Below are 72089 nucleotides of genomic sequence, written 5' to 3' on the forward strand. Positions count from 1 at the left end.
TAAATGGGAGGAGAGCGAGGAGCAGGGTTATACTGCAGCAGGGAAAAATTAAATGAAACATTAGCAGAAACTGTATCGCTCCAAGAACAGTTTGGACAGTAGAGCTGGTTGCCAACAGGAGGAGTGTGATTCCCTCAGACAGAGGTGCTCAAGGCTAGAGGCCCATCTGTCGAGGATGTTTCGCTGATAACGAAGACACCCCTCTGCCATCTTGCAAGTCCCACTGAGTGATTTCAGGCAGGCTGCTCAGGTGTTATAGACACCTCTGCCACCACTCCCCATAGATCTGTGATAGGTACTTTTCTAATGAGGGAGGAACTGTTCACACAAATGGCTGCCAAAGGATGCTCGCATCTTTGCTCGTTGGGTGGGGAAGAGAGATGCTAACCTTATAAATAAATACCTTGCTTTGTACAAAGGGAAAGAAGAGACATATAGCCAAAGACTGCCCCTGGGATCTTTGTTAGTCTTTCAATTTTTTTAACATTTTATTAGTTTTTCACTCTATCTACATTGGTTTGTACTTGTCAAAATCATGTTACATGGTTTGCTTACAATTATTTGTTTTTTACAATTGTTTGTTTTTTACATCTCAGTGTCTTCCCAATTGTCCCCCCCCAAATTCCAGACATCTTTCAAACATTCAAACCATTCATGTACATATTTTAGTATATAATATGACTACTATCATATTACTTTCATAGTATACAATATTCTCAAGATTTTCTAATAACATTCTTAATAAAAATGGTTCCAGATCCATGCCCCAACTTTATATCTAGTTTAATTTACCTAAAATGAAAACCCACCATATTACATCTTTACCCTGGTTAGGGCTCCCTTATTTCAATTTAATTCTCCTTTTAAATATAAAGGATATGCCCCTTTACAATTCCCAAAGTTAAATACATGTTTTTCAACATTAAGGGCCCCCTTCTTATTTTTCCCTTTTTCATCTTTCTAAGTAATTTCCTCTCTTATTTCTCTTTTTTCACTTTGTGTTTCTGTCTCTCTAAGCATTCTGCCATCTTTTATGCCCTCTGAAAACATTTTGTGCATCTGATTTATCTCCCCTAGATCTTTATATACTTGGTCTATCTTCAATAGATCTTCCAGGCTTTTTAAATTAACTTTGCTGATTTTCTCCCCTTGTCTTCCCTTAATACTTTCCTCTGATCCAATATTGACGTTGTTTTCCCCATTAATTTCCTCCAGCTTCTCTTTTGATTGGCATACATCATCCGGCACATTCTTGTTTCCTTCTTCATTATTCCCTGTCACTTGTTGACTATAATTCTTCAGATGTTCATTGAATAATTTTGTCTCTTCGTAGTGGGATCTCACTATTTCTAGTATTGTTTGAAGGGTAGGTTTTGTTTCATCCCAAAATTGTCCTTGTTGTGCCATTCTGTTCCAGCTGCCCAAGAGCTTAGGCCAACTCGCAGTCCAGTTCGATGATTGGATCTGTGTCCTCATTGATCCCTGGCAAATTGATGCCAGCTAAACAGACATTCCAAGTCTCCAGAGTCAGTTCAAAGAGTCCTCTTTTGCTAAATAGGCCTGAACCAAAATTTTAACCCCCAAGGTGCCAAGGTACAATGCAATGGTTGTATCCGCGGCCTGATGGCCTAATTCCCATAGATTTACACCAGCTAGTCAAACATAAGCACTTCCAGCTCCCAGGGCAGTTTCAAAAGATCTACTTTGGCCAAATAGGCCTGGAATGAGGTTCAAAAGCCCCAAATATCACAGTCCAGTTCAGTGTTTGTATCCATATCCTGGTGGCCTAGTTCCCACAATTCTGCATGACCAAAACTGTGATTCCAAGTCCCTGGAGGTGGTTCCAAAAAGTTCACTTTGGCCCAGTATACTAATTCCCAAGGTACAGTTTAAAAAGATCCACTTTAGGGTTAATTTATGTTCCAGTCAGGCACGAAGAAATCAAAAATAAATAGAAAACGGATTTCCAAGCTTTAAACAACAGTAGAGTACTCAAGGTCACTGTTCTGGGCATTATGCCAAAAAACTTCAAATAGTCAAAACATGAGTCCAGACCTATCTAGTAATAACTTATGAGAAAATTTCTTAAGATTTATAACACCAAATTATAATATTCTTAAAGTATATTTTGAATGTATTTAAATGAGTAGTTAATGTCCCATTAATCTTTAAGTTATTTTCTTTGCATCAACTATCCCTCTCTCCAGATTTCCTGCCGCTCTATGATTGAAGAGATTGATAGAAGGTTCTTTTTTCTGTATATAGGAATTGTCTTCTCCAGGGGTAATCATAAGCAATTAGTTGTAAAAATATATCTCACCTGATAGTAACACTGATGCTGAATAGCTGATTATTGCTTCTCTTATTTGCCGGCTGCCGACGGCTTACAAGCGAGCTTTAAACTGCTTGTTTCTGCCCGTTGGCTGATTAGGGAGTTTTCTGGATCAAATGGGGATGACCGCTGTCCCCCCCCCCCGTGATCAACAGCCCCCCCCCCCGAGTTCACCACCTCTCAGGGGTGGTTTCGACACCATAGGGTGTCCCAAACAGGTCAGAATTTAGCCCAGGGGACAGAGCTCTGTCCTCCTGCTGCTGTCTCGTCGCGGCGTCAAGCCGGAAGTCTTTCAATTTTTATTTATTCATTTGCTTCCCGTACATTTCACCTTTCCTCCAAGGGCATATAAATGGCTTTCCTCCTACCTAATTTATCCCTACAAGAGCCCTATGTAGTAGACAAAGCTAAATGGAACTGTAATTAGTAGAACAAAAAAAATGATAATAATGATAATTCCAGGAAAAATTTGGGAGATAATTGTTTTTTTAGGGGGCTTGTTTATTTTTGGCAGTTTGCATCCCTGTGATAGTGTCTGGAGATAGGAAAGCTATACTTAGCTCTTCCATTGCTGTTGTTTATTTTAAATAGAAAGCTATGGAGAATGGACTACTAAGAATGGAATAAAGCATACATTACAATCAAAGTAGTTGCCCAAACCAATTTCACAATAAATGTTTTAGATTTTAAAACTCCACCTGCCCCCTTGCTGTTTTCCAGATTAACATATATACGTCTCCAGCAGAAATACTCTGGGGAATTTCACACACACCCTGCATAGTAATAACCATTTCATGGGGCCCCTCTGGGGATTTATCAATGCCCCCACCACACTCTTTCTCTTTAAAAAATATCTGGGACTGATCATCCTTAGAGTATGATTGTGATGGTGAGCAGGATTGTCCATAACAGTCTGGCCAGGTCAGCAGCAGCCCATTCCCTGAGATTTCAGGGCCAAAACTTGAGACCAGGGGAAAGAACTTTGTGAAGTCATTGGGTGGGTCTTTATGATGCCACAGAGGGTAGGGAGTGTCATACACTGCAAACATCTTTCTGATGAGCCAACAGGGCTCTGGTGGCAGCTGGGAAATAATGTAGATGAGCATCCACATATCTGTGAAGATTATCTGTAATCCAGGTGAGGTTAGTTGGAAGTTGAGTGATGACAACTGGACTTCTTTCTTATTAGGCCCAGCACAGGAGAGGCAATGGCTCAGGACCATGATCAGCAGTGTTCCTTCATTTGAAGGACAAATAATACTCATTTGATGACCAAGATGTACTCATTTGGGGCTGAGAAGATAGGTGGTTTGAGAGAGGGCTTGGGGGGGGGATGATACATGTGCCTATAGAAAATCCCTCACTCAACAAGGGTGGAGGCCTTAGGTACCCTTTCATCTGTCCCCAGCAAGATCAGGGCCAAGCACACCAGAAAGATCACTTGTTAATGACCCATGACAGTAGGTGGAGAAGGACTGCAGAAGTGGGATTTTCACTCACCCCCTCCCGTTTGTCCATCTAACGAGTCTATTCAGCCCAGCAGGGGGAGTGATACCAAAATGGAGGATACATCAGGGGTTTCATAACCAACTCTCTTCAGACTGAAGAAGCTACTTGGTTGAGTAGCGAAATGTTTTTCAACCTAATAAGAAACACGTTCAGTTGCCATGACTCAACTTACAGATGAGTGTCCATACTTTGAAGCCAGGTTTCGATCACTGTTTGACTGCTGAGCTGAGGAATGGGTTTTTAATAGAATGGTACTTCTAAACTTATTTTAATTCAGTTATCCTTCAGAGATGATATTTTATTTAACTGTGTTTTAAAATTCTGTTTTAATATTATTATTTCCTCCATGTTTTATTTGTTTAGTTTCTAATCATATTATTAGTCGCTTTTAATACCATGATTAGTCCAGGTGTTGGCAGAATAAATGAACTACAGGAATAAAATGATCGCCCTAATACTATTTCTGATATACATTTCCGTAAGATAAATTGCATTAAGTCTTGAAGGCAAACTGGTGCTCACTAATTAGGTACTGTTTGTGTTCCTGGGCGTACACCTGATGGGGCAATCAGGCACTTGTCCAGGAGCGCTATCAGCACTGGGGTGCATGCCCAGAAACACAACTGGCACTTCATTAATGAGTAGCAATTTGCCATCAGGTCTGATGGAATAAGATTCCAACCCATGAACAAATAGCCACCCTAAAATTCATTCTCATGCTCTAGCACTCACAGAGCATAAACACCAGTGATGTGGCTCTATGCAATAGCTTGCCCACCAGCCTCCTGCTCTTTATCTTGCAGTAAACTCAGATGGACCCTCTTGCAAAGGGTTTTCCACCCGTTCATCAACTGTACATTGTCAGTACCCTGTTTCCCTGAAAATAAGACAGGGTCTTATATTAATTTTTGCTCCAAAAAACACATTAGGTCATTTTCAGGGAGTGTCTTTTTTTTTCATGTATAACAATCTACATTTATTCAGGTACAGTCCTGTCATATTCTTCTGGTTGCTGCACAATGGTGGAGGGCGAGGTTTCACTTAACTAGGGCTTATTTGGGGGGGTAGGGCTTATATTACAAGCATCCTGAAAAATCAGACTAGGGCTTATTTTCAGGGAAACAGGGTAGCATAAAGAGAACAATCCTGAATACACACACACACACACACATACATGGGGGGGGAGAGAGAGTGAGAGTGAGAGAGAGTCTAGTGGAAGAGAAAGGGGAGGATACACTTTGCTTTCTACAAGCCACTTCCACCAGTGATTTGCTTTATTTGCTATGTCTCCAATCTGCTAACACACTCCAGTGACCATAAGACAGACAACTGGCCGGCCAGAGGCTCATAACACAGGAAGCAAAACAGTTAGAGGCTGGGGAAAGAGTGTTTATTGTGGGGAGACTAGAGTCAATGTGGACCATTAAAATGGTAACTCTATCTAATGCTTGCTTGGCTGTTAATGAGGACAGGAAGGGGTAAGAACATGTTTGCAGGAGCAGAGGAAGGATAAAAATAAAGCACTCAGAACGCTGATGTCTCTCGCTCTAATCGCCCCATAAAATGGATTTAAGCAGCTTGTCGGAGAGTTTCCAGTGTCTCTTTTTTATTGTTCCCGGCCATATAATTCTTTCCTTAAAGGGCCCATCACCAGATTAATTAAGCATTATGCAAAAAAGGAGGAATGGAGGGGGCAGAAGGGCTTGCTGAATGGATTCCTCCCTTGGGAAGGGTGTTGAGAAGATACACATTTCACAGCAAGCAAGAATCACAATGCTCAACAGGCAAAGGCTGGAATTGCCAAACTAAATCTTAAGGCAGGAGTGTTGTAGAGCCGTTGCCAGCCCCAGTTCTTGATTTTGGCACTGCAGGAATGGGTGGGAGGGCAAGCAAATATGAAATAGTATGGAAAGATAAAGGAGTTCCATGGAGGAAGGGCCATGGTGTCAGCCCATATTACTAGGGAATCCTTGGTTGGAAGAGGTTGTCTTGTGCCACTGGACAGCTCAAGAATGGCTGGGGCTCCATGGTCAAGCTCCCATGCTTTGCAGCCAAGATGCCCCACGTTCAACCCTCAATATGGCTTGATAAGAATCTGCTCTGAAATGTTGGAAAGTTATGGCTAGTTGGCATACACAGTACTCAGGTGAGCCGGTGGCCTTGCTTGATATAAGGTAGCTTCTTATATATTGCTTTGGGGAACTTCAGTTCCCAGAATCCCCAACCACTTCTCTGCCTGTGAAGACACAAGAATATAAAACAGCCATGGCAAGAAATCCAGCAGAAGCAAGAAAAAAATGGTGGTCCCTCATCCCACAAAAGGGTTGCCCACTGATGATCTGGGTCAAAACCATCAGACATAATATGATACAGAGTTACAAAAATGGGAGTGCCAAAAAAGGGTCAGAATCCTATTGGTGTTCATGTAAAGTTTGTGTAACTTGCCATAACTAATTGCAGCCAACTGATGAGATTTCAGACAATTGCACACATCATCACAAGTCTAATTGCAGAAGAACTGCCACACCATCTCAACAATTATGTGTAATTAGCTATGACAAGTTACAAAAACTTTACATGGACAACAGTAAGACTCCAGCCAGCATGTTACAGATAGCTTGCCATGAGAAGGTGGAAATGTATAAGCATTCCAGACACCTGATTCAGGGAGGTTTCCAGACTGAAAAATCATACTTCAAATGAAGTCCATGTTTACTACCAAGTGTCAATCACAAAACAAAGCAAAATAATTTGCAGACTAGCAGAGGTGTGAAAAGCTCCTACTCTGACAACCAGACTTTTCTCAGCACTTTACAAAACCTCCTCTGTTAGTTAAAACAGAATATGTCTAACATATAGTTGGGCCATTAGTCCTGGTTTCTGGCAGCTGTGCATGATCCAGTTGCTGTCCAGAGGTTGTGGTAGCTCCCATCCTGCTGGATACAACTGGCTGCTAAACTCAAGGCAGAACCTGAAGTCTGTGCTGTGTGCATCATGGGATGGGGGAGCTCCACCATGGCAGCCAGGTTGCCTTCCAAGCGCCAGCAAACCTCACCAGTCTGAAGCAGGAACTCCTGTACCCCAACACCAATGCCAGCCTCACTAACCTGGGCCAGAGAGGCATCTCAAAAGAGGTCACAAGAGACTCTATGGTTTCAGTTCTGGTTTGTGCCATTTTGGTGTCTTGGGCCAACTTTGCTGTTGAGCATCTGGCCCAATCCACTTCTTATGCACCTGCCGGGTGTGAGGCTATCGGCATTTGGGCTCACTCCAAATTCAGCACACCATCATCTGCTCCATGGTAGGGGCTGTTTTACTATTGAACTACACTATTGCAGCCATTCATATCACCCTGATGTTCCAGAATATTCCCTGCCAGCAAGATGAGGAACCACTGCCCTATGAAGATAGCCTTTTTGGCCTGCAAGCTTCTTCTACAGGTCCTGCCTCATCTTTCTGCCAGAACCGCGCAGATAGTCCTTGCTCTTATCTCCAATCACTAATTGCACATAACGATAGGGATTTCCCAGCTCACTGTCAAAGAAGACTTTGACGGACAGGCGTGACTTGGGCATTCCGCCACAGAAGGGCAATTTGTTTCCCCCAATCAACAGCAGTAGTCATCTGGCTGAAGACATTTCTTCAACACACCACTCCACAACAAAGTGGATTTGTCCTCAATTTTTTAAAAATTCAAAATGACATGAAATGAATTCAAGATATGTACAAGGCTACTGGAGAACACCAAAGAATTTCAGAAGATCAGTCTATGCTTTTAAGACCGCAGCGATGCCTTTGACTGTTTAGATCATGAGACACTATGTGTTGTTCTGAAAGAAATGGGTGAGCCTCAGGACTTGAGTGTCCTGATTGTCACCTGTATTGTACACAAGAAGCTACTGTTAGGACAGGATATGGATTGACAGAACGGTTTCCTCCAGGCAAAGGTGTCAGACAAGGGTGCATTTGATTCCCTTATCTGTTCAATCTGTATGCAGGTCACATGGAAAGCCAGGCTGGATTCAGATGAAGGACGGTTGAAAATTGGTGGAAGAAACATTAATAACTTAAGATATATGGATGACATCATCTTACTGGCAGAAAGCAGCAACACTTGAAACGATGTTTAAATAAAGTGAAAGAACAGCGTGTCAAAGACAAAATCTTGACTCCAGAAGAACTACACAGCTTCAGCATTGACAATGAAGAAACTGAAATAGTTAGCAATTTTTTATACTTGGGTTCAGTCATCAATCCAAATGGAGACTGCAGTCAAGAAACCGGAAGAAGACCGAGACTCATAAGGTTGCAAGGAAGAAATTAGAAAAGATCATCAAATGTAAGGATGTGCCACTGGAGACTAAGGCCAAGATCACCGACACTCTTGTATTTCTGCTAATCATGTATGGGTGTGAAAGCTGGAAAGTTCAGAAAGCTGGCAGGAAAATAATTAATTCATCTGAAATGAGGTGCCAGAGGAAAGCTTTGTGGATACCCTGGACTGCTGGAAAAACAAACAAGAAGCTCCTAGATCCAATCTAGCTTGAACTATCTCTAGTGGCAAAAATGTTGAAACTGAGGCTGTCCTACTCTGGGCACATCACAAGAATGCAGAATTCTCTTAAAAAGAGAATAATTCTGGGAGAGGAGGAAGGCAGTAGGAAAGTAGGAAGACCAAATATAAGATAGACTAACTCCTCAAAGGAAGCCACAGGCTTCAGTTTACAAGAGCTAGGTAGGGCTATTGAGGGCAGGAATTGTTGGAGATAGCTCACTCATTGGATTGCCATGAGTTGCAGGCAACTTGACAGCAGATGACAATAACAACTATGCAGAAGTGTACACAGTAGTGTTTCATAGAGCCCATAATAACAGCAGTAACCTTGGTAGACTATGTTGTTTTTATATTACCTGCTCTTCTCATTTTTAAAAAAGTCAAATGATTTTTTTTTTCTAGTAGTGAAAGTGAGAAAGGTTTTATCCTATCCCTGTCTGTTTCACTCAGCAGAGACAGGCACAGTAGAGGATACTGAAGAAAATGCTTCAAGGCCCTAGCATGGACAATTGCCAGATTATGGCCTTATATGTACAGCTCCCTGCTTGTTTTTGAAACTTCTGTATCTCTCAACTTGATCACCTCTTCTCTGGTTTCTCTCTCTGTGGCTGCAATCACACATCATCATAAAGCATAGTGAAGTTTGTTGAAATCCCGGTTGTTCCAAACTACAAGCCAGCTCCTGCTCACAAGCCATGATTTGTGTGCCAGTCAAGAAATACAACCTATAGCTTTGTTATTGGTTTATGTAATCTGGCTTGTTTAAAATCTGGCTTGTCCTGACATTTGAATGTGCAACTTTGGTTTCTTCTCGGCTCTTTTCTCAGCTGTTGCGTCTGAAACAGAAGCTGACAAAAGATGGAGAAGTAGGAAGATTTAATTGCTGGCCATGCAAGTTGCGTCATAAGGAACAAACTATGATTGAAACAATCTATGGCTTATTGTGATGCACAAACATGCCCCCCACTCTGCTAGCTTCTGCAGCACTGCACTGCTTATCTAACCCATACACACTACCTCCTTCTGATCCACTGGTATGCAAAGGGAGGAAGGAGACACTTTCACTCTTAAATTTATTAACGTGTTTCCCCAAAAATAAGACAGGGTTTTATATTAATTTTTGCTCCAAAAATGCATTAGGGCTTATTTTCAGGGGATGTTTTATATTTTTCATGTACAACAATCTACATTTATTCAAATGCAGTCACGTCATCTTCTTCTGGTTGCTGCACAATGGTGGAGGGGGGCGTTTCACTTAACTGGGGCTTATTTTTGGGGTCAGGCTTATATTACAAGTACTGTGTCCTGAAAAATCATACTAGGGCTTATTTTCAGGTTAGGTCTTATTTTTGGGGAAACAGGGTATTTTTATTATTTTAAGATATACAGACAGAAACTGTTTTGCAGCAATATACACCCTGTGTGTGAATTATATTACTGTGCCACCATGCAGCTATCCCCACCTCATTCATATCTCAATCTATTTGTCTATTTATTTACCCAGGCTTTCAACCTCTAGGTTTTTTTTAAAGTGCCTCCATTATTTTGAGCAATTAATGTTATTGTTGTCAACTGCTTGCTTGATTATTGGTGTTGTATTGTGTTTTATAGCTTATTGCTAACTGGCCTGGAAATGTCTAATTGAAGGATTTTGTAGAAACATTTTCACAGCGCAGTTTTTGCAGTGTCTGTTTTAGGTTTCCGAAGGATCTTGGAAACATCTTTCATTCTTGGTGAATTCCCAATTCTTGCTTTAACAGCACTTCACACCAAGACGTCTCCCTACGCCAGTAAGATTTCTGAATGTTTGCTTGAAACAGCCAGATTTTGTGTAGCTTAGGGAGATACTTCCTGGGGCATCTTGTCCAAGAAAGGTGACATTTTTGCACAGGAATTGTAATAATTCTGCATAGATTGCAATTTCCACTAAAAGAAAAGGACCATCAAATGCCCACAAACTCCCGTGAGATGTCTTGCAAAAACAAGTGAAAACTCACACATGGGGAAGCCTCACTGGGAGGAGAAAAGAGGGCTTTTTCCACTCTTGGTTGCTTACCAAGAGCAAGAGGCTGCAATACTAACATGCTAGCCTGCTTAAAAGCATGCCCCGCTGAGTTCAGTGGCATTTGCTCCTCAGAACTGGGCACCGAATTGCAGCCTATACAGACACGTGTATCCACATGTGAGGACCTTGGAGCGACGGATCAGAGAAAACACATTTATTCTAAAGAGATTACTGGCTCACATGGAAGAGCCTCCTTTGAAATGAACGTTTAAAAAATTCTTTGGCACTGGATCAGACTGTACCTAGGAAGTGGTGTATTCGGTTGGTTTCCTCACTACAGCATGCTAATAAAACTTTTATTTACAGACTAGAGGACACAACCTGTAGCTTTCTCTTACCTAATGCAAATATGAAAGGCATGGGCAGGTGTGTGGGCTGCAGATTATCCCGTCTTCACGATTCAGAGAAGCATAAACCTGCTTTCTTTGAGCTCACCGTTTGAGGAGGGCCAGCTGTTTTCACACGCTTTTAGCTCTGAGTGGAGAGGGAAAGGCCCTTCGGGCAGAAACTTTCTGCATGTCAGCTCAAGCCGATGATGGATTGCCCCATGAGCTGGAGGGAAGTTGTTCAGCTGTGGGAAGAATATTCCTTATGTATGAGAATATGTAACAAAATCCTCCTTCACTGTACAGTGACTGATTTCAATATTAGTACAGGACAGTAGGAATTAGTGGCTGATTGGACAAAGATGTTTATTATTTATTTGATATGTTGATAGCCTTCCTTTGTTCCAATGAACTCAAGGAGCAACTTGTTCTTTCACCTTTATTATCACTGCAGCCCTGTGAGGTAGGCAGAAGCACATATCCCTGGCACGAGCTCACCCAGCACGCACCATGGCCATGTGGGGATTTGAACCCAGTTTCCCCAAGTTCTCATCCAAACTTCTAAGCATTAGGCCACACTGGCTGCAGTTCACTAAAAAGGGAGAAAACTGGGTGGTGTGGCTGCGTTGCAAGTAGATACCAGAAGAATAGGCAGAGGTGAGAGTTAATGTTCTTGCAAAACTAGGCTGATGTTAGAAATGTCCATATCATCATCATCATCATCATCATCATCATCATCATCATCATCGTCATCGTCATCATCATCATCATCATCATCATCATCTTAGAACTGTTGAGCTAGAAGGGACCCTACCAATCATCATCCAACCCCTGCGAGGGAGGCACAATAGGGAATTGGACTCCCAACCTCTAGTTGTCCATCCAGATACCTAGACCACTGAGCTATCCAGAGACTGGGAAAAGGTAGGGTAGATTCTAGCCTCGTCTGTCCCAATATAGCACATTTCAGATATTCTGCACTACAGCTTTCTGAATTCCTGACCACTGACCCTTCTGGCTGGGAATAATGTGAGCTGTCAGGGCTAGAGTCCAACCCAGCCTTGCCCAATTTGGTGCCCATGGCAAGAAATCTTACCTACCTGACTGGTTGTTGGCCAGTCTAGTGATCAGATCCACCCCACTGATCTCTGTCCTCCTAGTCACGTACAGAGCTAAAAACACTTTCCGTAACAAGAAACAGAAAGAGAAGGAGGAAAATAACAACTATAACATGCCACATCAGAATATGGATGCAACCTAGTGGGGAAAAAAATCCACAGGCTTTGATGATGGAAGCAGAGGCACGACCTGCCAGTACCAGGTTTGGGAAGGTCTTCTGGGCTGGGTTTAGAGCTGAAAGCCAAGGTGAAAGATCTTTCTTTGGCTAAAAATAAAAACTCGCTCCATGCAACAGCTGCAGCCACAACCAAAGCTTTTCACTTGGAGAGCAGTTGATCCAAAGAAAATCCAAACACATTCAAAAAAAGGGGGGGGGGATACAGGCTGTTGTTAGACACAACCAAGGTGTTTATATCTCACCCCAACATTTCATGGGAAACTGCTTTGGTCCAAACTGCCTGCAGCTGTTTTTTGGTTCCTGTGCAGTTTTGATCTGTCTTGAGGGCTCCTCAGAACCTTCTGAGCCCAAAATCCCATATTTCTTTTGAATGGCCACAAGGGGGGAAAAAAACCAATTTTTTAAAAAATTGAAGATTCTCAGTCATTGAGATGCAGTTATCTGGAAGTTGAGTCGTGGCAACTGGACTTCTTTCTTGTTAGGTTGAAAAGTTTCGCTACTCATCCAAGGAGCTTCTTCAGTCTGACAGAAGAAGCTACTTAGATGAGTAGTGAAACATTTCAACCTAACAAGAAAGAAGTCCAGTTGCCATGACTCAACTTCCAGATAATTTTTTTAAGTTAATCCATTTTTTTCAGTGTGACCACCTCCATTCCCTCCTCATTCATAGCTGCCATAGACAGTATCCTCTCATTGCTGCTGGAACTGGTCTTTATTAAGATAGGGGAAGAGGCTACAAAGTTCAATTGGGAGCTATGCACCCAACAGTCCATGGAGGGCTCAGTTGCCTTCATTAGTTCCCCCGCCCCATCTGTCTCGGTCCTCAGAACGGCTCCAGTTCCATTCATGGGGCCTCCAGTGTCTCTAGTTCAAGGTTGGAGTCCACATCACCACACGGACCCTTTACCAGCTGACCTCTTTTAGGCAGGGCTGGTAATGCCAGGCCAAGCAAAGACCCTGAGCCCCAGCAGTTCATCCCATTCCTGAAGGATTTGCCTCAGCTGTGGGAAGTCTGTGGTGGGGGTGTAGGTGTGAAGCAAATGACCCTCCCAGGACTGTCGGAAGAGTGTCCCCATCACATTCAGTTAACAAAAAACTGTTACAGAAAACTGAACACTAAACATTGCATTAAAAAAAGAAAAAATATTAAATATGTACATCAGCCTCTTTGGTTATATCCCTTCCCTTTAGTCTCAGAGCCTGGAAATATGGCTCTCAGGCTGTTGGGAAATCTGACAAATGGTCCTCAGACTGACTAGGATCGCCCAACTCTGCCCTACAAATGATCTTGCCAAAACATTGCATTCTGGCTTGCAATTTTTTTATTTTTAATTGCTTTCTGGTCCCCACTCCCATCCCACCACATTCCACAACATTAAGATTTCTGTAACTTTGAAACCAGTTGCACTGCAGTCTTTTGACATTTGGGTGGACCTGGTGGGATGAGGTAGTTGGAGACACGACCGCCCCATTCCCCTCCTACCTGCTCTTCTCCCCCAGGTAATCAAGCCCAAGATTGGACTGACCCCCCCGGGGTCCACTTCTCTCACATTTGGAAGATGCCTAGAAAAATACCATCAAGTTTGCACAGACTGAAGAGGCAGTCAGGAGCGGCTGCCAAAGTCTCCTCAATGCTGTGCAGACAGCTTTTCAAAACTCAGCCACAGGTGCACACCACAACTCTTATTCCATTGGCCAAGGTTTTCCCACTTTTTACATTTGGGAGAAGTTGGGCCTGGGCCATTTCCGTTAAGCCCCAGTGCTCTGCCTCACAGCCAGAGAACAGAACTGGAAGCAGTCAAACAAAGTGTTTGTGTTGTCCTGAGTGAGCTAATGCTAAATGGCATTTTCATCTCCATTGCTTCTTGCTTTAAAGAAGAGAGTTGAAAGGAAATGGCAGAATCTCTGGGCAGTACTTATGCTAATTGTGTCTCCAGTTAGGTCAATTTCCTCCACACGGCATCATTTACAGCACAGGGGATCCGGGCAGGGGTGGGTGGAGAGAAGACACTACCTTTATGGCCCTTGATTGCATTTGCGAGCAACTCCATATTCTGAACAGGCAATAGGAGGAAAGAAGCCAGATGATGCAGCCTCTGTTTTTGTCTAAAGCGTTTGGGGATTGCACCATCCTCCACATGCTTCCTTCTCTATTTGGACAAATGTCAAATCATATTGTTCACAGAAGAAGTTGACTAAGAAGGGGAAATAGTGAAGGTCTAAAATCAGCTGTTGTGGTTTATCCATTACACTAGAAACTATTTCTCATCTCTTTGAGGTGAGAAACGGGGGGGGGGGGGGGAGTGGCTGCCTTGAAGCACCTGTTTCTTGTCACCAAGATTGTTCTCTGTGACAGCTCCAGAGCAGGGTTGGAAAGGGCAGTCCCTAAATTTTTAAGGAATTCCCCCCCATTCCCCCATTGTAGTCCACAGACCACCCCCAGCTGTTCTCATCCAGCTCTACAGCAAGAATCCACCTCCCATCCTGTCCTACCTATTTTTTTCCTTGGAGATTTCTGAGGTTATTATTCCACCAGATTTTCTCTGAATATTCAAATCTTGAATGCTCAGCACCAAACGTTTATATGACAATCACTATTTACAATCTCTTTCTAGGTGTTACGGTTTGGGCAGAAGATGACTGAGGAAGGAAGGGACTGAGGAAGGGATGGGAAAGTAGTAGGAAAGGCTTAACAATTTAAATCATTATTAGGCCCAGTTTCTCAACAAGAACTCACTAAGAGTCAAGCTTTTTAAAAACAAATTTCAAGTCTACTAGTAGATTTCAAGGTGGGTGACTTAAAGCAGATCAACAAAAGCAAGATGTGCTGCTTATATACCACCCCAAATATACTGCACATATACCATCTTGGAAGGATGGAAGACTGAGTCAGCCTTGAGCTGTGGCTACCTGAATCTGTTGGGATCAAACACAGGTTTGGAAGCAGAGTTTGGATTGCAGTACTGCAATTTAACCACTGTGCCATGAGGCTCCATGACTCCCAAGGGAACTAGTAACAGTCACCATTCATCATTTAGTCGTTTAGTCGTGTCCGACTCTTCGTGACCCCATGGACCAGGGCACGCCAGGCCCTCCTATCTTCCACTGCCTCCCGGAGTTGTGTCAAATTCATGTTGGTTGCTTCGATGACATTGTCCAACCATCTCATCCTCTGTCGTCCCCTTCTCCTCTTGCCTTCACACTTTCCTAACATCAAGGTCTTTTCCAAGGAGTCTTCTCTTCTCATGAGATGGCCAAAGTATTGGAGCCTCAGCTTCAGGATCTGTCCTTCCAGTGAGCACTCAGATTTGATTAGAATTGATGGGTTTGTTCTCCTTACAGTCCAGGGGACTCTCAAGAGCCTCCTCCAGCACCACAATTCAAAGGCATCAATTCTTCGGCGGTCAGCTTTCTCTTCCATACATCACTACAGGAAAACCATAGCTTTGACTATGTGGACTTTTGTTGGCAAGGTGATGTCTCTGCTTTTTAAGATGCTGTCAAGGTTTGTCATCGCTTTCCTCCCAAGAAGCAGGAATCTTTTGGGGCTGCTGTCTCCATCTTCAGTGATCATGGAGCCCAAGAAAGTAAAATCTGTCACTGCCTCCATATCTTCCCCTTCTATTTCCCAGGAGGTGAAGCCCCCACTTAAATTTGGTTACTCAAATGTCAAGAATGGCCTTCTGCATGAAAAAAAATGTGAACTCAGTCCTGATATTAAAAATTAAGGAGCAGCTGTGATGCTGTGTGGCTTCTCTGTGTCCATTTCTCTATATGGGACGCAGAGAGAGGACACATCCTTTGGGCCAGATGTGGTCTCCCCAAAAGCATTTTCATGACTGCTGCCCCCATTTGCTGCCATCAGCAGAATCACTGCCCCAAAGCAGCACAGCATGTCAGAATAGGAGGAAAACCCTTCCTGCCTTCTTTTCCCTTCTGGAAGCCCTGCACAGCTGTAGCATTCCAAGGTGGGGCACCACGGAAAGCTGCTGCAGTTCCTTCTCAGTTTTGGTAGCACCTGCGGCCACATCAAGAGCCCCATTAGTTGCTGCTCACAGAAGATGAAATACATGCCTGCCCTCACCCACAGTACTTGGGGGGGGGGAATCCAGTGTGCCATTGGTCACCCTTACCAGAAGCTACAAACTTCCTTGAACAGAGAGCTGGCATTCCTAACCCTCCACAAATGCCGTAATCTTGCCCAGGATTCCAAATCCACAAAACCAGATGCCTTCTGGTTAACCAAGTCTGCTTCGGCTCACTGAAGCCATCTCTTTTTAGTGAACATCTTCTGAACACCATCTTCCATCTCAAAAAGTGAACAGAGAAAACTATCTGTGCTCTGCTCTTTGGTCACTGAGTGCCTCCCCTGGTCATTGTCAAACAAGGAAAATAGATCACTTTGAGGCCAGAGACAATACCGATCTCTGCGTATTATCTGCCATCAAGTCTCATCTGACTAATAAGGTTTCTGATGTGAGATCTTTAAGAAGCGTTTTCTCCATTGACAGGATCACCTTGCACTGAGTTTCCATGACTGAGCTGCACTTCGAACCCAAGTCTCCTGAATCCTATCCGACATGCTATCCATTCAACCACACTAGCTACATGGATCAATTGTATGAATTGCTATAAAGCAGGTTTCCGCATTAGAATACTGTAGTCACAGACCACTTTGCCTTTATGCATCATGACCTATGAAATTTATAGGGCAGGTTTCTATAGGGCAGGATTCAGTTGCAAGAGAATGCTTCAAAAAGGGCAGGCAGCAAATGTATTAGAGAGAAGACTGATATCATTTCAATCCTTGAGATATAACTGAAAGATGTGCAAAGCACAGGAAGATGAATCCACACATTTATTAAAAAACAGACACTCTTTTGTCATGAGCTGGGCTGCAATTGATCCCTCCATGTAGGGTTTCCATCATGGTCGTATCTTCTTCTGGAACTTCCTCTCTTAAGATGCTGTGTGTGCCTTGACTCTACAGAGCTCACTGTAGGGTTTTCAAACTGGTTCTGAAGTCCTTTCTAGACTTTCTCTCATTCTGTATGGCAATGCTGGGAAACGTGGAGCCCTTCTGATATTGTTGAACTCCAGGTCCCATCAGCTCTAGCCAGCCTACTCAATGGTAAGGCATGATGGGAGCAGCAGTTCATTGCCCGGCAGAACAAAGTTTCTTTCACACTTCCACTTCATGGTGTATGCCAAACATTTAGCCAAACCCCAGTTTCACACTGTTCAGCTGGAATTGTTTACCTGTAACTCTCTCTTTTCTATCATTTCACCGCTTGATGGGTGATTTTAGCGGTACATTCTAATGGTGTTTTTATTATCATTTTATTTTACTTTAATCTGATTATTTACTTTATGACCCCTTGGGAGCCTGCAGGCAGAAAACCAGGATAGAAATAGAATGAATAAATAAATAAATTTGCATAAAATCTATTATTTCTTAGAGTAGAAGCCAAATATTTTCTTGATGCAGGTTTTGGGAATGGAAATATTATTGTGTCTCTGGGGCTGGAAAAGCTTTGTGCATACTAAAGGTACAGCACATATTATTAGTAGTCATACTATAACAATGATAATCACCTTCTTAAATATATAGTCCATATTTTCAAGCCAATAGGCTTTCAAACAACTTACAGTACACATTATCACAGAAAATAAAACACAGTGAAATCACTGATTATGAAGCAAGAAGAAGGGAACAGGAGGGAAGACAGGAGTCCCATTCCACAAACTCTTCCATAAGAGTTATTTGAAATAACTATTTTCTACATCAATATTCATGTGAAAAATAATAGATGTGGTATTGTCTCTAGTACACATGTCTCCTCAGGAGCAAACATTAGCTGACTTGTGGCAAGCCACCCTTAGTTGATTAGAAGGTTCCATTTTAATTATCAGGATAATAACATTGCTCTGCCTTAAAGGTTCTTGTAATGATCACTGAGACAACACCCCAAACTCTTACTGGTGTTCATGTAAGATTCACACAACTTGGCACAGCTAATTGATAGGGTGCCAAGCATGTCACCAAGATATGTCCCAGCACCATGTCAATTTGTCACAATTGGCCACAACCAATTATACAACTCTGATATGAGCACCAGTAGAATTCTGGCCAATATCTGTAAGATTTTGAACATTTGACTATATACATGGAAAGAATGTTTATTTTACTGCCTTTGAATTAAAAGTTTTGCTTTAATAATAAGAGTATTTATGTGCTGTCAACTCAACTTCTTAGGGCAACCATTTCCAGGGTTTTCTATATATAGATTATTCAAGAGTCTTTTCTTCATGGGCGCACCTGGGATGGTGTAGTTTTAGAATGATCCTTCTCAAATGCACTGTCTTCAAGATGTGTCTGTATGGAACTCCCATCACTGCATCCAACATGGACTTGGCCATGCATATTGATGATGACAGGAAACATCTGGAGAGCACCTGTTTGGGAACAGTTGTCTAACAGGTAGAAACTGAAAATAAGCTTTATGATAGCACAATGCTTTAATTATTCTTTGCATAGTAGTACAGTGTGTATATCTTCAGAAGAATTACCGGGGGGGGGGGAGAATAAACAGCCACTGTCACACAAAGGTCTGTGACCAAGAATATTCAGTGAAACTGAAATGTAAGATAATGAATAAAGATATATGGGCTTTTGCAGAGGCAGTGCATGGACCACATTGAGGTAGGCAGTGCGCCTCAGCCCAGATTTCACTAGAGTGCTCCCCTCTTGACAAAGGGCTGCTGGTGGGTATTCTTTTTTAAAAAAAAAAGATTTCTATTCAGGTGAAAGGGAAAGTGGCCATATATTTCTTCTTTCCAAGTGGCTCTTGGGACTGCTTGCTACGAGGAGCAGAGTGCCTCATTCAGCCATTCAGGGCCCATCCACACTGAGTATTTGCTCAACTTTCCTTGCACCCATGATGCAGGTACTGCATCCTGGTATCAGCATGAGACTAGGCTGAAACTAGTGCTAACAGAGACAAAACACAACAACAACAACAACAACAACAACAGCAGCAGCAGCAGCAGCAGCAGCAACAACAACAACCCCACTTGCTTTTCATGTGTTTTCACATCACAGCCAAGGGGCAGGGGAACGTGTATTGTTAATCTGCTTTGCTCCACTTTGCTCTGGTGCAGGATCTGTTAGTGTGGACTCCAGTACTATGCTGATCCGTGCACTTTCTGGGTGTATCTCATTTAATGATATTCCCTTATGGGTGTGTTTTTACTAGTCAGTCTCCACCCTTCCATGGCTACCCGATGCTCCTGTTTTATTTACTATGGGGTATCAGTCGTTTCTGCATTCTGCTTTTTTATTATTTTTAAGGCAGGGCAGATGGGCAAAAAGGGACAGCAATCCATGTTACAATTGACACCATGGAGACCAATTCCAGATGTGCATGACCCAGTGCATCCTAGTACCTCCCACAACAAATACCCCCACCAGGTGTGAATGCAAATGCCATTTAACCTAATACAATAGGAATAGCAAAAAGACCAAGAGCAAACCCACAGGGGAATCACCACCTTGTGGGCAAGCCCTTTATCATTTTGTGGATTTGGAATATATGCCTTCAGGAGATTAAACTCAAAAGATTCCCATCCAAAAGGAAAAGTCCTTCATTAAAGAATGTTTAGACACAACCTATTGTCTTCTTTAGTAAGGGTGTCCTTCTGTGTTGAGTGATAATAAGCACCTAGATCTTACAGGACATCACACAATGAATTATTGGAGCCAAGACTGGGGGAAAAATTACTCTTGGCTTTTATTTTCGTCAATTTTTATTACAAATAGTGGCATCCTATATATCAGAAATCACTCCTATGGCTACCTGACAAGCATCTGGCTGGTATAACATCTTGTTAATATGCACCATTATTGAAAAACATCAATTTTCTAGAGCTTGCTCCCTGCCTGTCCACCTCCTCCTTTTCATAGACAAGGGTAGAATATTGAAATATATACAAGTACACACTTTGGTCTGACCCATTGACCAAAAATAGCTATCATTTCTAAAATTAGGAAGCTTCATTAGACTTTTACACACACTTCCTTTTCAGCGAAAGCAGCTTACAATTAAAATCCTCATGGAGGTACAATATATCATTAAGGATATGGATCATTACATTGAGAAGGAGCACGCTTGAAAAGTTATTACCCAGGGCCAAGTCTTTGAGAATCCCACACCTAGATGTACAATTTGGGGAGCTGTAGTCCCCCCCCAAAAAAAAGAAAGAAAGAAAGAAAAGGTAACATTTCCCTAAATCTGGGAGGAAGTCTCTTCAAATCCTCACCTGTTTACACTGTGATCTAGGACTCAGGTTCTTTAACCAATTCCTCATTGATTTAATGGGCCTACTTTAATGTGATTTACTACACTAAGAAACAGGATCTTGACCCAAAGCACAACAAATGTGCTTTGGGCCAAGTTCTACTGAACTGCAGTCTTATCGGGTCCCTTGAAGCCAGAGGTATGACACAAAAAATAAGACTTTATCTATTCCCATTTTTGCTATCTTTATTTTATAACTACTTTTGTTATTCAGAGACGATGTTTTTAATAAAAAAACAACATGATAATGTACACATGTGAACACACACACCTCTCGCTTCCGTTCCTCCATAATTACCTATTCACATATTCAGTCAACAGAGCCAGTCTTACCATTAGTCAGAGTGAGGTGACCACTCTCCAGGTGGAATGCTTCAGGTGATTGGAGGGAACCACAAATTATTATTATTATTATTATTATTATTATTATTATTATTATTATTATTATTATTATTATTATTATTATTATTATTATTATTATTATTATTATTATTATTATTATTATTATTTATTTCATTTCTATCCCGCCTATCTGGTCAGATTCGACCACTCTAGGCGGCTTACAATCAACAGTAGTAAATATTAAAAACATTACAAATACACGAAGATAAAGATCATAGGAGTATAGAAGAAAAAATCATCAGGAATTAACTGTTGGAATTAGCTGTTGGGAAGACCTGCTTATACATAAATGTTTTTAGTTGTTTTTTAAAAGTGCCCAGCGAGGGGGCCGCACGAATCTCAGGAGGTAAGTTGTTCCATAGGCGAGGAGCCACCGCCGAGAAGGCCCGGTTTCTGGTCTTTTCCTTCCGGGCCTCTCTCGGCGTCAGGCTCCTCAGCCTTACCTCCTGGCTTGCGCGAGTGACACGGGTAGATCTTGGTGGGAGGAGGCGTTCCGCCAGGTATCGAGGTCCTAAACCATTTAGGGCTTTATAAGTAAGCATCAGTACTTTGAAGTCGATGCGGAATCGGATGGGCAGCCAATGCAATGCGGCCAGAGTGGGCGAGATATGTTGGTATCTTCTCACTCCACTGAGTAGTCTGGCCGCAGCATTCTGCACCACCTGAAGTTTCCGCAGCAGCCTCAAAGGTAGCCCCACGTAGAGCGCATTACAGTGGTCTAATCTTGAGATTACAAGTGCACATCTTAGAAGTGCAAACCTGGAAGGGACCCTATGGATCACTGAATCCAGTCCCTGGCAAGGAAGCCCAGTGGGGAATCAAACTCCCAGCCTCTGGCTCCACAACCAGAGGCCTAAACCACTGAGCTATCCAGCGGTTCGTACAATGAACCTTGCCTTTAGGTAGGGGTGAGGGACCTTTGTTGTCCAGCAGACTGTTTTGGACAGCCCCAAATGTTACAGAGTAGTTTCGAATCCATTACTGCAACGATGGTAGAACCCCAGGCAGATCTGCTGACATTGGCCACTCCAGGAATCAGCAATAGTCATTATCCCAATCTTGTTGTACGGGCAAACTGTGTCCCTCCAGATTTTTGTTAGGGCCTACCATTCTCATCTCAGGTCATACCAGAGGTGATCCAATCATGCCTCCAAGAGTGGTAGGATCACTGTTGTTGTCCAAGAGGTGTCCAAGTGTGTTCAACGTCCACACATAGCAGACACAGCTGATAGCTAGGGATCACAAGGGTTGCAGTCCAGAAACATGATTTGGAGGACCGCCGTCACCCGTGCCCGTTGTAAAGAAAGAGTGGTGAACCTAAGATGCCGAGACCTGCTTTTGGTTCTGATATCACCCAGTTTACAGTAAGCGGGGGGGGGGGGGAATGGTTCCATGTTCCTGATCTAAAATAAACTATTAGTTCACAGTACACTCTCACTTAATTAGTTATTTTAGATAATTAATATAGCAGGAAACAAACTTTCTAGTGTAACTCCACTCTTCTCACTTCTGCTGTGTTTAACAGGGCTTACTCTATGCTAAATGCTTCTCAGAATTGCCATCTTCAGTTCAATGGAAAGCAGGGCAGAGCTTGGAAAGGTGACCTCTGGGGACTCCCATTCAAGAAACCCAACCACCAACATCCTTGGAACTGTAGACCAAACAGGCATCCCCCCCCCCAAGTCACTGGCAAAGCTCTGGGCAGTGGAAGGCGGTCATAAGCAGCAATTGTTGCACTGCAACTAAATCCGTTACACACAATTGATTTAATTATTTTACATATTTAAGTCACCTTTCAGCCTGTATAACAACTCCCCAGTGTCATAACAACACAGTTTAGAATACTTAACCATTGTATATTTCCTATTAGAATTCATATACACAAGATCGGGCACGTATAACAATCAATATTAATCAATGGGTGTAACATAGGCCAATCTTGGTTTGTACCAAGCATAGTAATCACCACTAAGCCTTGAGGTTAAGCTCAAATCTAAAAGGTCACCTTCTCCAACTGCTCTTTTATCAAAGGCAGCAGCACTTTTTCCATCTTGTTAAAATTTGGCCGCAACCAAGAACAGAATCTGACCCATTTCTGCTCAGAAACATATCCCACTGAGTTCAGTGAGACCTACTGTCACATATGTGAGTGGAGAACGAATGCCATGGCAATGATATTCCATGCTGCTCATTCTTCTCTTTTAAGGGAAACACGTTACTTTAAAAATAAACATACAGCTTTAGACCTGCAACAGGCCACATGCAAACATACCCTACTTGCATCTCTCTGTGTGTTATAGTTCTGCAGCCACCTTTGCAAGCATTCCACCAAATGTTGATAGTGTGAGACTTCTTTTGTTTTTAAACAAGACAGGTTGGGAGCATGAACCTTATTTTAAACCAAAGGTGTGTGTGGTGGGGGTATAAACAAAATTTGGCAGTGGTAAGTGTAGCCAACCTGGAAGTTTCAGGATGTGCTGCTGCAACCATTCGCTGGACCAAGCAGTACGGGTGGCTGCTTCAATATAAGTGGGAGAGTTGAAGAACCAACCCACTGCCAATATCTCCAGTCACTGATCAGAGATATTTGTTATTTATTGATTTGAAATATTTTTACTCCTCTTTTGGATTTCCAGGCTCAAGTGCTACAGAGGCTCCCATAGTGCTGGGAGAGATGGTTGAAAGAGATGGTACCACCCAGAAGAGATCCCCTCCATCCCCACCTTCCAGCCAACCTGGAACGGAGAGAGCAGCACAGGAAGTAGCCGTGAAAAAAAAGGATGGCACTTCCCTCTACCATTTTGGCAGACGTGCTTCCCAACTTAATCAAATCCATCTCTCACATTTATTCAAAAAGGTGATCCTGGTAAACAAAACTTGCCCTTGTCACTGCCCTCAGCCCACTGCATCCCACTGGTTTCAGCATTGTGAAAGAATCACATGGAGGTGATCCTAGCCTTGCCCACCTACGTGACAATCATTGCAATTGACACTAACCTTTTTTCTTAGAAAATGTTTATTTAGATGATGATCATGATGATTCCATATGGCCCCAGACAGCGGTTGATCCAGCTGAAACATCATGGCCCAAACAGCTGCCTGTGAATGCTGCATGCTGCCTAGAAACTGTGGTTTAGAGAACTGTTGAACCTTCTGTGTTAGATCAGCACCATCACTATATTTTCGTTGCTTTTAAATCTGTTTTTCTAACATATTTTAAATATGTTTATTTAACTTTTTAAAAAATATTCAAAAAACTTGTTTCTAGTTTTCATTGTTGTCTTTCTTTAATGATGCAAGCTCTTTTTTAAGGAAAAAGAGGTGGTAACAATATTTTAAATAAAGAAACTACAGTTCCCAGCATTCTCTGATAAAGGGCAATAAATCTTTTAATCAATTTAAATATGATGTGGTTAGGGTGGCCACATCTCCCATATTGTAGATAAGTCTCCTCTCATTTATTTATTTATTTATTTATTTATTTATTTGATTTTTACCCCGCCCCTCTAGACCATGTCTACTCGGGGCGGCTTACAAATGAGGAATGTGCCATTTTGTCCTTTGCTCCAGTCAACCCACTGCCTTAAAACAGCCCAGGGCACAAGACAACAGAGGGTGACAGAGGCAGCGGCTTCACTTATGTTGTGTAAAGTTGACATAACTTGTCACACCAAACTGACAAGGTGCTGCACAACGGTGCTCTTGACCAGGTACATGGATGAGGCATGCCCTTGTACTTCATCAGTGGGCTGCAATTAGTCATGGCCAGTTAGGCAAACTTGATGTGAACTCCCACAGAATCCTGGCCAAAGCATCAAAAAGCAAAAGCCAGCTAGCACATCAACTAATTTATCTCCATTTGAAAAAGAGAGGAGACATCAGTCTAGGGATGTAGGCATTTCAGTCTCCATATTGTTTCCTGTTCATAGGAAGGAGAACGGATGCCACACATTCCTCCCAGTGGCTTCCACACCTATGCTAGCTAAGGACTGGCCTATTCATCTCTGCTTTTATTTACAGAAGGTAGAAGACTTGGACCACAGGTCTGGCTGCTTTTTTATTGATACATTTGCCAACACGTTTCTTCTCCTCACCCTCCTACAGCAATTCAAGGTCCAGGCTGCATTCACATTTCGTCTGTCAGCCCAGGCAGAAAAGAGCTGCTAAAAGAGAGAGACAAAAATCTGTTAAGTATTAATCACGATCTTCCCTTTGCCTCCTAAAATGCACACACACACTTCAGCTTTGCAGGATACAAACATATGGGAAATAGAATACTTCACCACTGCTGGTGAAGGGTACTCGAACCTTAGATCGTTTTGCAAGTTCAGCATCAGTATCCAATAGGTTTTTCAGGGACATTAAAAGGGTCCCCCCAGAAGTTCAGAAACCATCTGTTCCAGTAAGGTATGAATGCTTTCCAATCTAGGTGGTCAGATTTATGAGGACAGTCCCAGGCATTCTCCACATACAGAGAGGGAGAAGCTGAGTAATGTTAATAGCTAAGGAATTAGTAGATGTGGTAGCAATCATTATCATGACTTGCAGAGTTGGAAGGGTCCCTATGGGTCATCAAGTCCATCCCCTGATGAGGAGGCACAGTGTGGGAATTGAATTCCCAACTGCAGCTAGAAATCTAAACCTCTGAGCTATCCAGCACTTCAGCTCCAGAAGAACTGGACCCATACTGCCCAGGTTAAATTGTAACACCCTACTCACTCAACCACACAGTCATCTTTTTTCAGAATCACTGGAAGATGCTGTTATATTATACTAGTAGGGGAGCCTCACGTTGTGTTTACAGCACAAAAGGAGCCCTTTGTGACTTTGGAGACTTTGTGTGTATTCACACCTGCATGTTCAGTTGCGCATTGAAAGCAACATCAAGGAATGATTTACATGTGTGGAACAGCCACTCTGAAATAAAAAAAAAAACAGCACCAAAAGTATCTTATCAAGGTCTTATCAAACCTTTCTGACAGTTTGCTGAGAACCACTGTGATTTGGAACATGCACATGAAAATGAGCCTTGAACAGGGGAATGGGAGCTTGTTGTTGTTGAGTAACAGACCTCATTATTCCTGACTCGTTCAGGTGGGTGGGGCTGATGGAAACTGGAGTTGAGCAACACCCAGCTGGCCATTGGCTCCCCACTCCTGTTTTAATAGGAGGCAGGGAGCATTGTGGGCAAACTGTCTTCAGGCATGGTTTGGTGTTGACTACGCATGTGCTATTTTGATCCAAAGAGCTACGATAATACTCAGATTGCCCCCAATGTTCAATTCTTTTCTCACAAATACGGCTACCCAAAAAGGCTGTCTGCCCATTTGAACTGCACCTGCTCCACAAGGTGAGATATTGATACTCATCCAATGCTGGAGGCCTTCAAGAGAAAATTGGACAACCCTCTTGTCAGATCTGCTTTGATTGGGATTCCTGCCTTGAACTCGATTGCCTTATAGGCCCCTTCCAACTCCACAGTTTTATAACTCTTAGATGTCTCTATGGCAAGACAGAGAGAGGCAGGTCTGGTGGATCATAAAGTCCTAGGACAACGGCACTGATACACTCCCGGAAGAGAGAGCATCTGAACGTAAGAATCTGGGTGAATATTTAAATTCACTGAGATTCAACAAGTGTGGCGGCTTGTTCACACAAGCAAGTACACAGCTTGATTATCTGCTTGGTAATCATGCAAAGAGCCGTCTGCCTGTCTGTGTCTTTTCAAACGTGAAGATTTTTGAAGTTTTATACATAAAGCTGTCACTTGCACCTACTTGTGTGAACATACACTGCTGTTCCCATTTCTCCAGGTGTGCAGACACTTTTTCTTCTCCCTCCACCCCCTATAAGCCTGCCAATCAAAAACCAAAAGCGGTATTTGAATTTGTTTTAAGCATGTGTGCTATATGTTCATCTAATATTAACAAATTGAAATGGATTATTTTAATGTCAATTAACTTGTAACTATCCCTTATTAATAGTAATTTAGATTAATATTCCTTGGAAACGAGAATGGTAGCCTCTGAGAAATGAGCCTGGAATACAGAAGGTAAGAGCACTTTTGACTTTTAAATAATGTTTCTTGGTATATGTTATTATTGTTTTATATGGTTTTATTAAACATTCAGGTGTTGTTGCTGGACAAACGGATAAAGTTAAAAGGGATAGTATTTCTATAAATTTTTGGCTGCTGCTCTCCCTTATTGCTATCCATATACTATTCCCGCATTCCTTCATTCAAGAGACTTCTCAGCTACTCTTCACATCACTCATCATCCTACCACCATCTTTTAGAAGCAGGCATCTAACTTTCTTGCTCTTTCTTTCTCTTACACCCTCACCATTTCTAACCCTTCAGCTCCGGGTTCCACTTCAAAATGCAATCCATCACTCGAACAATCACTTAGAAATATCCCATCAGGTCAACTTTTATGAACTTCTGTCAGTCCAGAATCAAGAACATTACCGCTAGGAGGCAGTTTTTATGGGGCGGGGGGGGGGAGAGAGAGAAGCAATGCTGGCAGTGGAAGAAATGATGCTAATAAACTTCCCTTCACCATTATAATGTGTTTTTTGAAATTTGCTATTCTAAAGCAATCAATTGATTAAAAAATTTCCTTCCTCATTCTCTTTTTTTTCTTTCTTCCTTTTTGCAGAAGGGACTGAGAGTGTATCCCTATTCTCACCCATCCACCATTTTGAGGGCTATCAAAATGTAGATTTTTAGTGAAGATAGTTTTTAACGTTTTACATGTTTTCAATTAATCGATGTATTTTAATCCAGTCCATCGTTTAATTGTTTTTAATGTATCACTGTACTACTGTGTTTTTAATTCTATTCTTTTTAACACTGTGAGTTGCCTTGGTTCTCCCTTATTGGGAGAAAGGCGACCTATAAAACAAACAAACAAACAAACAAACAATATCATAAAGTTTGTGGGCTTCTTGCACTTTCCCTCCTTACCGCCAATTTCTCCTCGTGCTCTTTCCCCCACCCCCAAACAGAGAGAGAGAGAAACAAGCCCGTACATCTATTTTCATTGCAAAAGTAATGGCAAACTTCATCAGCTAAATTAAGATGAAACGGCGTATTATGCCCGGCGACTTCACGGCCCCGAAATGTACTTGGGAGAAGGGAGGGGAGAAGGCGCTGAGATGAAGCGGGAGGGCGACGAGCCGGAGGAAGGAGGGAGAAGAGCCGGCGCTTCAGGAGAAGGGAGTCCGCGCCGAAGCGGCAGCAGAAGTCAAAACGGGACGGGCTCACCTTTGCTTTTCCCCCCGATGGCTCCAGCTGGCTCAAGGGGGGGGGGGTTGGGAGCGGGGCCGGGAGGGGAAAAGGGGGCGGCCGGGTCCCCTACTCGGGGCCCGGGGGTGGCGGGGGGGGGCTCGGTGGCAGGAGGTGCCCGTCTCCCTCGCCCCTCCAGTGGGTCTGCCCAGAGAGAGAGAGAGAGAGACGCCAAGTTACAAATTGCTGCCATTAGCGCGTCAAACAGAGCCCTTGCTCCCTTCGGGGAAGGCCGGCCATTGGCCAAGCGCCGGTCACGGGGCAGCCCCCCCCCTCCGCTCGGGGAGCCGAGGTATCGAATTTCAAGCCGGTCTTCTTCGTCGTCTTCTTCCTCGACGTCTCCCCCTCCCCTCTTTCTCACCCCGCCAGCTGCCCCCCCTTCCCGCTTCCTTGAGATGAAGGAAAGTTTGGGGAGGGGGGAGGAAGTAATGTCCGATTTGACATCTTGGGGAAAGAAAAAAAAGAAACAAAAGCAAACAGGGCCCGGGCCGGGTGTGTGTGTGTGTGTGTGTGATGGGGACGGTGGTGGCGGCGGCGGCGGCGACAGGAGGACCGGCCATCCCTGAAGAGCGGCATGAGCGATCCTCCCGGCCCCGCTTTCCAGAGGGCGTGTGGGGCGGGGGCCCGTGGCCACTGGGCGGGCATCCTCTCCGGGGGGCCGCAAGGGCCGGAGGAGAGGCAGGCCCGCCCGGGCTGGGCGGACGGGGTCCCCGCCTGTCAGGTGGGACGGGATCTCCTGCGGGCCGCCCCCGCCCACCCCGCGCCCCCTCCCCCGGGCCCCTCTCTCCCGCCGCCGCCGCCGCCCCCCCTTCCCCGTTACCCCTTCGCGGGGACCAGTCCGCCTCGGGGTCGGGCCGGCGTTCCTTTCCCTCCCTCCGACCGCCCCGTTCGCAACTCCTTCGGCCCCTTCCCGTCGAGTCCTGGGGAGCCAGCCTTCCACGCCGCCGTCTCTTCTTCCTCCTCCTCCTCCTCGTCCTCCTCCTGCTGCTGCCCAGCCTCGGCCACGCACCCCACGGGTTTCCCCGGGCAGCCCTTCGGGGCTCGGCGGGGGGACCAGCAGCCAAGCTCGGCGGGCCAGGCGGAGCTCCTCCTCGCTCCCCTCGACGGCGCGGGAGGGGAGCCGAGGCCCCTGCCGCCGGAGCTCTGGGCTCCCCGGGAAACTTTTGAGTGGATGAAAGTTCGGAGGCCTCCGCCCCGACGAGCAGGTGAGTTGCGGGGGCGCCCGGCGCCGGCGGCTCCCATTGGACGAGGCGGGCGGCGCGCGCGCCCACCTCGCCGGTGCGCCCAGGTACCCCCCGGAGGAGGTCGTCGGAGGCCATCCATCACGCAGTTACGCCTTGCATCTGTCTCGTTTCTAAGCGGCTCACGCTCGGCAGCCTCGTCCCTTCGTCCTGCTTAGCGCTGCCGGGTCCCCAAAACGGGAAAGCTGCGAACTGGGAGCAACCCCTAAATTAACAAAGAGAGCGCGGGGGGGGCGCTTCGAAACTGCTCTTGTTCTGCTTGAAAACGAGGGGTTTGGGCCCGTGGTTGGACATTAAAACGGGGGGGGGGGAGCTATTTTTTTTTCCAAATAACCAATTCGAAAAAGTGAAGTTGTATTGATTCTGCGTCCTATGCATGGCTTTTCCTCAAATAATCGTTTGGTTGGGCAGTGAAGTTCTGGAAGCATCGCGAACGTTTTATTAAAGTCATTGCTCACGATTACAGTATATAATTCAATACTTCGTCAACACCCCCGCCCCGCGAATGTCTCGGGTTTTTTTCTCTCACACACATACACACCCCTGAGCATGTCCCCGTGTTACAGGTATTAAACGTGTGGGCGGGTGGGGGGGGAAGATAATGTTGTTTCGCTTTATACGGGATGTATCAGAAACTTTGTATAAGTCCTCCAAAGTGGTTTTGGATTCAAATGTGAGTAGTTTTATTGGATCGAATGGGCCCACGAACGACGTGGACATCGAACCGTTCAGACATTAACAGAAATGACTTTTTAAAAAAACTTTTTAGAACCCGTCTTGCAACAAAATTGCCCCAGTAAAAAGGGAGATACCTCTGCTCTATAAAATAACTGGGAAACATTTTAAAGACAATGTTTAGCGAAGGTGACCTTTTGTCGAGGGGATGGCGAGGATTTCCTGCTCGTTTTAAAGGTTTGCCCTGAAATCTCACTGTGATCTCTTCGAAATATGTTTGTGTGTGTGTGTATGTGTGTTTACAAATCGTTGGCAATCTGCCGTTCCTGGATTTTGTTTTGTTTGTTTGTTTGTTGCATTGTGTTTTTGTTGCTTTGTTTTTTGAAACGGGTCGATGAAACTTTCAGGAAAGCAGTTCTGAAACTTTACTGAACTTTTAGGGGAGGGGGGAATTCGGGGCCTCACTCCGAATGTTCCACCCTCTTTATAGCTAACTAGACTCACCTCGGGCTGAAACTTTCTAAAAGTAGGATAGATTAGAGCTTTCGAACAGGGGTATACCTCTTATACAGCCGTTGATCAGAAGAAGGGAGAGGAGACTTTTCTCCTATATTTTTTCCAGGTTAAACGATTCGATGCTCTTTCTGCAGCGATTTTGGCAGGGAGGGAATACAGCGTGTCCCCCCTCCCTCTGAGAAAGGGAAAGTAGAGCCTCGGACTCTTCCAGTTAGGCAGCGTCGCCTTTTTGGGACGCCCAGCCAGAAATCGTGGTTAATCTCTTGAAAGGCTGCCAGATTAAAGGATCATTAACCCAAGTGGACAATGCCCAGACTCATCAAAGCTCTCTCTCTCTCTCTCTCTCACGCACACAAACTCACAATCCGGGAGCGAGTGGGTACTTTGATAAATGATCGTGGTCATCTCTCGATCCCTTGCTCAGTCAATAATACGGGAAGCAATCAAGATCCATTGAAATCTGAGAGAGTCGAATTATCATTTTCAGTGGGATTCTAGTCAGCTGCTTGGGGGTGTATTTGTGTGCAACCTTCTTAATATATTTTAATACATTAATATATATTATACAGTATACACCAGGAGGAAAAATGAGGAATCGCCGTCTTCTTTCCCGAAGTATATTTTTTGTTCCCTTTCCTCTCATATAATTTATTTTCTACTACTTAAAAAATAATAATTAGTACTTCGCTAGTTTAAATTCCCCAACGGAAAAAAAATCGGCTTGTCGCTCCCCTCTTTTTTCTTTTCTTTTCAACAGGAAAAACTGATCTGTTTGCGACGGGTTTCGTTCATTCGGGTCTTAAATGTATTTCTTAATTTGAAATATATTTCCTTCTCTGCTCAAAAGCACAGCGAGAAAAATAAATCGATGGACAATAAAAACAAAAATATTTTTGGAAGCTTTTGGGGGGGGTTAAGCAAGAAAAAGAACTGTTGTGGTTGTGTCCCCCCCCCCTTCCAGGCTTCAGATACAGAAACTGACTTCCTTAATAGAAGACGAATAATTGATGTATTTAAGGAATATCTCTACTCCCGTCTCATCCCTTAATGTGTCGTGGTTATTTGTTTTTAAAGAAGCATCGGTTGCTTTTACGCATTTGTCGGAGACATTTGTGGAAACAGAATTATATTCACTAATAGATCCAAGTCCCACCCAAGAATCCGACAAGTTTGTGGCTGCCATTCGAGTGGCACACTTATTTGGGAATTCATTGGGTTTTTTTTAAATATGAGTAGAGATGAACACGGAAGCTCTCCCGAAGTTTAGGAAGACGGGAGATACGGCTTTTTGCCTGCTTCAGACCTCTGAGATGCCTTTTCTAAACCGGAACTAATGACGGTTCCTCGATCTCTCGACTCCCACGTTCGCAGAACCATCGAGGCTGAAATTACATGTCTTGTCTTGGGATGCAAACCGTTAGCAGAGGCTTGGTGTTCCTTTAAGCAGGAAGACGCCCCGGTTCCAAGGAACCCGGGTTGGTGACATGTCTGTTGAGAAACTCCATACGTGCCTAACCTCTTATTTTAAAAATCAACCTGCTTGACTGTGGAGCGACTTCTCCCATTGCCCTGCGCTGAAAATAAGGAACGAAATGCTACCGGAAAGGAGGGAATAATAATTTAGTAACACATATAGACAGCTTATAGAGCTGAGACTCGATCCGTGGCAACATGGATCCTTGCCTTTGTTTTAATATCATTATTACTAATATACTTAGTTGTTTCCGCACCTGCAAAAAGTGGAACAAGCTACAAAGATAATTTAAAGGGTGGATGGAAACAATCCTGGGGAAAAAAAACCCAATGCAAAAAAAAAAACAAGGGGAAAGACAGAGGCTGTCTTCTGATAGGTTACGTTTTGCAACCATATCCGTTCTTATTTTGGGATAGTATTGTGATTCGAGAAATGTATGCAAAGGGAAGTGGGGAATGGAATTAAAAGATCGGAATTTTGTTTCATTTCTCTGCTCATAAATAAATTCCACAGAGTTCCCAAGCAAACGTGAAACTAGAATGGCAAATGCTGAAGATTGTCCAGTGGACGATTCATTTCAAATGATACATTTCATTTTTAAAATATACTGATTCTTAAATGTCACCCTCTCTCCTGACTCACCACATCTGTCAAAAATTTTACCCCTCTTTCAAGTGGGTTTGTGCTTTCAAATCATAGTTAATTGTCACATTTACTTCTTTGGTCTGCCAAATGTGGGCAGCTCCCGGTTTCCACTGAAATGTGGCTTCCAGCACCCCGTCCCCTGGAGGAGAAGGCAGATGCAATTCAAACAGGACAAAAAGGACCAGATGAAAGATTCAGAAGTGCTGGGGTTGTTGTGGTCAGAGTGGGAGGTCAGTTTTGATTGTGGGGGTGTTGACAGCTCCTGTTTGGGTGGCAAGGTTGATGTGTAGGGAGCAAACCGGGACTAAAACCACCTGATTCGGACAGACAAGCAAACTGTGATTTCCAGAGGAGCTGTGTTGTCCCTCCGCTTTAGCAGAACCAGCAGAGCACCTTGTGGCACCTTGAAGACATCATTATCTTCGTCATTTATGGATTAGAGCCCACTTCGTCAAGTGCAACTACAACAGTGCCTTTGGGACACATTTCTGGTGCCCCTTTGGCTGAAGAGAAGAAGAGCCTCCTTCGCTTACTCCAGACATCACCGCATTATATCCACCGAGTCCCCTTGCTCAGAATTATGTCCAAAGTAACCTGAGCTGAAGGGAAAGGAAATTTGTGGCTCTGTCTCCTACATTTCTAACAGGAGCCTGGCTAATTGTTCATTACAAGATTCCTTTTGGTGTTCATTTTAAAAATTCTGCTATGTTCTTCCAATGGTGCATTTATGTGTCCAAACAACATGCACCCCAAGCTGCCTCTAGTCTGAGCAGAAAGAACAGCTCATCCTGAAATGTTGGGGTCAGATGCCTCATCTGATCAGACCACAGCAGACATGCAAAATGTGACCTAGCCACCTCCCTCTAGGGTGTATCACTTTGTAGTACTTTAACATCCCTTTCCAAGATATTTGAAGGCATGCCGAAGTCATCCTATGAGACATTTCTTTTGAAAAGAGACCCCAAGAAAAAGTTGCACACAGGACAAGAATTCCTCAATGGTTGTAATGGCAATAATTGATGTTGACGACAGAGAGACTGACTTTATTTATTTATTTATTTATTTATTTATTTATTTATTTACTTACTTACTTACTTACTTACTTACTTACTTACTTACTTACTTACTTACTTACTTACTTATGGTTGTATACCACCACCACCCACATTAGTGTTATCACTCTCCAGGTGGTTCACAACACAGAATAAAATCATACAATTAAAAAACACACAAAATGTAATAAATACAATAAAAATGTGATAAAGTACAATGAACCTTGTCACTAGCTAAAACAATGAACCTACCTTTAAATAGAAATGCACAAATTAAAGCCCATTCGAGCATCTCATGTCATTGTTCACCACTAATAGAAGGCAGCTTTATATAATTTGTTCTTAATTGGCTTCCTAAAAACTTAGAGGGATGGTGCCTGGTGAACCTCTGTAGGACGCTTACTCCAAGGGGAAGGGGCCACCAGTTTATGGCCTTTATCTTTTAGGACGTTGTAAACATACAATGTGTTTAAAATACATTTCAAAATAATGTCACAAAAATATGTTGGCAAACATGTTGGCTACAAATCCTAGTGAAAATTAGGCTAAACACAGGGGAATCTGGACTTGCCTCAATCCGTAAAAAGGGCCACAGAAAGAGGAAGAAAGAGAAAGATTGAAACCAGCAGCATTAGTGGAAAAGGCAGCTCTATATCCTAGTCAGTTTCACTTTTAAAAACGTTGATTTTTGGCTTAGGTTTGGCTCACTCCAGCACAGACACCAGTTGACTTCCTAGCTGCAAAGTAATATCATCAACTCTCAGCACAGAACAGATTCTACTGATTCTTCGGAAAACATGGTGCTTCAGATGGTATAGCTTGGTCCCTTATTGTGATGGCTGATTCTCCTATACGAACAAGCAGCTAATTATGGACGCTCTTGTGTGAAGCAGTAGGTTATCCATCTATTCTGTTCTGTTTTATTTTTTAAGGAAAAACAATCGTTTTAGGGCAACCTGTCTAAAAGGTCAACTGTAGCTTCTAGATGCTTCCAGAAGTGGCAATTTACACTCTGCTAGGAAAAAAAGAAAGAGAGAATTCTAGTAAATATCTGGGATGAGGGCAAGAAACAAAGCCTTGGAGGTGGGGGGGGCATATGACCTGCATATTTTCCACATCCGTTTCAGGCTTTGAGAAGGTACAGAAGCCTGACCAAATGTTGAATTTGCAAGGAAAGGGAACAGACGTTGGTTCTGGTAATCTTGTGTGTGTGTGTGTGTGTGTGTGTGTGTGTGTGTGTGTGTGCGTGCGTGCGTGCGTGCGTGCGTGCGTGCGTGCGTGCGTGCATGTGCGTGTGTGTGTGTATGTACTTGCATGGCTGGCCCTATCATAAGGCAGAATGTGGCAGGCACCCAAAGCAGGAGATGCTGGAGGGGTGAGAGGTAGCTGTGAATTTCCAGAGCATACGGCTCTGTGGCCCACATAATCTGTTTTGTACCCCCTAAGCTGTTGTTGTTACATATTATCAAATCACATCCAATTTATGACAGCCCTAACAAGGTTTTCAAGGTAAGCGCAATATTTAAGGAGTGGTTTTATTTATTTATTCATTTATTTATTTATTACCAGTGGTTTTACTAGTGCCAAACCACCGCTGTGTTGTGAATTTTCATGGCTCAGTGAGGATTTGAATGCAAGTCTCCTGAGTCCTTGTCCCTGACTTTATCCACTGAACTGGCTCCTAAACATTTCACAAAGACATTATGTTATCACCAGTGTCGAAATAAGAGTCATCTACCCCTCTGATCCCTTCTGTACTGGGAAGGGAGGAGTAGGTGCCATGCTCCCTTTAGCCAGCCCTGTAGATATTACACACTCAAATACACAGATGTATGGAGACACACAGACACAGACAGAGAATGGGAGATGAATAATGTGAACCAAACCAGATTGTCTGGCTTAGGCTGCCACCTTGCCTGAGGAGAGGAAAATGGCCAAGTATTGTTTGCATAATTTGCATGGGTTTTCCTGATGAGCTCTGGAGGTGACCAGGATGTTTGCCTCTTTCTTCCTGCTTTGAACACCTCCAGTCATGTCCTTAAGACTCAGCCAGTGCAGACCTGCCTGAGTATAAACTGTTTCAGTGATTAGCTACTGTAAAACTTGCAAGCCATCTGCACTGCAGGTTCCTCAGGAGGCATCTGTGAGAGAAGCAAAAGCTATCTACCATCTTAGATTTTTTTTTCTCAATATGAGCCTGGATGTGTTAATACGTGGGGGAGTTGAAAACAGGCTGGATTTTTGATGATTATGATGATGATGATAAAAAAAAGGGGGAACATAAGAATTTGCCTAACACTGATTCAGTCATTTGGTCTCCTTTACTATTTGTTCCGTTTAGCAGCCACTCGCTGAGGTATCTGATGGATTTTTTTAAAAAAATAAATAAATTGGTAGTGCTGCCCAAAGATCTTGTTATTCCTTGAGGGACTCCCATCCAAGAATTCACCAGGCCTGACCCTGCTTAGCACACACAATCAGTGTGTTTATGGTGGTAATATGTGGCCTCGAACTGTATTCTGAGTGATGGTTCCCTCTCTTTTTCATCCTCAGTGAAATCTCATGGTGCTGTATCTACCTCTCCCAGAACCAACTTCACCACCAGGCAGCTGACAGAGTTGGAGAAGGAATTCCACTTCAACAAGTACTTGAGCCGAGCCCGCCGTGTAGAGGTTGCCTCAGCCTTACACCTCAATGAAGTGCAGGTGAAGATCTGGTTCCAGAACCGCAGGATGAAGCAGAAGAAACGAGAGCGGGAGGGCTCTCTCTGGTCACCTGGCGCCGGTTGCAATCAGCTAGGTTCCTCTCCTTCAGAGAAGTCAGACCTTGCATCTACATCACTGTCCCCAGGCAGGAACGTTGGGGCCACCCTTACACTCTGACTGAGAAAGACAGACTCATCAAGACTCACTGTGGTTGTTGTTGTTTTTATAAAAGTCCAGAAGTTCTCAGAAGCAACATCTGAAGGCACATTTCCAGAGAGGGCAGGGGAATCGCTTCCCCTTTCCTCATACCTCAGCTGAGCTCAAGAAAATGGCAAACACCATATTTAGCTATCCCTTGAAAACTGGTATGGGTGAGTCCATGTGTGTGCATCTGTTTTGCTATATTGTTGCAGATTAATGGGAGACCTAAAATATTGGTGTCACTTCCTGTTTGGACAAAATGAAAGGCTTCCTTGTGTTGGGCTGCATCTATGGAAACCCAAGAGTGGCATTAACAAGGGCTTTCCAATACAAAATGTACTGGACATGTGCAAGTCATGCTTGTCAGTTTCCATTGCTCTCTTTCATTTTCTCTTCTCCAATTGTTACTTACCTAATTTAGTTACTAAACACCACAATCAACCTTCTGTATGTCTACTGTGCACAAAGTTCCATGGGAAGGAAGTGGCAGTCCAAGTGGCAGTCCTGCACCTGCAGTTAGAAGCAAGACATATACACTTGGACTGCACATATCTTACTTCTAAGTGTAATCCCTGTTCACTTAACTTTCAGTTTGATTGACCCCCCAATAGACTTCTAGGTAAAAAAAAATGTAAAGAATCACACTGCCAGAAGAGTCCAGGGGGAAACACAATGCAATACTAATCACCATCTAGGTTTGAAGTACCTGGATATCCAGTGTCATCATGTTTCATCTGAACAATGTAATAGTGATGAGGTTCAATGTTGCTAACGAAAAGGGCCTGCTGTGCTCATGCTGTGGCTGTGGGTTTCCAAAGAGGCATCTGGTTGGCCAGTATAGGGACAGGATGTTGGGCAGACCTTGGTCTGAATCCCCCGGGGCTTTCATTATGTCCTGACAGGTGCTGGTGCTTTCACATTTCTAAGAAGAGTTTTTATTAGTTAAATGATGTTTGCTGATAAATCATAGCATCACAATCATAAAATACTTAGGAACCTCTCCAACACACATTCAGGTGACGAACAAAGGTAGATGATAAATGGTGTGATGTGCAATCAAACCATATATCTGCCCTCTCTTAGAGACTAAGCCCTTTGAGATCTAAAGTTAAGGGAAGGATCAGTAGAATTTTGCTGTAATACAACCCATGCATCACAACCCAGGACTGTCCAAAAGCAAAAGACGGTGTCCTAGTTTCCTCAACAGTTACTGATGGCAAGGAAGACATGTCCCCAGGCTCCTGTAACCCATCAGTGTGTTTTTACCCCTCTGTTTGGGAATCAACAGTTCTCAGAGGGGCAACTGTTCCTGTGCTGAAAACCCATTATAGGTGATAGATAGAGACTCCCACACCTAATAAGGGTGACACAGATGCAGGGCCCACAAGGTCATGGGATGATAATATCCCTTGCCACCACTTCCCACACTTCTTGTCTCCCTCTGAACTTAGTGATTGCAATCTTGGGAGTCTGTGGATTTCTCCCACAACAAGAGGTTAGTGCGAGCTATCTCAGTTGCAATGCAAAGTGTTTGGGGGATGTCTTGAGTAGGAAATCAAGGTCCATTAACTTTTTTAAAAAAAAATGTTTCCTGTAGGAATGAACACTGTTAGAACTAGCTGGTTGACATGTATGCTGCTGTTTGCAATTTTGGACTTGGGTTTTGGTGGGGTGGGGTGGGGTGGTTAGGGTTGCCTGGTCAGGTCTGTGCAAGATTTTTCTGCATCTTCCACTTGTGAATTCCTACCCTTAAACAGCGACATGAGAAAAGAAAGCAAAAGAGCCATTCACAACCTGTTTTTAAGCACAACACCCCTAATGATAATTGACCTCTAAATAGCACTGTAGCTCTAACAGCAATTGTTGGCTTAGGGTGGATAAGTATTGCAGCAAAGATGATGAAAAGGTAGTTTTGTGGTTGAGCTCTGGCGTAATTTGCCTTAAAACTGACTAGCAGTATCTTTGTTACATGGTCCAGCCTACTCCCTGGGAAACAGAATGTTGACACCAGAGGTGTTGTTGACTGATCCTTTGTGGAATATCCCAGCAGCTGGCTCACCTGGAGAGAAGGAAGGAAAGTCACACTGCCCTTGAGGTTTCAAGTGTCCAAGTCATTTATTGCTTCAGCCATAAATCATAACACTCTCCAAAAGCACCAAACAATCACATTACAAATATAGCAAGTCTTACAGATGTGCTTTTGAGAGATCATGTCTCTCATTTCTACAGTTTTGTATTGGATAAATGTGTATCCAGTTCACTGCTTTAAAAAAGGAGCAGAAGTTTGAGGAGGGATACGAATGCAATGCGATATTCACTGTCAGGGGCAAAGGGAGAAGAACAGCATGAAGTCCATGATGCTGATTACAGCAGGAGTGGGAAGTTTTCTGGACTGTGGCCTCTATGCTGTGTTCTTATTTTTACTAGAACTCTGAGATTTACCAGCCAAAGCCTGATGCAAAAGGCATGAGCTTACATTTATAGAATTTTAAGCCCGGGAGTTTGCTCTAGGGCTGTAACTAGACCACCTTGAGTGGTCGCGATGACCAGAGACGCGGGGTATAAATTAATTAATTAATTAAATAAAATAAGCTAGGCTGGGGAGGCTACTGTAGCTTTACTCCATGGCAGCTGCATTTAAAGGGTGTTGCAATTTAGAGCTGATTCTACGGGTGAGTGGGAAATAAACTAGAGCATCTCCCAGACTTCTGCACTGTCCTTTATTTTTGAAAGCATAAACTTTCTCATTCTTGTAGGAAGCACCTCAGGGCAGAGCAGGTGGAGATGGTGCCACTTGGGTACCTAAATGGCTAGTTACAGCTCTGATTTGCTTGGAATCACAGAACCAATTGGACGTCACCATCCCTTTCATATAAGAAGCCATTCCTAGTTATCCCTCCCTTCACTTTAGCAATATAATTCAGGGCAGGAGCTTATGATTTTGTGGTTACTGTTGTTATAGATATGAGAGTCAGAAATCTTGGCAATTTATTGCAAAACATCTAGAGAGCTCCTGGTAGATCTAGACATACATTCCTCCCAAGTCTGGAGCAGAACAAACAAACACCAAAGTCGCTCAGTGCAAGGGCTGTGTGAAACACAACAATTCTTGAGAGTGTTACAGCTGACAAAGAGACATTGGTCTTTCTCCCCTTGTGCAGGAGCAAAAAAAGTCTCATGGCAGTTGCCAATTATTTCGATTGTGTATACGTTCTCACTAAGCAGAACATTTGCAAATGCCCATTATATCCTTGCTCCAGAGCCACTAAGGATGCAAAGTTTCAACAAACCATATAGTTCACTGGGAAGAAAATTTCCTAACGCTGACACTCTACAGTTTCCAAGTGCTGGCTTAACTGGACCGAGGATCCTTTTTAGGAGGAGACTGGGGCTCTTTGAATGTAGTGCATAGGTACAGCCACTGAACTATGGTTTCCCTCCACCACTACCTTGACTGGCGTTACTCAGGATTCTTAAGCTCAAGAAAAGAACATGGGGGTCAAGCTTTATGCCATAGACCAGAAATAAACTGATTGCCTTCTAGAAAGGGGAGAAAAAAACCCTTGGCATGCACACAAACTTAAAGAGGATAAAGAAGGTGTTACAAAATATCTACCTCTAATGCGCCCGGACTATCAGAAGAATGATACGGGTTTATTGTCATAATGTCTTTTTATTTGTGTACCTTTGTGTTTGATTCGTGTAAGTGAATGAAGAGGGGATAAAGGAATTAAAATCTTACTTGACTTGTTCTCAGCATTGGTTATTTCCTTACATTTATATCCCATTTCCCCTCCCCCCCCCAACCTCCGCCCCAGAGGAGTTGAGAGCTGTTTAGAGAGAGCTCCTTCCCTTCCAAGAAGCTCAGAGGGCAAAGCTGACTTAGCTTCAGCAACAATGGCATCCTGGGACTACAGACCATTAAAATGCAGAGTGCAGACTGGGAAGAAGATGAATTGTGGGAATCCAAATTGGTTGGTAGTACAACTGGGCCAGGTAGCGAATGATCACAAAGGTTGTAATCCACAAAACATTTACTCTGTAAGTGCTCCCTTGATGTCAAGGAAATTGTTCAAGAGCAAGTGGTTTGCGGTTTGCAGCCATTAGCAGAGTGGGGCTGTTCCCTTGATCTCAGCCAAAGAGGGATGAATGAGGAACAATAGCGGGAAGGGGAAAGGGAGTAACTCCACTTAATCTAGTTCATAATTTTGAAAAAGCTATCACTGGGGTGGAGGGAGGGAATTCTAGAAATATTAAGACCTATTTACTGATCTTCTCAGCAGCGGGATATATCTGCACCAAAGCATCTATTGGGAAACCTAGAGAAACCAACATGTTTCATTTCATGTCTTCATTTCATTTTGGCTGAATATTTATTTACTTTGCTTCTAAGGCACTGGCTTTCTGCAGAAATTATGAGAGAAAGGAGGGGGTGTGCCACTGACATTGAACAGAAGGAGAATGGTGAAAAGGGAAAGGAAGCCAGATTGCAAATACTTTGTATGGGTTTCTCCCTCCCTCATATCTCTTGAATAAACGCTACCCCTGGTACACCAAAAGTAAAAAAGAGTGTGGCCTTGTTGATTTTATCATTAATATTATTCTTCTTTGGAGTGGAGAACATCAATTACTAAGCAAGAAACCCAGAGTTTACATAAGTAAGATGGTGACCAAGAATCTTCAAGGCTTTTTTGTATTTGCACCAATAGATCTTGGATTAGTACAAGATTTTTCCTATAGGCTCATCATGTTTGTGCCTCAAGGTCCATTAAAAAAAAAAATAAAGGCAGTATCCATCCAATCTTTGTCATTTCAGAAACGAAGACAATGTGTGTGACAGGACAAATAAAAGACAGATACCTGAACGCTGGAGATGTTAGAATTAAGAAATTGCTTAAGGTTTTATTTTATTTTATTTTGAACGCTGTGTTTCATTCATGCAGTTTTGGTGTATCCAATCATTTCAGTCCAGAATACTTGTGCACTCAAGATGTTCTCTATTTAGAAATATGTTGAAAGGACTGGTAATTGGGTGAAGCCATCTGAACACCTACAGACCATTAACAGAATCCTTTTAAGAGTTTTACTACATGGAGAGTCCACCCACCCGATGGTGTGGAAAGGGCCTCTTCCTTTCACTGGCACTGTTCACAGGATCCATAAAATGTGGGCACTCTGAAAATGAGAGAGAAGCAAAACAAAAATGATTATCCTGCTTCCTGCAGAAGCCAGCCTCATCATTCTTTCCCAAGGTATGTCCACAATGGAATAACTGTGGAACAGGCACAGATGGAAGTGAATGGACGTGGCATTTTCTTGTATGTAAAGTAGGCGAAGGCAGTTCTTCTTGTCTGAAGCATTTTGTAGTACTGCCAAACAATACCCCAAAAAGTCCTACGGTCAGACTAAAAATAATTAAAGAGTTACTCAAACCACCTCATCTTTCAAAAACACCTTTTAACATCTGTACAATAGGGTTGAGGGACTTCTGTGGTGGAATCCAGCCTTCCAGTGCTCCCCTTTGCTTCCCAGAGGGCCACACCAACCTTCCCCCTGACATCATTGCTTGGTATTTTTTCCTGGTTAAGAAAGGGTCCTCACCACCACCACCACTTCTTGAAAGGCGGAAATGTCTCTTCTGAAGCTTGGTAGCTGCAATAACAGCTTTAAGCTAAAACATGTCACTATTTCTTGGTCTCCCTCTTTTGCCTTTGGTCTTGCCCACTCTCGGAATGCACCCTCGTGAACTGCTTTGAAATTGAGTGTAGCCCTCAGGCTGGAAAGAGGTGACCTTCCTTGCCATACAAGAGCCCTGCATGATGGGTTAGCGTTCATTAGCGTGACATTGCAAGGGGTAGGTTGAAGCTGAAAGAATTGTAGCTTGCCTCTAATGAGGACTCCATAGTCCATGAGCTTTGCACAGCCTTGTTTAATGTCTCTCCCCTTCAATTCCTAGCTGTTTCTGCTGAGAAGCAAAGACTATGAAGAAGGTCTGTATACTTCGAATGTGCAGATCTGGCTTTCAAAATGGGCCCAGGCCATGAGGGAGAGATTTGCTCCAGATTCACACTTTCAAGGGGCATCATTTGGGTGTGGCAGGTGTGTCAATAGTTGCTGTGCATGTGTGTGCATGGATGGGGTGGGGTGAGAGAGAGAGAGAGAGAGAGAGAGAGAGAGAGAGAGAGAGAGAGAGAGAGCTGGTGATTTTCTTAAGCACATTACCACTTCACGATCTTTCATTTTTGCTGTCTTAATGTCCATTGTGTGTGTTTGTATACAAGAGAGAGAGAGAGAAAGAGAGAAGCAGCTCTGGCCTTGCTCACTCCTTGCATGTGGCCCCTGAAAAATCATCTTGCAGAGAATGCAGACCTTTAAAAAGATCCCTTATTCCTAGTCTAGTAAATTCCTATACTAGGTAGGTAGATTTTGAACAGGGAACGTCACTGTTCCAATGCTGTCTACAGTGCTATCTATTGTTAACAACCCTCTATGCACACAAACACTTGCTGCTGTGAATATAGTGAGATGTGCACACATACACACATTGTGATTTTCACAAGTGCTCACCTCACTGCTTGTGCAACAGCCATAAGTTTAAAGCCCCAAAGAGTGATCTGATATTTGTGATCTAATGCTATGCCCCAGCTGTCTTCTTTAAATGCAAAAGCAAGGGGTACCGTAACAACCTGGCATCATTTTCATCAGAATGCTATCAGAAATACCTAAATATGGCTTCGGGTTTGTCAAACGACAAAACAAAACGCATTGTATGTTAAGATTTTGCTGCTTCTTGATATTGTTCAGACAGACTTTCTTATAAAAACCACAACCGCCTTACAGAAAATCCATACAGGCCCACTCTTCCTTTCACCTCTGACCTTTTGACCTCTGCCTTGCCTCAGGGCAGTGGTGACCCGGTCACTGCCTAACCCTGAGTCAATAAGTCTACCTTCATTAGCATAAAACATGAATCTAGTGGCAGTTTGACAAATTATAACTTCAAGCTAAAGATCTGCCAACTGGCTAACTCCTGTAATGACTATTTATCATTGGAAATGGTAAATCATAGGAATTCAGATGACTTAATTATTCAGATATAAAAGAGCAAAACCAAGGCAGAGCAGGGGAGGGTGGGAGAATCTCTCCTCCCCTTCTTTCTCCATGATATCTATGGATAAAAGCCTCTCCACAAAGCCAGGATCCTTTCTCTGTGAGATGCTGGGCGGTGGGGGTGGCTCGTTTCTCTGCGTTTGCCAGGGTCCCCATTTTCCTCTCACTAAGGATCTTATTTGCCACTCTTTTGTCCGCTCTTTCTTTTTATCCCTACTTCTCTCATTTTTCTTTTTCTTTGTCATTGTTTCCCCCATCTCTTTCTATCTTTCTCTCTCTCCCTCTCCCCCCTCTCTTTTTGTTTTCCTTTCTTAACCTTCAACTTTGTGTCCCTTTCCCTTGAGTCTGTCTCCCTCCCTCCCTCTATTCATCATCTCACATTCCTCCCTTTCATTCCCTCCCCTCTTCTGTTCCTCTAGATTGTTTGAACTACAGCTCCCATAATTCCTTACCATTAACCATGGAGCATGAGGCTGATGGGATACCTGGATGAAATAGACTGACCAGGTCAGGCCCAAGGAAATGTTTGATGAAATGGACTCAGGACTAATTTCAGGCAGGAACCTCGGTCACGAGGGATAGGCTTGGATAGGAAGGAGTTTCACTCCCTTCTGAGACTGTTTTGTTCTAGGTCTAGGCATGTACTGAGTGTATCTGCATTTTGTGCATAAAAAAACTTTTCTTGAGCAAATGCAATGATGACTTTCATAGCTCTGTCATACAAATTTGTAATGTGAAAGATCTTTTGAAGTATCTGCTGCAGAAAACTCTAGTACCATTGATCAAGGAATCATCATCATCATCATCTTAGAACTGCAGAGCTGGAAGGGACCCTGTGGATTAAGTCCAGCCAGGAGGCACAGTGGGGAATCAAATTCCCAACCTCTCACTAAAGCACTGCAACTCTCTAACAGAGATTTCTCAGTACTTGGCAAAACTGTTCTCAGTACTTGGCAAAGAAAGAGAAATGTACATTTACCACTGTACATAAACGGTGAGGAAGTGGAGAGAGTTGGTAGTCTTAAATTTCTGGGTACTTACATCTCAGAGGACCTCTCATGGACTATAAATGCCAACATGCTAATGAAGAAGGCACAGAAGAGGCTGTATTTCCTGAGAATGCTTGGCAAGTTAAATTTATCTCAGCATTTACTTTTGTCCTACTATCGTAGCACCATTGAGAGTGTCCTAACCTATGGCATTCTGGCATGGTTTGGGAGTAGCTCTGTAGCGGACAAAAAAGCTCTACAGAGAACCATTAAAATTGCCCAGAATATCATCGGGCTCCAGCTACCAACCCTGGATGACATCTTCACATCCCGCTGTCTGAGGAAGACACACAGCATCCTGAGAGATTCTTCCCATCCTTCTTATAACTTTTTTGAACTGTTACCGTCTGGCAGAAGATATAGAACAATTAAGACTCGGACCACACGTTTTCTGAATAGTTTTTATCCCAGAGCTATAATTGCAATTAATAATGAGCTTAAAGACCACCAGTAGTGAATAATTAGTTGGACTGTGTTACTTGCCCTGCGGTGTAGATGTTTGTATTTTTAGTGGGAGACTTTTAGTGGGTGGGGAGTGTTTGGGGAATTTTATGTGTGTGCATGTGTCTGGTCTCTGGGTGTCTGTGAATTTCGTTGTATGGGTATACTGTGTATATACTTATAATGACAATAACTTATAAATTATTATTAAAATTATTATTATTATTATTATTATTAAAACCCCAGGATCCCTTAGCCATAACAGTTACTGTGCTCTGAAACTGCCTTAACTATGTGGTGCAAATACACTCTTCCTCAGTATTGCACAGGGATTCAGCTATGGCACCTGCTCAACCTCATCCCCTCTCCCATATTCTGTTTTAGTCTCCTACAAGGTCTCCCATGTTTTGTCACTGAGGCATGGTGGGAAATCGAGCACAGTGGTTCCCACAGCTCCTCTGAAGGCTGCATTGCAGTGACTAACATACTCGTCTTGCCTCCTGGTGCTGCTGATGGTGGTGGTACTGCCTCTGCCAGATAATCCCGCCAAGCTGGTCCATCTATAGAGGAGGGGATTCCTATGTAAGAGCCATTTGCCAATCTGGAGCTGGGTCTGCATTCAGTTAGGTCTCCCACTTTTACATTCGGTTATGTTATGTCTGGGCACTACTCATTGGAGATTGAGAGCCACTTCTCCCAGAAGGTGATGAAGTGAGAGTCCTCAAATATTTTTATCAAAAACTGCACTGGATAGAAGCAGGGGTTACACCTATTTTGTGTTTTTAGTACCTAAGGCATCATCTAGTAAGTAACCTTAAAATAAGCCCAGGGAGAATATTTTGTTCAAGAAAAGGGACTTTTTATGCCTTTGGAAAGAAACATGATGAAGATAATCTACAAATATTCCTAGCTATTATTCTCACCATTAAACATTACTATATTATAGAGCAGAGATAATGACAATGTGCTAATTGCCCTGAATGGCTAATCTGATACCTTCACACCTAATGATTATTTCATGTGGGTGTCCATAGGAAGCAAGTTTTGTCTCCCTATCCTAAATTTATTCATTAATTTAATGTACACAGACAGACACATGGTATTGCTGCAGCTAACATACCTCTCTCTTGTTCCTTCAGTTAGCAATCTCCATCTTAGGACTGAACTGAATTGTAGAAATCATGGTAAATACACCTGGTCTAATTTTGGCACTCTTCCCCTTCCTGTGCCACCTACATTTTGCACAGCCCCATTGGATTTAAGAGTTCTGAAGAATTTAGAAGCATTCACACTTTTGTGACATTTGACTTGGCCCCAACAAAGGCGTTGGCCAATTGTGGGTTAAAGGGAGAAATTATTTTATTCATGATCTTGTGACTTGCCACCACCACCACCCAATGCTAGTCCAATCTTTTAACCCAGTGGAAGCTGGCGACTCCAAAATGGGACAGTGCATCTAGTCTGAACTTTACAGGGACTATCTCAGGTTCCTAAACAGGATGGCCACTGTAAAGTTTTGATTAAAACCCAGAACAGATTCACGGTTCCTCCCTTTGAAATCAGAGTCACCATTATTTCAAGCCCACCCTGTTAAAGGTAGGTAGAGGCCATAGTGTGACAAATAGCTGTGTGTGACAGGACAGCCAATGTCAATGCTAAAAAGCTATCCATTACATCATGCTAGCTCTCGTGTCACAATCACGCATCACACAATGGCTTTGGGATTTTCTGAACAAGCTGTGCTTGAAGTCAATTTCATAATATAGGCTACGGTATCAGGACAAGGGAAAAGAGTTTCCACCGCACAGAAGAATCACCAAAGCTACTCTGTGCTGAAGGGAGAAGAGGCGGAAAAGAAGGTAAAATCCTTGCTAACTCTTTCCACCCTCATGCTAGAACTTACACAGAGCAAGACTAGTGTGACATCACCCTTCTCAAAGGTACAGTAAATCGATCCCAGTCCAACAAAGTGTGGTCTCGAGGCTTTGGCACAATTTTCCAACTGAAAGTACTTGCTGAATTCCTTGTGATGTCTGCCTAAAACAAGACGAAGATGGGGAGCCATGTCACAGCATGAATAATACTGCCACAAAACCAACAAAGAATCTTGAGCATCATATTAAAGAGAAAGAGTTAAAGACTTTGCCTGAGCTAGAACAGACCCATTACATGACTGTGACTTCTTAACACTTATATAAGTCCCATTGATACCACCAGTCTATTCTAAAGGGGATGAGTGACTGAATTTATGCATTATTAAGGAGATGTAGGATTAGGGAGAATGTCTGATTCTTAAAACAGGCTTATCTGAGGTATCAAGACATTCTGTTGAGAAACTACTAGCCTTTCCAAGAGTTCATTCCTTCAGCACAAGAACAAAAGAGTGTTTATTTGTTTTTTAGAAAAACTGATCTATTACATTTTTGGTTCAGATTAACATGCTTTGTACAAAATGTTGTTTATCCACAAAGGAATGTAGCCATCAAAGTGAAAAAGGTCCCTAATCCTGATCTGTAAGACATACAATTTCACAGCACCGTTTCCACAAATCCACCCTTGAACACATAGAAATATAGTCATTAGCAGGTGCTCAAATGCAAGCCCTATCAGATGTTTCCCGTGCTGCTTGGTCCCATTCCCATTCCTATATAATCTATGCTGTGCAGAAACCTGTGGTCCAAATGCTTTACTTCAGGTGTCTGAAGAAGTGGATGAAGTTACCAAAGAAAGCTCACACACTGCAGTAAATACATTCATCTTAAATGTGCAGTTCTTGTAATTTTTTGTTTTGTCTTTGTGGAAAAAAGGTAACACAGCTCTCTGAAAACATGTACTTTCTCTTCTCTTTCTTCCTCTGTCATATCCTCCCTTATTTCCTCATATTTCTACATTCCTTCCTTCTTCTGAAGCCTAAACACATTACCTAATTAACATAAACTAATACTGAATTGTTTTCCTTTCTCTCTCAGATGTATCTTTAAATAGAACAAAATGAAACCCAGTGTCACTGACTTATTGTGGAGATCTAAACCCATCCGCAGATACAGAACCATTTATACATATTCAATAAAAAGTCCCAAAATGTCATTAAAATTATTTTTCCTTATCAACTTTTTTATCTTAATATCACAAGTTAGCTTATCATTAATATCATATATTCCAGATTTCTATGTATCAATCATATAACTGAAATTCATACTGTGTTTTACTTTCCAGTTCTATGGTGTCATCAATCCTGCAGCTCTTAATACATTTGTTATTCATTCTTTAACCACCTGCCCCTATTGTTCTTGATCAAACATTGATAACACAACTGCATCGCTTACGTTTCCCTTCCCAAATATTTTGATAGCTCTCTTGAAATGATTCCATTTTATCTCTTTGCTGTCTCCTATCACCACCATCACCCCAAATTTGGTTCCATGTTTCTCTTTACCTCCAAAATTCTTCACCCTTCCTTCGGCCTGACCTCTCACACTGTTTCCTTCCATCCTAACATCTCAGGCCAGGTGCCAAGGTCCTTGATCCCAACTCTGGACCGGGAGTGTTGGCTGAAACTGAGCTAGCACACCCAGTTTATAAGGTTAGGCATCTGTGAGTCACCTGCCATTTTTAATTTTGCACAATGTACTGAAGTGATGAGCTGAGAGTAATTAAAATAGCGGATGGCTCACAACACCCGCCACAGATTATAGGGCTGCTGTTTTCTGCCAGTGCCCTTAGTAAACCTACTAGGGGGAGTGAACGAGGAAATTATATCAGGGTCTCCTCAGAGTAGAGGCCAACACCATTGGAACAAAACAGGGGCTACAATTATATAGTGATTTACATGAAAGTAAGCCATACAGTATTCAGGGTCCTTCAACACACATCAAATCAACTTTTAACACCTGGTGAACACTATTCCTCAAGTGTTAAAAGTAAGCCCCATTGCACTCAGTGGAATCTACTTCTGCTGTAGGGTTGCACTTTGGGGAGCAAGAATCTTTCCTCCAGATGTACTTCTCTCTTCTTTTTGCTTCTTCTCATTGTTGTCATGTGCTGTCAAGCCACCTCCAACTCATGTGATCCTATGAATGAGTTGCTCTTGAAAATGTCCTGTCTTTAGGTGCCTTGCTCAGCTTTTTGTTCCTGCTGCCTTCAACTTTTCCCAGCATCGTTATCTTTTCCAGAGAATCCGGCCTTCTTTTGATGTGCCCAAAGTACGACAGGCTCATTTCCAACATTTTTGCCTCCAGAGATAGATAGTTCAGGCTTGATTTGATATAGGACCCACTTATTCGTCTTTCTGGCAATCCAGGGTATCTGCAAAGCCCTCCTCTAGCATCACATTTCAAACAAACCTTTTTTTTCCTGTTTGCTTTCTTAACTGTCCAGCTCTAATACCCACATGTGGTGATCGGAAATACAAGCGTGTGGATGATCTCGGTTTCCAATGACATATCCTTAAGCTTCATGATCTTTTCTAGTTCCTTCCTACTAGTCCCAGTCATCTTCTGATTTCTTGGCTGCAGTCTCCATTGGAACTGATGACTGAACCGAAATATTCATTGCTTACATCCCTCCATTAACCACCCCTTCATCTCCATTGTGATGATGCAATATTAATAAATAAAACTGTGTTTATTCATATAAAGTGGGGAAAAATTATGGTGAATGGCATGAATCCAAGCTACCGGGCTTGCTTCCCTTTCTGTTTTCGCTCTGTCAACCAGGCTAAAAGAACCCACAAAGTCCCTCAGCATTGTAAAGTGGGGGATTTCATGCCTCCATTATATTTTATCACTTTGAACACAAGCAAAGGGAGGAAGAGAAACTTTACACCGAAGTACTGCTCCAACACACCGTTGAAAAACATATATTGCTTTAAGATTTATGAGAGAGGGTTCTTCCTATAAATCAGCTTGTGTGTCCCCCTCCACCCTCCATCCTTGGGACTGTGTTGAAACTTAAGCACCTGCATCTGATTATCCTTATGTTAAACAGGGGAAAAACAGGCTGCCACCTCCAAGACAAAGAGGCTCTGAAATGTAAGTTTTGTGTGTGTGTGTGTGTGAGAGAGAGAGAGAGAGAGAGAGAGAGAGAGAGAGAGAGAAAGAGAAGTAGTAGTCATTAAGTGGAACACATTAATAGTCATTACCAACTGCTGCCCATACAAAATTGAAAGCCAATCTTTATCTCTATCTCTTAAGCCATCCATCATCCACCTACCTATCCACCTACCTGTCTCTATTTGCATAGATATTTGTAAGATGTCTGGAATTCTGCACACATGGTTCCAAAATTCTGAGACTAGAATTAATTAGCCAAACACTTATAGCCAGTATACATGCATTTAGTTTGAACAAAATGCTGCTTTAGCACACATTGAAAATATATGTACATACATGTGTTTGGGGTGTTTTTTCTACCCAAGTTTTTTTTTAGGCACAGAGTGTTGTTCTTGTTTTAGGAAAGGACCTTGAAAGTCCTTTTTAAGGAGAAAGGTTTTAAATAAATAGATAATAAATAAATTAAATAAGGGGAAAGTTGTATCCCACAAGCTATTGAGGACTAATGCAGAGGCCATGTTACATTAAGGTTTTCTCCTGATTCCTGAGGACCAGAAACATAATTTCTTAGGATGCCTTCCAGTCTATTTCACAGACATGCAGCATATATTTGAGCCTTCGACCTCTTTAAACTAGGCCAGCAATCATGCAGAATCAGTGAACTAGGCGGAAAGGTAGTTGATCCCCCAAAATACTTATGTATGACCTGGAACTAAAGGCAAGAAGGTAACAGACAGCTGTTCTGCTCATTCGCTCTCTGTAGTGCCCCTGCATAAAATGGGAGGTCTTGCTCAAGGCCCCAGGGGCAAGCTCTGCTCATTCTCCTTTCTCTGGCTTATCATCATCAACCAATCTGCCCTGTACAGTTATATACTCTAAAGCAGGAATGAGGAACTTCCAGCCCTGGAACTGAATTGGGCCCTCCTGGGGTCCTGATACGGCCCTCTGCTGTTACCTAGATTGGTACACTGCTTCCATAAATTACCATTATTTGACCATTTCCAACTTTTACATTTTTTGCCCCTCCACTCTGAATGTTTGAAATGCTTTTCCTGATGATCAGAAAGAGCTTTAAAATCCCTTTTGGAGGGATTTAGAGTTTGGCTATTCCCTTTGTAGTGCAGAGAAAAATCTGTGCAGTTTCATCCCTTCCTTTAGAAAAATTAAAAAATGGGGGGAAATGAAATTTTAGATGCTTCATGATTAAAAGAAACTTAAAAACAAAACCTTACAATTCATGGAATTTTTCTTATCTCTCTGTCTCTAGCTGTAGATGTAGAAAATCCTCCATTTTCTCAAAGATTTTGAGGTGAGGGGGGAAAACCTGCTAAGGTCAGTGGCAGATATGGGGCACACACTCCATAGACACCCAATGTCAGAGGAGAAGCTTACAAAACTACATTTCCCCAACAATATGCTGGTGTTGTTTTTTTTTTGGTTTTTTTTTTTTTAGCCCCACACCTTTTTCTTTCTCCCCACCTACTATTCAAATTGGCTTCTCTGAAATTGAGTTTGATCTCCAGGTTGATTTCCTACCCTTGGTTTAACACCACCTTGGGCAAACTTTTGCGCAGTACGGTATCTTTACTGGCCATAACCCACCCATGGCTAGAATACAGCTCCCAATATGCTTTTCAAATGGGAATTTGCCCTGCAGAACTAGAAAATAAGAAACCACTTCCCAGGCTTTGATGCAGTACTGTATACGGACTTGCCCTGGAATAAATCTGGTTCAAATCCCACCTCAGTCATGATGTCCTCTGGGTGTTCTGGGGTTTGTCACTATCTTTTAAGCTGACACACAGGATTGTTGTGAGGCTAAATGATGTGTGAGACCACATATACCATCCTGGTCTCTCTGGGAAGAAAAATGTAGCAAAGCAAACTTCCTGGCCTCACATAAAGCTGAGGAGTGTGATGATTGTTATGCAAGATCTTTCTTAAAATCACCTTGAGCTTTTAAAGCCCTTGATTCCTTCAAGTACTTGAGCATATTATTGTTATTATTAATCATTTAAATAGCACTTTAAAATGCAAATGGCTTTACAATTATTGTTATCTTGTTCCCTCACGGGTGACCTTAGGGAAGTAATAGAGGTTTGTATGCTCCAGCTTGGAAAGAATCTGGGATATTGTCATAGGGAGAGGGATGACAATATTTCCTGTGAGAAATCATTAAAAGATTTGGAGATCACCACCCCAAGATTTTCTGTTCCCTCTGAGTTTGGCTCTATTCTTCACAGTTGCTCAAAGAGAAATAGATTTTTCTCAGGAGTAGCATATCACCTCGTGGCGCAGTGGTTAAAACGCTGTACTGCAGCTAAAAACTGTGCTCACGACCTGGGGTTCAAATCCCAGGTAGCCGGCTCAAGGTTGACTCAGCCTTCCATCCTTCCGAGGTCGGTAAAATGAGTACCCAGCTTGCTGGGGGGGGCAATGTGTAGCCTGTATAATTAAAAATTGTAAACCGCCCGGAGAGTGCTTGTAGCGCTATGGGGCGGTATATAAGTCCAATAAATAAATAAATAAAGCGATGCCTGGCACAGTGCATAGTATTTGAGGCTGAGTTGGTCTTCAATGGATAATTTGGATCCATTAACTTGAATAACACGACTACAGAAGAAGTACACAACTTTAACATTGGCAGTGAAGAAGCTGAAATAGTGAAAGATTTTGTACACCTTGGTTCAATCATTCATCTTAATGGAGACTGCAGCGAAGAAATCAGAAAGAGACTGAGACATGGGAGGGCAGCAATCCCACCTGCACCAGAAAATTAAAATCACATTGACAGGGGCCAGAAAAGTGTGGGTAGGTGGGTACACTCTGCAGGCGGACTGGTGTGTTCTAGCAAAGATGTTGTCTGATTGTCATCTTTAAGAGCACAACAAACTCTCCCGGCAGGGTTCCAAACAGCCTGTGTTGTGTCAGCCTCGAAGGCGTTATAGTCCTCATGGCTATAAATCAATGATCCATACAGTCTCTTCCAGCTCCTCAGTTTTAAGATTATAACATGAATCTTCTCACGAGAGATGGGCACAAACCACAGTTCAGTGGTTCATTTGTTATCCCAACAGGTGTTCGGGGCTTCAAAGCCGCACGTTCTCCAGTGGGCATCCACTTGGAGGCAGGGCCTGGAGGAGGCGGGGCAGGGATGCTCTGTGGCCTCTGAGTGGGCACCCGCCAGAGACGGGCAGGGCTTTGAAGCACTGGATATCTCTTCGGGTGATAAACAAACTGCCAGACTGGTGGTTCGTGACCATCTCTACTGCTCATCTTTGGACATTCCCTTTTTTTCTCCCTTTGTGTTCTCTCTCCTTCTTTTCAATACTCCGGTGTCCCAATAAAAGTTTACTAACTATGCCTTTTGAAGACTAATTGAGGACTCTGGTCATGATCGTTTTTATGTCCCAATTCCAGATAGAACTGCTTTAAGCTCCAGTATTGAAGAGAGTTGGGCATTATGGAAAAAAAGTAATGTTTAGATCTGAAACCCTGAATGAAGGATTACTGCTTGTGTGGCATGTAGACACATCCGGAAATGTAGTAGAGAGTTGTTGTTGTTGTTGTTGTTGTTGTTGTTGTTGTTGTTGTTGTTGTTGTTGTTAAAAAGGAAAGTAGCATCACTCTGCAGCCTTTTCTATTTGTTTTTTTGGACTGAGAATGCCTGAGCAATTGACAGCCCAGACTTGCTTTGGCAATGAACAAGGCTCTGACATTTTTGTTTGTGTCAAAGGATGCCAGACAGTTAGAAAAACAGGCAATGAGAGGCTGGGCATGTCTTTCCTTTCCATGGATGGAGTTCCTACCTCATGTTATCTAGCTGTTTGCATGGAAATGTGACTCTGCTGGAGCTTGCCTTTCACCTGGCTGGATATGTTTAATGAAGCTGAGTGTGCTTTAGTTTAGAACCTGATCATATGCAGTCAGAGCGGGGCACGCATGCCTTCACTGACATTTCCTCTCAGGAAACAAGGAACGGGACTGCAGTCATGCTGATCCAATGAATTGGCCATTTATCTGGTGCCCAGTCCGGCCCCATCTAGGAATATTGGACTACATCTCCCATAATCCAAAAGTAGCTGCCAGTGGCTGTGCTGTTTGTAGACCATAACATCTGGTGAGCCCCAGCTTAGAGAACACTATCAAAATTTACCACTATGCCACTAGATATATCCACTGCTAATGCTTTCATCCCTGAAAAGCAGATTTTTGCAGGCTTCTGGAGTTTTTCAGTCTCTGTCTGACCAGAGTCAACAGCAAGATGAAAAAATAAATGTAGGCACACTGTGGGGGAATAAAAATGGTTTCAAACCACTTTGCACTCTTTAAAAAACTGTTCACCTCCAGTCTCAGGATTAAAGGTACAGGTAACAGCCTAAGGCATATGGTCTGAAACACACCACTGATGCCCATTAAGAGTTTTCATGTTCCTGCCAGACAGCTGTGCCAGTTTCAGGAAATATTATGTCTGTAACATTTTTTTTTAAAAAAGGCAAGGGGCAGGTGGCAATGGTAGAGGTGCGCAAACAGGTCAAATCAATATTCGGCAATGCTGCCTAGGGAATTCTGGGAGTTGAAGTCCAAAGTCGCAAATCTGCACACCTGTATAGTTTGACATTCTATAGTGGCTTTTTGAAATTCAGGGATCTTCAGCTTTTTTCTTTGAAACTCAGTGTTGTGAGGTTTTTACAACTTTGTTAGGCCAATTGTTGCAGAGAACATGCAGTGTGTCAGTTAACTAAATGTATAGAAGTGTTGAATCCTCCTGTTTAGTTCTGCTCTCAGTGCAACAGCATTTATAAACGGGAAATGCTGGAAAACATCAGTCTAAATGCTAGGAGAATAGAAAGGCAAGTTTAGATACAGAAGTCTAAATTAGCACAATTAGTCTGAGCAATGGTAAGTGAGTGAGTGAAGGTGTGTGAGTGTATTTGGCAGTGAAGCTGCTTGTAAAACCCAGAAAGGTAACTGAGGGTAATTACCATCAGTGGGCAGAATAGTGAGCTAAAGGGCTGGTCCTACTATTATGCAGAGTGAGGTAGTTACCAATGGTAACAGAATTTGATTGTCACAAAAGGACAGCAAATTATTAGTTATTTAATTTTTTTTCTTGATTTTTCATTGCCACAAACTGAGAGGATCAAGTAAGCTTTCCTGTCTTATGCACTAAAAAAATCCAGCTAGTTGTGGGTGCTATTAATGTTGTTACATGCTGTCAAGTCAGAAATGGTGGCTAGAATAGGGCTTTCAAGAAAGGTGAGATATTTTAGGAGTGGTTTCCCCAGTGCTTCCCGCCCCCCCCATTCCAAATGAGTTTCCATAACCAAGTAGGAATTTAAACCCAGATTGCCAGAGTCCTAGCTCATCTCTCTGTCAGCTACACCGCACTGCTTCTATTGATTAAAGAGGCTGCCATTTGCTACCCTGCATAATCCAAAATATGAATGATTGCATGTGTATGTTCCTCCGTGTGGCACAAACACTCTGCCCATGTGTGCTGACATCATCAGGACATCACATGATATATCTGTGTCTGGAGTGAACCACTCCAAATTGCTAGTTATGGACTTCATGACAGCACTTTTCCCACTGCAAAACAATAAAGGTATCCTTTCTCAATAACAGCCAAGGTTTCTTAGGTCATTATAAAATGCAAAATATTGTGTGGTATCTGCTGAAATTCCCAGCTATATTTCCTTACTATCTACCAGTGCCACCTCACAAGCTCCATTGGTGATTAGAGATACTCATTACCATATAGCTCTTGCTCCTTATCTATAGCCTTGAATTAATTTAGCCACCCATCATTGTCATTGTTTACAGAACAACGCCTCCTGGGAAGGGAACTGAGTATCATCAAGCATCTTAAAGGTCATTGCTTGGTCAACAACTTGTGCCCAAATATAGTCTTGGATTTGGGGCCATGTATAAATGTATAAGTATTTGCCATGCAGTCCCATTCTTATGTCTGAAGAAGTGGACTTGTTCCATGAAAGCTCACATTAAAATATAGCAGTGAGTCTTTAAGGTGCCACCACATTTTTGTCTTTTTTATTTTGTTTTTGCCCTTCTAAGATGGTGCAGTATTTAAACTGCTGTAGTACAGTGAAAACTCTGCTCATGCCTGGTTCAGTCACAGTGGATTCAGGTAACTGGTTCAAGGCTGACTCATCCTTCCAAGGCCAGTAAAATGAGTACCCAGCTGGGGGAGGGGGGGGGAGGAATGTGTAGCTTGCATAATTAAATTGTAAACCATCCAGAGAGTGTTTTTAAGCACTATGGGGCAGTATATAAGCAGAACACTTTGCTTTTTTTCCCCCAGAGCTCCCAGCAGCCAGCCTCTGGCACCTTATTTCCTCTGACATGAAGAGCCAGCTTGAGCTGTGGTGTTACCAGGCTACATCTCAAGGAACATAGAATTACTGAGGCATCTCTATAAGCAAAAGTCTAGCAAGCTTTCCGGTTGCCCAGCAGCCCCATGCCTTTCTCATCTTTGGCATTCACCAGTCTGATGAAGAATTTTGAAGCACTCACGTGTTCCTTTTAAAATATTTTTTTGGCTCAAGAATAATATTATCTAAATTGGCCTTCTGATTTTACTCGGGGAGCCACGTGGCTCCATTTCTTCCCAATTTGTATTCCAGATGTCGCCAGCTCCTCTACCTTAGTGCTGAGCAGTTTGCAAAAGGAATGGAAGAGAGGTTCATAGGTGATGACAATGCCATGCCTTGAAACATTTTTTCAGGGAGAAGTCACCGATGCACATTTGTCGCTCTCGGAATGCAAGATCCAGGAATGATCCCGTGTGTTTGCATAGCCGTTGTACCTCAAATATTGCCCAACACAGCTTTTGTGTCAAACATGTATTTTCAGTGAAAACTGTTTACACATTTACCTGTGAATGGCTGAACTAATGAACTGAAGCACAAGGCACCTGTGTGTATGAATTGTCCTCAAAGCACTTCTTCTACTCTACATCCAATATCCCATTGCAAATGTGGGTTTCTAGCAACTACTTTGATATGTACAAAGAACCTGGAGGTCTTCCACTAACAGCAAAGTGCAAATATCTGGCCGCAGACAATTTTCAAACCTTTCTATTTCCCTCTTATCTCTCTAACTCATGCTTAGCTGTGTAATATTCATTCTGAAGATCTGAAAGCTAGCCTTTATTTGAAATGTTAGTGGTCCAATGAAGTTACTACCCAACTTTGTTTTAATGTTTGTAAAAGAACTACACTACTTTTTATTTTATTTCTTTATAAATTGCAACTCAGGAGAACAGGCAGATCTTAAGGAACAAGGTGGCTCCTGAGGGTGTGATCAGCCCAGGAACCAAGCTCTCAAACACACAAAAATGCACTTCTAGTCCTGCAAACTTCCTTTCTCTGCAAGCTTATGTGCAATGTCACTGTCCCTGTGTTTACATCCTTGCCGAATGAAACCTGTTTGTTACCCAGAGCTCTATCAAGAGATCCTGATCCTCCTGTCCTTGCTGTACTGTTTTACAAGGAATCTATTGGCATTGTAGAATATTTGCCTTAGACAAGGAGTAAACACCAAGTGTTTAGTATACGCAACATTTAGCAATGCCATTTTTTAAGGGAAGCATGCAGCTTGTGCTTTCCTACAACCCCTGCTTTCATGTGTATTTATTCCTGTTCCAATGAGTGACCTCTATGGAACACAGAGCTTACTTTTTGAAATCGCCAGAGGTGGGTTTTTTTTTAAAAAAAGAAATACCAAGAAGCTGAAGTGACTCTTTGAAGCAGTTCTATTATTCATGCGCATTATCAACAGGGAAAAGGGTCTATAAATAGCACATCACTGTCCCCACTGAGGTCAGGCACACAGTCTCCATCGCAGCTGCAAGGTGAAGAACATGGATCTGCTTTTTTGAAACAAATCTCTCAAAAATATACATCCAAGAGGTGAGTACGGTGGTTAACTCCAAAGTCCCCAAATGTTAGTTCACAAATTTACAGACTGGTGGTAGGCAAAACCATTGTTCTTTGAGCAGTCCCCATCTGCAAAATGGGGACCATAATAACTTTGGCCTATCCTACAGGGCTGTTCTAAGGATTTTAGAAAAAGCAAAACTGGCCTACAAAGTCATAGCTTTGCACTGTGCAATGAACAGAAAGCAGGCAAACTACAGGAATGTGATTAAAGAATAGACAGCACGGGAATGGAACTATAAGCAAGGCATGTGCGGTGGAGGGGAGATGCAGCCCTTCAGCTTATCTCTGTAACATAAATGGAAGAAATGGCTGGACTTTCCCTTGCCAATTTATTCCCCCCCTGTAAATCTTTACTCCAATTTCCTAAGCTATTTCCCAACCTTTAAAAAAATATATCTCCCCCCACCCCCGGCCAGCAGAGAAACAAGCATGATAGCATGGAAGCCTCCTTGACCAATATTCAAGACTTCCCAGGGAAGGGAAGGGCAATAGAACATGTTTGCTCTGACTGTGGTTGATTTTTGGCTCCCATCCATTGTTAGCCTTGCCTTACCAGGCCCCATTGAAGGGAGTCACTGCCTGCAGCCTATGCATGTTGGTGTGCATCTTCTAAAAGTGGACTGGAGAACAGTAGACCCATATCTTAGCAGTATATCATATCCTTTGCATGCAGAAAGTCCCAGGCTTGAGCCCCAGCACCTCCTTTTCAAAGGATCGTAGGTCGCAGGTTATGAGGAGAACTCCTCTTTTGACAATGGGATTTCAGAGAGTTGTCAGTAGGTAAAAGATAATACGAACTGGGGGCAGGTCAGTGGCATCTGTCTTTTCAAATTAGGAATAGCAAAGATAAGAACAGGAAGGTTACTGCAAACCAGACATTAATTTGGAACCTCCTCTTCTACAAAGCCAATGTGATGCAGTCAGTAGAGTGATGGTAAAAGGTTCCCCTTGACAATTTTTGTCCAGTCGTGTTCGACTCTAGGGGGCAGTGCTCATCCCCATTTCCAAGCCATAGAGCCAGCGTTTTGTCCGAAGACAATCTTCCATGGTCACATGGCCAGTGCGACTTAGACACGGAACGCTGTTACCTTCCCACTGAGGTGGTACCTATTTATCTACTCGCATTTACATGCTTTCGAACCGTTAGAGTGATGGAGCCTTGGTTAAAGTGCAGTACTGCAGTGAAGATTCTGCTCACAATCTGAGTTCGATCCCAACAGGCTCAGGTGGATGGCTCAAGGTTGACCCTATTTTCCATCCTTCCAACGTCAGTAAATTGAGTACCCAGCTTGTGGGAGGGGGGGGGGAGAGAGAGATGTAGCATCTATAATTAAATTATAAACCAACCAAAGAGTTCTCTAAGCACTATGAGGTAATATATAAGCAGCACTTTTTCACTAGACCCAGGAGGCCTGAGTTTGAATAGACACTTGGCCATGGGAATTCACTGCGAAGCAGCACTGGTAAGACCACTCTTTCTTTTGAAAACTCTGTTGGGCATGTTGTAAATCAGATGGGACTTCGAAGCAGCACATAACACCAACAGCAGCTTCTGCAAAGATCAGGGTCAAGCTTTAGTACAACACATGGCTGCATGTTCTGCATACATTCTTGCCCTCATAGATTGGGAGAGAGGTTTGCTGAGGAATGGGACATGTGGCCATCCAGAGATTGGTTGAGTTGCATCTCCCATTAGCCGTAGCCAACATTGTGAATGGAGAGGAACTGTGAGCATTGTAGTTCCTCAGTATATGTTGGGCTGTGAGTTCCCTACATCTGGCCTAACTGGAGTGCCTCCCAGATGTTCAACTGAAATCAAACTGATATTGCTTGTGGATGTTGAGTTGGGGATAGTTCACTTTTCAAAAGGCTTTGTATGCATGGATGGCATAACACATTTTGATGCCTTTGGCAAAAAAAAGATCACTCAAGTCAAGGTGCATAATGTCTGGATCATTATGGTATTTGCTGGCACAGCACAGCAGCCGTGAGCTGAACTTGTGAATATTGAAGAGAAGTAATCAGTCTGGAGATGGGTAAAGGTAAAGGTTCCCCTTGACATTTAGTTGCATCCGACTCTAGGGCACGATGCTCATCCCCATGTCCAAGCCATAGAGCCAATCTTCCATGGTCACGTAGCCAGTGTGACTAGACACGGAATGCCATTATCTTCCCACTGAGGTGGTACCTATTCATCTACTTACATTTTTACATGCTTTTGAACTAAGGCCAAAAGGGGGGGGGCAGTTTAATAAGCTGGAAGTCTATTTAAGGATAGTGCAGGAAGATAAGTGATCTTAAATCTAGATGCAGAAACCCCTAGCGTTGGCATTTATGCTGTAAGTCTTCTTGCTTGCCATCTCTCTATTCAGCTAAGATGCAGAAGCAAAAAGAAGCAGAATGTTACTTGAAAGGGAGGGAGGGAGGGAGGGAGGAAGGAAAGGAGGAAAGAAGGGCTTGAAAAAAGAATAGCAATCTAGATATTGATCAAGAAACAAGAAAAGTGGAGGATTACGCCTGGCTCTCCACTCAGGTCTAGATTACCAGTCACAGGCATTGATGCTGTATTCTAACCTGTAGGTTCCACAGCCAGGCAAGGTATTCTGGCATATGTGACCGAAAATCTCACAAGCACTTCTCCCCATCCTGCTGGCAGTATTAACAAAGGAAACAATTTGTTGCCCTTTCATGATATGTATAATCAGCCCTCTTAGTGGGCCTCCGCACTTTGCCCAACAGTAGGACTGACTGGCTCTGTTTCATATGATGTGGTCTCATTTTTCTTCCTCCTTCTGCTTTGATTTGATGGTCCAGAATGTGAAGCCTTTCAACAAAGATGACAAACATATAGTTTAACAGGATGGGGGATGTTAGGGCTTCACCAGATTCCAGATTAGCACTGAGTGTTCTTCTTTGGTTGCCATAAATAATGTCTTGGCTTGGGTACCTCAAACAGAGTTTTCCTGCATATTCATTGTGTGTGTGGGGGGGTGCAGATTGAGAAGGTGGAGGGGGTGGGAAGAAAAATGCCTTGGCTCAGCGCATCGCAAGGTGGGGATCAATAGGAAGAGACAGGCTGGAGACACGTTTCTATCACCCTGCAATGCTAACTCAGCAGCCTTCCCACTCCCTGCCATGTTGGGGAGAGCACAGGGCACCTCCAGCCGCTTCCCAATTCAAACAGGTCCCTAATCCATCCAGGGAAGGGTAAACAGCCCTGTGTGTCATGCCAAGGATTAACCACACAAATATCACTAATGTATTCAAATGCACTTCCCCAATACCACATAATAACCAGAGGTTACTAATTAGCAGGGGTGATGCCACTGAGAATAGTAATGGTTTCATTTTAGGGATGTGTTTGTTTTTTTTAAAAGAAGAATCGTAAGAAGAAAAGGAAGGCACTCTTTCTTTGCTTCCATATTCTCTTCCTATCTGTCTTGAACGGCAACATTCACAGACTGGAAACAGCTCATGCAAACAAGAATGCTAGAAAAAGCACGGAGGGGAGAGAGAGAGAGAGAGAAAATGAGATCTTTTATTGTAAAAGATGACTTTATTGTCTCTTGCATTGTGGGATTTGTCCTTTTTTTATTACCTGCTACCAGCTTTATTTTAGTTAGTAACAGAAGCAAAATTATTTTTCAAAGACATCTCCCTCCTCCTTCCCCCTCTCCATCTCTCTCCCTCTTGTTCTTTGTGCATCCTCATCTCCTCTTTAAACACTCTATTAGAAAAATATTGCCTCAGCAGCTGGGATGCATACACCAGCGGTGGGGGGAAAGTGATGAGCAGGATGGTGTGGGAGGCTGTGCAATAAAGAAGAGAAGGAACCAATAAAGATTAATTATCTAATTAACAGAGATGTAAAAAATAGAGGGAGAAATAAATGCCTTGCCAACATTTGCTTGGGAGGTTTATTTCCTCCCCCTTTCCTCTCTGTTATTTGGTAAGTCTTTAGAAAGAATAATAGAATACAGCTCTTCCACCCTTTTGTGCCACAGTAAACTAGATATAAAAACACTGAGCAGAGCTAGCTGAAGGGAATTGGTCCTTGAGTGAGGTGAACAAGAAGACATCACAATACGCTAGTCAAGGTACAGTTTGACTGGGAGATGAATTCGCCACACCTGGTGAGGCACCAGGATGACATTTTGTGGGCTCAGGGAGAATGTGAAACATTAAAACCTCTGTCCTTCAACAAAGGGGAACAGCTGGAGAACTCAGGTGAACAGCTGGAAGAGCCAGGAGCCAATAGGTTGTTGACTTTTACATCTGCTAGGTGGAGCAGTTGCCTCAGTCTGCTAACAGTAGGGCCGGCCCTGCTAGTGAAAACAAAGCAGGAGCCTTAAAGTGCTGCTAATTTCAGAGGAAGACATAAAAACATTAAAATAATCTACTATCAATGCCAATGTCTAAAATAATCTAGGAACGAAGTGTATTTTTCTTAGATGTCTGTCTACCAGACTATGCAGACTATAGGCTGGGTCTGGATTGGTTCCTCACGCCCTGTCACTTAAGGATGGCATGTTTCTTAGTTAGATTTGCCAGGTCTCAGAATGCTGATGGAAGTCTTGAAGAAATTGCTGTACTACTCTGGGTGTTTACCTTGGGAAGCAAATCTCAAGAGAAGCCGTGTTGGAGGGAAAAATCTCTCTCTCTCTCTCTCTCTCTCTCTCTCTCTCTCTCTCTCTCTCTCTCTCTCTGTGTGTGTGTGTGTGTGTGTGTGTGTGTGTGTGTGTGTGTGTGTGTGTGTGTGTAAAATGGCTGCAGAGAAATGTTTGTGTATATGTGTTGTAATAGCTGAACACCCATCTCTACCCAGCTGGCATCAAGGCTCCCTAGCTCTGCACAAAGGCATATGTGTTACGATTATCTAATGCTGAATAAACCCAGGACTAAAAAGACTGGAGAGAGAGAGAGAGGCCGTGAAAACCTTTGAGAATACACAGAGAGAGAGAGAGAGAGAGAGAGAGAGAGAGAAAGAGAGAGAGAGAGAGAGAGTTTGTGCAAGGAAGGGATGGGAGTGTCACTATTGGGCATCCCAAGCTTCCATATTGCACAAGCCCTGGCAGCAGCTTCACAGGGACTAAATAAAGAATCCCGCAGAGATGCTGGTGAGCCCTATGTGGTTCCCAACTGCAGTTTATTATCTCATTAGCTGCATGTTATGCTGATGCCATAAGACTTGGTTGGCCTGATTTTGCAGGGGTTATGGATCTATTTTCCTGGATCCCCCTCTGGAACCAACTTCTACCAGTCGTTGGCTAAGAAGCAGTTTCATCCCCTACCCTGTGGCATCAAAAGGACCCTTGTGTTGAACACAGAACTCTTCTCCCATTAGAAGATAGACTTCTCTTCTGCCCTCTGTAATGTGCAATGCACATTAACAGGGTTGCCCAAATAATAAGCAATAACAGTTAAAAAATAACCCAAAGACAAAATATGAAAACAGATCTCCTAGCATTTCATTGATGTTTGTGTTAAGTTTAAGTGCAGGATGGAATAACCTGAAGGCTTGTTTAAAAAACCCAGTTGGAATTCATGTCAGACAGTACCTAGGCCCATACATCAACCAAAAAAAGGGAAGGGAAGGGAAGGGAAACTCATTGTTGAACAAAAGATGAAAGAAGACAAAGATCTTCCCAGAATTAATATAAGTTAATTTATATGGATACATTAAATGCCATATTAGTGACCAGGTATTTTTTGTGCCTTGTCAATTTCCTCGTCAACTGACAGCTGCTCATTGATGACAATCAATTTCAAACTGTTCCCCCATCTTAAGGTTCATAAACTTTAAACCAAAGTCAAACTAGATATCCCTTCAAATAGGGGACAGTCCTCAGGGGACAGTCTTTTCAGATGACCATGGTTGATGACCATCTGAAAAGAGCCTGAAGTCCAGTCTGAAATAGTTCTAGCACTACAATAGAAATCTGATTTTGGCAGCATTCACCATCGCCTCTAGATATTCTGCATGCTTAGGAGTTAGCACTCCTAACAGACTTAGGAGATAACGCTGAGGAGTTAACTTGGGCTGAATCCCATTCACTGGAAAACCATGCCCCACAGGGAGGCTACTTATACTGGTTTCAGCAGAAAGTCCACTGTGTCAATGGTCTTATTGCACCTGTTTGCATTTACGAACCATAACAGTATATCAAGAGTTTATTACAAATGCAGGCTTTTATTTTGATTTTGATTATGGAAGTGTAAATCTAACAATATCAATAAAAGACTGTAAATGGAAGAGAGAAACCATTTATCAAGTTTTGCCTGTTCCAAGCCAGGCGCCTCTACTACCCATCAACCTCTCTCTACACTTTCATTAGCCCATATAAGGAATAAAGAAAACTCCATTACACCAGTAAACACATCATGTATACAGTTCAAAGCCAAATGTGAGACAAATGCAAGTTCTGTATTTCCAAAACATCAATAACTCTTAAGCTGTGAGAAACAATTGTTATATATTTATCGCATTCATATCCTGACCCACCTCTAACTAGCCCCATGCTGTCTATATCGCTTCCATTTTTACAACAGCCCTGTGAGGAAGGTTAATTAGAGATCAGAAATTTAAAAAGTTACTTTTTTTGGAGTACAAATCCCAGAAATGCTGGTTGAGGGATCCTGGGTGTTAAGAATTTAAAAACCCACAAAGTTTTCTAGACTTTGTGGGAGAAGAAGGGAGAGGGGGGCATGTGTTGTGCTTTAGCTGTACCCCAGTAGGAGGGCTGAATGTGTGAGGGCTCTTCCATTTGAACTCTGCGTACAGAGACAAGCAGGCTCAGCATCAACACCTGAAACTCTATCTAGGGTCTACACTCCCCCCCCCATAGGGCCCACTGGTTAGAACTAGCCTGACCCGATTTGGTGCCTGAGGCAAAGAACAAGCCAGCAGACACTGGCTGTGCAGAAGGCAATTGATTCTTTCTTCACTATTGGTGGCACAGCACCTTCCGCCGCACCTAAGGAAAGTGGATGAGCTTAGAAGGCACAGAGCAGGCAACGGAGCAGCCCCAGCTCTGCCTTTCTATACCTCCCTGTACCTTTTTCCCCACCAACACTCACCTCCTGAAATGGCTTCCTTCCTCCACCTAATGGGAGAGCCAGGCCTCCCACTACACCTATGCCATTCTTTCACGTACCAGGCTTGCCATTTTGTCCTGTCCATGATAACCCAGAGTAGAGCACGATGACAATATATGAATGTTGCAGACAAGCAATTCCTGCCTGCTGCCAGCACTAGGAGCTCACCCAGGACTTCAGACCACATCTATGAGTCAACATGGTGTGGTGCAGTGGTTCGCGGGTCAGGCAGAAGCTTGGGGGAATCCAGGTACAAGTCCCACTGAGCCTGGGAATTTACTGTGTGGCCTTGGGAGCAACAAAGGTAGATTCCCATTTTGAGCTCAAGAACCTCACTTGATTCTGCATAACCTCCCAGAGGACACATTTCAGAGGTAAATACAGCCAAAGACAAAAGTGAAACCAAAGTAACATTCATTCTTCTTCCTTTGTCATTTCTCCACATCATGTTTTCTTCAATACAAATGGAGAAAAAGTTTGCTGTTTCTCAGTACACAGAGAGCAATGTCCGGCTTTTAATGTTTCCATACTGAACTGTTTGGTGAGCATGGTGTTGGTGTTGTTTTAATGTCATGTTCAAATGCGTTGTACTGGTTCCCTTTGTATGTGTCAGTTTTAATTTCTGCTGCTTTAAGAACAGCCCATTAAGACATTTTATCAAGAAACAAATCATGGTGTAAGTAAACAATCGTTTTATTTGGTGGTGGAACACTCCAGCTGTTGTAAATGCCTTGGTTTTGCATATGGCACAAGCATTGCAATTCTGAAATTGTAGTAAAATAGTAGTAAAACTGCAGGGCCTTCACTGAACAGCAGCTATGAACATTATTTTTATTGCATTGTCGTTGTCTTTAAAAGAAGGACCGAGAAGATCAGCAGCAAATGGAAGATTTCTACTTCGGGGTTTATCTGGTCGCTTTCTTCTGCTGATGGATTGATCCTTAATAAACTATGCAATGCCTGCTAAAACCGTGTTTATATGCTTGGGCATAAAGCCTTCCTTTTTTGTGTGCGTTTCTTATGCCTCCCACCTGTCACTGCTGAAGATCCCACATCAAAACCATCTCCTCGCCGCCTGGCTTTCTTCTTAAATCCAGCACTAAGTTATTCCTTCCCAGCACCTAATCAATCCCACCCTCCCCATGCAACATCTGGCACCTTTCCCACCTACTCCACCCATAACCCACCCACCCCCCAATCTTAAAATGGAGAAGCTGAGAAATGATGGATATTCCTGCACATCTCGCTGCTATTTGAAAGCAATGGGCCCTTTTTAATCTGTTGCTTCAATAAGGAAATGGGATCATTAAAAGCACTTGTGCAGCATATATATCTTCTTTGCATATCCCTCCAGCCAGATGTTCTGCAGTTGTGGATTCCCAAAGTATGCCATTCCGCCCTGTTTGACTTGGTTGTATTAAATCATTGACACATTTTCAGACGCCAGCTCTGACTTAAAGTCTTCACAAATTTCCACACCCGGGGCCCTTAAGTTGCAATATCACAGTCTCAATTGACTTAAATCTTCATCATGGAGTCGTAAAAATCACACTTTTCCAGTCTTGCTTCCTTAGGGAAGGAAACTACCCTGGCAGACAACTCTAGAGCAAATAAGAGTGTTTGTCCCAGCTAGAGCTGGGTTTATGTCTGCTTATGGCACACAGCAACGCATCTTCCTTCTGTATAAAGCCATGGGGGTGTACAGGTTAGAGTGTTTAACGTGAGAGGTCCCAGTCGAGGTAGCCACTAAGCCATGAAATTCACTGGGTTACCTTGTCACAATCGTCTTCTCAGCATGACCTACCCCACAGGCTTCTTGTGAGGATAAAATATGGAAAAGGGAAAACCCAGGTGCGCTGCCTTGAGTTCACAGGTTGATGCTATCACAAATAAATTAGATTTGGAAGAGGTAGTTGTGTTAGTCTTCGCTAGCATATCAGGCAAACACAAACATAAGAGGAAGTGGTCTTGTCCATGAAAACTCACGTTTAAAATATAGCAGTTAATCTTTAAGGAGCCACATTTTTTGTCTTCTTTATTATTTTTTTCCTTCTGTTTTTGCTTGAAATAAATTAAAATATATAGAATGATGCTATGTTTGCTCAAAAGCCAGCTCATGTAACCCAGTGGCTTTCTCAGAATGTAGGTTTCAAGCTAATTTGTTTTTTTCATTATTTATTCATTCCTTCACTCGTTTAAAATATTTATACATCATCTTTCTCCTCAAGAGGGTCAAAGGTGGCTTACAATATAAATATAAATATATTAATATTATATTGGTCCTGAAATTCACACGTTGTGCCATAGGTATTTGACAGAAGCCTACTTTTCTCTGAAAACATTACTTAACAAAGGTATGATCCAAACAACGTATGAAGCCCATTGAAGATTCTTAGGTTGCTTTCAAGCTTGAAAAAGTTACTTTTCTGGATGATACCTCCCCCAAATCCACCAACCAGCATGGCCACAAATTTAAATTGAACCCATTCTTAGGTAGAAAGCCCAGTCTGACAGTGCAGCCATGTCTCCTTCTTTAGTACTCCTAGTTAATAAAGTACAGTCCCCTGTTTGAAGAGGAGTCCAGTCCAAATCCAGGTTTTAAAAAAAGGGGGTGACACTATAACAGAATAAAAGATGTACAGATTGGGAACAACCCACTAGGGAGGTGCCATTAAGAGTTTTTAGACCCCAACTCTCAGAATTCTCCAGGAATTCCCCAGATGGTTAATATGCAAAAAAAATGGAAGCCCCCATAGTGCTTTCTGGGAGCTGTAGTCTCACTAATTTTGGCTGCATAGAAGGTGCCTCCAAAGAACTACAACACCCAGAGAGCACTACATTAACAACACGAAGCCAGCCCAATACAGACATGGAACCCCTGAGACAGGCCGTGATCCTGATGACCAAATATAGATGCTGAAGGTGTCAGTAGATGGAGGTCTGTAGGCTGGAAATGCCAGCATTCTGTCTTGGGAATTTCTAGAGAATTCTGGGAATTGGAGTCCAAAATATTTGAATGCCACTTCCTTACAACACATCCATTATGCTTTAAGAGACATTCCACCCTACTGTGTCTCTGGGTCTATGACATTATCTGTGTACTGTCCAGATCTCCATTAAACATGTGCATGCGTACATGCATGCACACACACAAACACACACACACACACACACACACACTCATTGCTGTGGATGGTGGTCGAATACAAGCATCTGTGATGAGAGGGAACAATGCAGCACCCTATTTGTGTGACCTGTCCACTTAAAGCCTATATAGCATTCATTCTTCTACAGTCACACATGCACTCAATCTTGATAGTGTAATAATCATTCAGTAAAGTTGAGCAAATTAAGCTGTGTGAGAGAACAAAGAAAAACAACACCCCAGAATCCAAAAAACTATCTAAATGACACAGTTCTTTCTCTTTGCCCTGTACCACCATGAAATGGCTAAAAGAGCAGCTGCCAGGGGTTATACATAGCATACAGGGACCTCAAGCCGGGGTCAGAGTATTAAGAGGAGACCAAGGGCTTTAATGGGAGGGAGGGTCAGCTGTCCTTCACCTTCTCCTTTGGCAGAAGCAGCGCAGCCTACTGTATTATTTTGATTTTCCCTTTCCTCAGTTCAAATCTCTGGCCATATTTTAGCACTACAAATGCCAAACAGGATAAGAAGGATCCATTATGGTGTTGCACTACCATGGGAGTGAAGAGCATTTCCTTCCTGCACCCTGCAGTCACTCCAGAATCACATAATTTAGTTTAACTTTGCAGATTTGTCTGAAAGTGTGTATGCCTAACAAAGAACTATAAGAAGAACAGGAGATTTGAAATTGCCAGTGAACGTTTAGAATGACAAACCAGGGTTGTGAAGCCAGCAGCCTCTCACTCTTGATGAGATGCTGACCAAAGGAAAGGAAAGGAAAGGAAAGGAAAGGAAAGGAAAGGAAAGGAAGGAAGGAAGGAAGGAAGGAAGGAAGGAAAGAAAGAAAGAAAGAAAGAAAGAAAGAAAGAAAGAAAGAAAGAAAGAAAGAAAGAAAGAAAGAAAGAAAGAAAGAAAGAAAGAAAGAAAGAAAGAAAGAAAGAAAGAAAGAAAGAAAGAAAGAAAGAAAGAAAGAAGGCGTGCTTCTGTGTGCCAGATTCTGTGTGCAAGATTTCTTTTCAAAATAGCTCAGGAGATTTTCTGGTTGTTTCATGGTAATTCTTTTCCTGTAAAAACACCAACTTGACTAGAACTACTACAGTCCCTGCACTAAATGGCATCTTTCTTATGCAAGATGCCTCAGAAAAGTCATAGAGCTGCACAGAATTTGGTAGTTCCTTTCACAAAGGTGCAAGACAAAACAGAAAAGGGAGGGAAAATAAATCAGGATCTCACTTTCACAAGAATCTAAGAAATCTCATTGGTGCAGGGTTAGATTTTCGGCATGGAACCTTGGAAAATTCCTAAGTACTAGACTTGTTTTTAGCACTCTTCACATCCTTACTGCCAACTGAGCAGGCATGCAAGCAATTGGTTACCATCTTCCCTGCCGCAGGGATAGGTGCCGTATTTGAATTTAACCCACAGTAATTCTTTCTCAGCTTGCAGCTTTATGTATAATTAGCATATTCAACATCTATGCCCTTTGCCCTCACTTCATGGCGCATAAACAGCCAAAGTCTACAAACAGGTTGTTGATTTTTTTTTAATGGTAATTCTGTATGCAAACGATTTAGACATGATTGTGTCCAGTGGAAAAGATGGTAGGGTGAACACTTTCTTCAGATCAAACTGGATCAAAGAAGCGATAATCAGTGTTTAAAGGCAAAAGCATCCATGCCAGAAGCAGAGCCTTGAAAAATTCCTGCTTAGGATACATCTCCCAGAATGCTCCAGTCAACTTGTTATTGGGTAAACAGGCATGCACAGACATTATCTGACATGATGCTTTAGGAGACAGGCTTTCTGCTTCTCATCATTCTACTGGTGGGGATAGTCATGCAAAGATCTACACAGCACATGCAGCAGTCTATTCTTCTAGGCAGGCCTTTAAGCCCTATGGGGTGAGAGGTGATAGAGGGACAGCGCTTTGCTGAGGGTAAGTGGATGTGCCCTTATTCTTGAGCACGGCGTCACACCAACAAGCAGGCACCTCATTTTGTACCATCATCTGGAATGGAAGGAAGGACCTGCAGTGACTACTATGACAGAGATAAGTTTACAGATTCTTAACAACAACACCAATTCTTAACAACAACAACAACAACAACAACAACAACAACAACAACAACAACAACAACAACAACAACAACAACAACAACAACAACAACGGGATGCCGAGCTGAAAATAAAGATTGAAAAAAACTAACAGAGTACAGAGACCTGGTGACCAAAACAACTCAACTCTGGAAGAAACGCACTTCAGTGGTCCCCGTAGTCATTGGGGCTTTGGGAACAATATCAAGAAACTTCACACAGTAGTATAAGCAGTTGCAGATCTCAGAAATTACACCATCAGAGCTACAAAAAAAAAAAAAAAAAAAAACAACCCAGCAATATTAGGACCAGCATACACACTGTGCCAATATTTAACAGATGCTCAAGTTTTTGGTTAAAGCTTGTACTTGTTATATAATACCAGTCAATGTTTTCATAATTCTAACTGTGCCTGGTGTTTTTATTATTATTGTTGTTGTTGTTGTTGTTGTTGTTGTTGTTGTTGTTGTTAACTAGTTGATGATGATGATGATGATGATGATGATGATGATGATGATGATGATGATGATGATGATGATAATAATAATAATAATAATAATAATAATAATAATAATAATAATAATAATAATAATAATAATAATAATAATAATAATAATAATAATAATAATAATAATAATAATAATAATAATGTGCTCACACATGTCTGAAGGCAGAGACCTCTGGGGCAGTTGGTGATTTTAGAGCAGGTCCAGAAGAAAGCCGGAACTGAGACCCAGTCAATAACTTTTAGCTGGGTTTAAAGGTATAACCCTCTCACCGTTTTGGAGCAGAATCAGAATGAAAGCCACTTCGCTTTAAAAAAAAATAATAGTAATAATTGTAACAACTGCAGAGCTGAAGGAACCCTAACGATTGAGTCCAGCCCCTGTCAAGGAGGCCCAGTGGGGAATCCAATTCCCAACCACTTTCTCCTCAGGAGGAGACCAAACTACTGAGCTATCCACCCGTTCAATGGGCAACTGGATGGCAACATCTATCAAAAAGGGGCAGTTCTGTTTCTGAGGCATTTATAATGAAGCCCTCGGAGGGAAATGCGGCATGTTCTCAACTGGTTTAGGGCAACTGGCCCTTGAACAGCCAAAGGCGAATGAGAAACAGGAGGGGCACAGAAGGGGAAGCAATGAGCATATTCCAAGGTTTCTTCCCCGTTTGAAGGAAGAAAATGTGTTCTCTCTCTCTCTCTCTTTCTCTTGCTTCAAAGGGTAGGATTTGGGGTTATGTAATCGATTTTGAAAGGCTGCTCAGCTTTCTTTTTTTCCCAGCCTTCCCACAGGGAAGCCACGTTTTTGCTATCAGCTTACCCGCTGCTAAATCCCAAGAGTGCTGTCTGGAGCACGCCTTCCTGCTGTGATCGGAGCTCAGAGCAAAAATCCCTGAAAGCCTGCCAGTTTCTGTGCAGATGTGCAAGCTTTTGCTCTTGGGAGAAGCACTCACTGGAACCTGCTTCTCATTTCACAACAGTGACGGTGAAAGAAAATC

The 72089-nt window shown here is 42.8% G+C and overlaps 1 protein-coding gene and 3 long non-coding RNA genes across 6 annotated transcripts; 2 read left to right on the forward strand and 2 right to left on the reverse strand.

Annotated features, from left to right (window-relative positions):
- Window positions 1-3886: 3886 nt before the first annotated feature.
- LOC144586431 (uncharacterized) lies at window positions 3887-23730 on the forward strand. The gene is made up of 2 exons (XR_013541258.1): window positions 3887-18565; window positions 23480-23730. It is a non-coding gene; the product is annotated as an uncharacterized LOC144586431 (long non-coding RNA).
- A 1157-nt stretch (window positions 23731-24887) lies between these two features.
- Window positions 24888-29085, reverse strand: LOC140704678 (uncharacterized). Of its 2 annotated transcripts, none has more exons than XR_013541257.1 (4): window positions 28952-29085; window positions 28111-28275; window positions 25694-25760; window positions 24888-25006 (listed from the first exon to the last, which is right to left on the reverse strand). It is a non-coding gene; the product is annotated as an uncharacterized LOC140704678 (long non-coding RNA). The 2 variants fall into 2 exon arrangements; XR_013541256.1 differs by having other exon boundaries at window positions 27876-28275.
- LOC140704676 (uncharacterized) lies at window positions 28270-40391 on the forward strand. Its single transcript, XM_072991126.2, has 2 exons — window positions 28270-29336; window positions 36288-40391. Exons 1-2 carry the CDS (start codon window positions 28706-28708, stop codon window positions 36614-36616), a joined length of 960 nt encoding a protein of 319 aa, XP_072847227.2. The 5' UTR covers window positions 28270-28705; the 3' UTR covers window positions 36617-40391.
- A 1149-nt stretch (window positions 40392-41540) lies between these two features.
- LOC144586432 (uncharacterized) lies at window positions 41541-50264 on the reverse strand. 2 transcript variants are annotated; one of them, XR_013541260.1, is made up of 2 exons: window positions 47144-50264; window positions 41541-41815 (listed from the first exon to the last, which is right to left on the reverse strand). It is a non-coding gene; the product is annotated as an uncharacterized LOC144586432 (long non-coding RNA). The 2 variants fall into 2 exon arrangements; XR_013541259.1 differs by lacking the exon at window positions 47144-50264 and adding an exon at window positions 44203-45407.
- Window positions 50265-72089: the final 21825 nt, after the last annotated feature.

Source organism: Pogona vitticeps, chromosome 2, assembly GCF_051106095.1.
Source record: "Pogona vitticeps strain Pit_001003342236 chromosome 2, PviZW2.1, whole genome shotgun sequence".
In the NCBI taxonomy this organism is placed as follows: Eukaryota; Metazoa; Chordata; class Lepidosauria; order Squamata; family Agamidae; genus Pogona; species Pogona vitticeps.

Bases quoted from the DNA above. Each gene is read 5' to 3' on its own strand.
- LOC140704676 (XM_072991126.2), top strand. From the start codon at position 28,706: ATGAGCGATCCTCCCGGCCCCGCTTTCCAGAGGGCGTGTGGGGCGGGG. The intron at 29,337-36,287 runs GTGAGTTGCGGG...TTTCATCCTCAG, and splicing joins GCCTCCGCCCCGACGAGCAG to TGAAATCTCATGGTGCTGTA.